Raw genomic sequence first — 72,089 nt, 5'->3', positions numbered from 1 at the left:
GACACCGGGTCTATTACAACCTTTATCCATTCCAAGCCAACGTTGGGAGGAGGTTTCAATGGATTTTATCACAGGTTTACCCAAGTCTGAGGGAAAGAGTGTCATCATGGTGGTAGTTGACAGACTTACCAAGTATTATCACATCCATTTAAACCCAGTACAGTTTCTACTGCATTTATGGAAACAATTCAAAAGCTACATGGAAACCCAAAGATTATTGTAAGTGACAGAGATCCCATTTTCACTGGAAATTTTTGGACAGAATTATTTTCTTGTCTTGGTACTCAGTTAGCTCATAGCTCATCTTATCATCCTCAATCTGATGGGCAAACTGAGATAGTAAACAAATGTTTGGAAGGATATCTTCGTTGCTTTGTATCTGATAAACAGACACAATGGGTCAAATGGTTGCCTCTGGCTGAATGGTGGTATAACACTTCCTTCCATACAGCAACAAAAATGACCCCATTTATGGCACTTTATGGGTATCAACCACCATCCATCACATCATATTTAAGAGAAAATTCTAAGGTTCAGGCAGTGGAACATCACATCGAACATCAACAACAAGTCCTCCAACTCTTAAAGGATAACCTCGTGTTGGCACAAAATAGAATGAAACAACAGGCAGATCAACATCGCAGTGAAAGAAGTTTTGATGTAGGTGATTGGGTATTCCTACGGCTACAACCATATAAGCAAATGTCCCTAAAGCAAGCTAAGAAGGATAATAAATTATCACCAAAGTATTATGGTCCGTACAAGGTGTTGCAAAAGATTGGTACTATGGCATACAAATTGGAGCTTCCTGCAGCTTCTCGATTGCACCCAGTTTTCCATGTTTCATGTTTAAAGAAGGTTATAGGTGACAAGCTCCCAATTCAAACAATATTGCCAGAACTTGACGAGGAAGGAAAAATTATATTGGAACCGGAAGCAGTCACAGAAACAAGAACTCGACAGCTACGAAATCGATCAATTTCAGAGTATCTTATCAAGTGGAAGAACTTATCCGCTGAAGATTCCACATGGGAGGATGAGAATTTTATGCAGAAGTATCCAGAACTACTCAAGCGTTGAGGACAACACTTTTTTGAAGGAGAGGGGCATGTTGGGTCCCTATAATACTAGTGATTACCCCATTACTATTGTAGTTATACCCCTTATTTATATTGTTGTGCCCCTATTACCCCCATATTGTTATTTATGTGCCCCATAGAATCCCTCTATTGTTATTTTTGTGGCTTTATATTATTATTGTTAGGTCGGCTGGATTATATTGTGACTCCTTAGACTCCTATATATAGAAAGGAGGTTTTGTCATTTGTATCATCCAAGAATTGTTCATTTATGTAATGTAAAGGAGGTTGCCCCCTCGAAGAGGCTGAATTCTAAGGCGCTGATCTATCTTTTCTATCTTTTCTCGAGCTGGTTTCATAATAGGTTGACTTTGATAAAAGCGCGTATACACGCATGTTAGATACATCTATGTAGCGTATACCATATGAACTATGATGTTTGAAGTTACAGGTGGTTCTGGTTGTTGATGCAAAGTCTAAGTTCTGGTGACTATTTACTGGTGATAGTATTCTACATATTCAGATTGGTTGATTGTGATTAGATTCAGTGTTGATGGATGAGATCTAATAATGGATTAGGATCATAATGACTTACCTTTATGTGATCTAATGGACTAGATCTGGTTGCTAACACACGTACTATCCTTTTGTATGTAATGATCTAGGTATGTCTGAAGTCGGGAAGTGCAACGAAGTTATAGTAAGTATTTGATGACATATACGCTGTTTCACTTCGGTGAAGTTGTGTATACACGCTGGTTCAGCTCTTCCAAGCAGCATATGCACTTTGATGCATGATTTTTGATGATACAGTTGGATCTGAATATTGTTGTAGAGTTCTGTGTTCTGCTCTGTGTTCTGGTGACTGTGTTTTTGTTGACAGGGTTTCAGTTATTCAGTGTTGGGTGATTCAGAGATTGATGATGCAAGTGGTGATTGATTTTGTGCTTCAATGTTATTGATGGGTCCATTATGAAAATTGGATGAAACATGGCCTTCAGATTATGATGTTGTGTTCCATGAGTATCTAGTCTAAAAATTTATGAAACGTGGTACCTGGAGGAAGAAAGAAGGTTGTAGCCTTCTATAGGCCAGCACCTACATACTAGTACATCAGCTAGTACAAGAGCTAAGGGGGTTGTAGCTCCCTTCCAGGAGAAGCTGGAGAACTAGAGAAGGTTGTAGCCTTTTGCAGGTAGAAGTCTATGTACTGGTATAAGACTGCACCAGTATAGAAATATTGTAAAAAGAAGTTTTTTATTAAAAGAAGATAGAGACGAATTGTAGCAGGTGGTTTTCACCCACATTGTGTTTCCACCTTACATCATGGTGTTCATGTGTGCTTCTTATGTGTGATGATCTATTCTATTTTATTGCACCTTTGACTATTCATATGGTTAATGAATTTCTGATGCACTGATTAAAGATCAACATTTAATGGATTAACTGAATCATAAGATTACTTGATATACGCTAGTTGCATTAGACATAGTTGCGTGTACACGTGGGTTCCCTTAAATGAAGTAACGCATATGAATCTATGTATGGAAATGAAAAAGTTATTGATTTGCTAATACTGATTCACCCACCTCCTCTCAGTATTATTTCCAACAACCCTCTGTGAGGGTTATCAATCCATGTAGATTCAACAATATATATGTCGTTAATAACTTTTACGTAATGAAATTAATGGATGTGGGAGTTTTTTTTAACTCCTTCCAACTCTAATATTCTCTTCCTAATATAGGAGTTCGCATGCTCCATACTTTTTTGAATAAAAAATAAGATTTTTTCTAAGAATTTCCTTACACTTTAAACTATAAATACTTCCATTAAAATGTTTAAAGCATTTAACTATTTCTCGATCTAATCTTGTATAGTTCACCAACTCTTGTAATAGGTTTAACTAAAAAATTGCATATGAATTAAAACTTTAAAACTTAATTGAACCTTTTGATACAAAATGTGAAAAATTTGTCTTACTGCTTTAAGGAGAGATGAGAACCCTACTATTCCTCTGCAATGCCAACCTAATAAACCAGACGCCACCCACGCAATTCTATTGCAGCAACAATGTTGAAGAAGCAACAACAATAGAGGGAAGGCTTGCATAAATATGAAATTCTGATAGCATGCGATCTGTTTTAGCAACCACGACCATGACACTTGCTTTAGAATCCACCAACCCCCATGGAACCTATTTTAGCATCAACAACTAATAACAGTTGTGTGCCTGCTGACATTCTATAAACAGTAATCACTAACCATAGCTAGAAGTAGTTATCTCAATCAAGAAACATGGAGGAGTGCAGTGGTCGTATTAACAATTTTTTTTACTATGAAAATAAATTAATAATAAAGTGATAGATTATTTTCAAAAAATATTGATTCCAAAGTAATGTATCTCAAAGCTTCCATATTGCTAAGGTTATTGTTAAAGTTTATTTCTTGTCCTCATATGAGGGGATTCATTAGGACATCACGACATTCATTATGAGTATCAATTAGCAAAGTTTTTTATTTTCACCTTACTCTAGGTGATTTAAGGTTTAATGTTAACACTTCGATGTTACTAAGGTTATTGTTAATGTTTTTTATTGATTTCCCTCTTCATGAGGGGATTCATTACCGGTTAACAATTTTTTCTCAATATTCTTTATATAACGATATTATGAATATAAAGAAAGCATTATTAAAAAATAAGTAAAAACAAATGCAATTCATCACTTTGATCATTCATTTATAATCATTTTAAAGGTTTTGGATCTATGATATTATTTTATTTTGTGAGTATAGGACAAATTATTTAATTTTTAATAACTTTGATGATCAATCTATCATGTTTCATGTTTGTTGTTTCAGAAATGACGTATTAAATTAATTTTTTATCATATTATTTTATTTTCTAAATATAAAATTACTTTATTTAAATCAAGAATCATGTTTTTAACATATTAAATTAATTTATTAAATGCATTAGCATATTATTTTATTTTCTCAATATAAAAGAAGAACTTTATTTAAATCAAGAATATTTTTTTTAACATATTAAATTAATTTATTAAATGCATCATCCTTAATTATTAAATCAACATTTAAATCAAGGTTCGTTTCACCATAACATATACAACTAACTTTTAGGACATGTTAACACCGCGGGCAATGCTTCCAAACTCAATCTTAGCATGTGTCTCCTTCCCTTTCCCCTTTGCGGAGCCGTGGATTAAAGACTCTGATGAAGAATATGCTTGACATATTCGCTCTTCATTAAATCTGCCCATCCATTATGAATAAAAAAATAAAAGTCAACTAACCCCCTTCCACCTATAGTTCACATATATACGCATATCGTCGAATTAACTAGACAAATATTTATTCAAATCTTTTATTTATCATATTATTATTATATTTATTTAAGAAAAACATAAAATTGAATAATTTAAAAGGAAATATATAATAATAAATTATGGAACGAGACTTTTTTTTTGCAATCTTAAAAACGTAATGCAACAATAAAATGATAGTGTCTAACTATTAAAGATTTTGGAGTTTTTGGCTAAAATATGGTGATTCTTTTTGGTCAAATCTTCATCTTTGTTACTTAAATTAGGGTTTCGATTGCATACATAAATTCAACATGCTGAAAATCCCCCGAGGCACTCAAATTGTGTAGAGTTGACAACTCAAACTTGTGATTCCATAAAATCCTGCATGATTCTTGGTAGTTTTGACGTCAAATGGTGTTAAAAAAACCCTCCAAAACATCTCATTGATAGAATACATCTAATAAAACAAACGACAAAGAACATGCAAACATTGTACTTGCAATAAAAAATTGTATAAATCATTGAATCAACTTCATGATATCATTATGAATATATGTGTTTTTTGGGACATTGTTTGGATTCTTGCATAAAATTTGGATATAATTTTATTTTATATATATTTTTAAAAACAATGCATCCAACTAAACATTCTTGATATCATGTTGATTATAAATTTAAAGAAGAAATAAATTTATTCTATGTAAAATAAGATTTAACAAAAGAATATTTTTTCCCTTAGAAAATAACATTATATTTCAAAATGAAATATACATCATGAGGACCTATAAGTTTGTCTTTAACTATAACAACTTCATATATTGACGAAAAGTAAATATTGATAAAATGAGATTACCAAAATGATTATCTAAATTTGTCTTATGACGTGTGTCAACTGTCTCATTTTCTTTGATCCCATATAAAATACTGCAAGTTAATCATGATTCCCTTGAGGGTATGGCCTTCCTTGAACTCATGAATCTCAAGTCTCGCCACTAGACATTGGATAAAATATTTTTAAATGCTATCTGTTGAATTGTTTAGTTCCCTATAGTTTTGTTTATATGTGTACCTTACCAACTTTTGTATCTTGCTTTAAACATCTCTAAGGAGATGGTATATGTGGGGTATATTGATGCCTATTTTTTCACTAATCCAATAAACCACCATCTTTGAGTCACCGAAGATTTACAATTACTTTAAGTTTTCATAGTTTGTTGCGTAAATTAGTGCCCACATGGCTAAAAAAATTAACCTTGGATTTCGATCCCCTTCCTAAAGAATATGGATGCGCATGTAATAGAGATTACTAGAAAATAAAACCATATTGACAATGTAGACAAAAGCTTTTCCCTAACTTTCTATATCCAAAAATCGCTCGGGGATCTTCGCCTCTAGAATAGGAATGATCATGACTCTTATTTTCTTCCACTATGTCTCACATTTAAAAGCTTTTCATGTTGAATCAATGACACCCATCAAAATATCTTATGAATATATTTTTCTTGGAAAAAAACAATATTTCTCACCCATCAAATGATGTGGACAAAACAAGTAGGGAAGACAAGTAATTCATGAACTGATGGGTCTAATACCCACTCTAGAACACAATCCTCCAATGCGGTTTTATCCCAACTAGCCTGTCCTGGATAAAAAGAGACTTTTGGAAGACACCAAATCTTTTGTGAGTAGGGGAATTCAACAAATAAATAAAAAATTGTTTTTGCTTTTTTACAACATCAAGAGCATCAACTTGGGACCTATAAACCTTATCTCAATCCATTATCCTAGGTTAATAAACAATTTTGTGGAGCTAACCATAGTGTGATCTTGCACTTTGGAAGGATATGGTGTTTTGTGAAAAAATTTCCACCACCAAATTGTATTGTTAGTGAGCTCCTCTTCCATTTGTGCCATATATCCTAACTTTGTTATGAAAGTAGCAGAGTTGGTGTTTTTTGTCCAAGAAAAATTGTCTTCATCCTCCTTAGACAACCTAGTCACAGTATTAACTTAAAGATTAATAATATATTTCCATGCATTAGACTCAACACGTGGTAGTTCAAGGGATTACATTGTTCGTCATACTTAACTTTCCGAAACAAAGGCTAGTTGCAAGTGAGTTTCTACCAAGTGGAAGATGTGAGGTAAGTGTAAAGATCTTATTATGTTGTTTAATAATTTGTATCTACCACCTACATTGGCCCATGGATCTTGGCTGATGTAACACTCCCTCCTAGCCCCTTCGACTCTCCAATCTAAATGGGAGGTGTTATGTTTCCCTAATAGACCTCCATGGCCTCATTATGGGAATGGGGTTACAAAAGTTCTCTTTTCCCAAATTTAGCATAATCAACCTTAGATTATATGATTGCATTCAACACATTGAGAGATTTTCACCAATATAAACTTTATCGAAATCCTACACCTGGATCAAAAGTTATGGCCAATTAAGGTTTGGCCCATATCCCCTTACCACGTCAACAAGTACAACCACATGGAACCCACGATTAGCCTATGTGGATATGCCAACTCACTAGAAGCCATCACCATGGCCCTTTCCACATCACCGTGCCTCTCTGGAACTAATATAGGTTAAGCTCCCATTTTATGGTGACATAATAAACTTTTCTCTGTTAGTTGCGAGAAGGATTTTCCATTCCCCAACCACTCTAATGACCTTGTTTTATATAATTATTTCCATTGTGTGAAATCCCTATGGTGGGACAACAAATTCTATGCCAAGAGACAGGAAACGTTCTCATATCGCACCTTCTATCAACTGTAGCTCAGCTTGTAAAATGCACGCTTGAATCTCTTAGGGTCCACAACCTACAATGACATCACGTCATAGTCATGTTGTTGCATGACATCCTTTGTGGGTGCCACATATCACATTGTCTGAATCTTGTGTGTACATCTATCCATGTGATCTTGCAACATATGTCTTTTTCAAAATACCACCTAAGCCCAGACTCGTAGACAAGCTTGAACTTTTTCATTATGATATTTTGGTGGTTTACCACTATGGACCCCTCCTACAACACTTCCATGTCATTGCATCTCACTTCCTTCTAGAACATTGTAAGGCTACTGCCCTATAGGGCCATGTTGTGATGGGAAGATAACCATTATATGATGAATAATTATTTTTGTTTTGCGATCTTCATTAGTTGCACCACCCAAAGCACTTACTACCCCACCAAGTCCCTTAGGGAAACATGAACATCCCCATCTATTATCAGGGAGATCTTTCATCTTGCACCATTCAAAATAGTACATCACTCCACAAGGCTTGCATTGTAATGAAAAAATCAAGGTTTTAGTTAATGGGAATGAACCTCATCAAGTTCATACAAACACTTAGAAGCCTTCCCAGTCTACCTCTTCCTCCTATTTGCTACAACAATAATAGGGAAGCATATTGGCTCTCATACACAAAGATCATGACTACGCAACTTATTTCTTATAGGATTTATGCTCGATCAATCCCAAGGGAACACAAATGAAATTTCCTCACATTAATCACAAATATTTTGGCCTTTGTACAGATTGAAAAAAAAATCATACAAAATTAAAAATAAAAATATACATACAACCAATCTACTACCCTATTCACTATTATTGTGAGCATGTTATTACATAATCGAACATGAACATCTCAATTCACAACCATTTAGGAGCATCTCAACATGCCAAAATATACACCTCTCTCTACGAGAGCCTGCTGTGTAACAATATCAATAAACATTCTCATTATATTAACATGCACAAAAGCATAGTAAGAAAATTATCTTGTGGTGTAGATGATTGCCGAATGGGAGTGGGTCTTCAAATATCCATCCAACCAGAGGCCGACTGCAGTGCTATTCTTTATTACAGTGAACAAGCCCTGAGTTGGATTCAAAGTATGAGGAGATAAATTTCTCAGGAGTTGTCAACCAGTCAACTAATTATCAAAGGCAAAGTCCATTTCTTAGGATATTCCCCTATTGCATCTCGTTTGTAACACCAAAATGAATCTCGACAAGCAAATAGACAATCACAAGGGTTCAAGCTAAGCATAAAGAGTCTCAGTTCAATTTTGGAGAGGTATGTGCATGTACAATGGAAGGTTTATCAACTAGATTATCTATTCTAGGGACAAGAACACACCTATCGAAGTAGTTTTTTAGTGGGTGATAGCAACAATGCTATTCTTCTTAAGGCTACTCTTGTTGTTTATCAGTCCGAAAAGTATTGAGGTTCCTAAACCTATCTAGTAGTTTCTCAACCAAATATGTTTCCCAGTGGTTTATCAACACTTAGGCAAGCCACTACTTAGGTGGTTTTTCAACGAGTAAGCCCTCATTGGTTTATTAGCCTAGAAAGCACATGCGTATCCAAAATCCAATGAACTCTCTCTAGAAAAAAACACACAAGCACATGCACAGGCCGTAGTAAAGCATCACATAGGCACAAAAGCAACCTTAGTAATAGCACAGGGAATCCATCCCACAAGCATAGAACATTGTTTAGAGAGAACTCGAGTCTTTGAGGATGATCTATAATAGATGCAAAAATCTTCTCTCCATGTTCCACTACTCAGTCCACACTTTGTCTAGGACTTCTCCCTCTCTGGAATATGCATCCCTCTATCTCTATTTGCTTGTCTCAAGACTCATTGTCAAGTCCCTTTTTCCCTCACTCCCCTTTATGTGTTGACCTTGTCAACACAATTTACAAGGAAAGTTTGTACACTCATCCTCTTCTTAGCAAGACCATTCTCATCAATAAGTGGTTGCACAATAGTGCCATTAAACCGACAAGGAGTTTAGGTGACAAAATAAATCAAAGGCTTTGGTTTTACAAGCAATTCCTCCTCCTTCATTTCTTTATATTTGTGTCCACTAGTTAGTCATATAATGTGTTGCATTTCTACATTGTTTACATGAATTATGATTCATAATAATATTCATAAGAGGGATTATTTATAGTGTTATCACAGATTCCACACCCCTAGAGGAACACATGTTATCTAACCAAACACAAATATATCCATTCTCTATACCAAGCATAAAATTCACTCTAAGATTTATACATATAACTATTTATATTTATTTATAATCATATTCACATTTTCTTAAGCAACAAACAAAAATGGGTATGACACCCTCATTTTCTCATCCATTTCCCATGTGACTTCCTCTAGTCTGAAATGTCTTCACTACACCTTGAAATGCTCAATTACTCGATTCTAGAGTGCAATCTACCTCTAGTCTAGAATGCATAGACGTTTTGATTGGAGTTATCCTTCTAGTTATAGTTGTAGCACATACCAATCAATCACATGATTAGGATCCTATACATATAATTTAAGTGAAGAAACAAGGAAAATATTGTCAACTTTCACTGTAGGTGTCAAGTCCAATCTATATTCCATTGGTCATTTTCTCTCTAAAACTTGAAATGGTCCACAAAATTGTGGTGCCAACATGGCACAAGACCCAATTCTCAATGAGATGTTCTTTGGTATGATATACATATACATATGATCCCCCACTTTAAATTCTTGTGCACTCCATGTTGGTTTGCACATCTCTTCTTCCTGTCTTGAGCTATCTTTAGTTTTTTCTTGATGGAAATTATTTCCTACTCTATCTCCTTCAGCATATATGGCTTGATATGAACCCTTTTCACTGGTTCACTCTAGCTAATAGAAGTATTTCACTTCTTGCCATAAAGTGCCTCAAATGGACTCACATTTAATGACTCTTGGTACCCATTGTTGTAAAAAAAACTCTACCAAAGATAGATACTCTTACCACTTCCTTGGTTGGTGCATGACATACAACTTGAGCATATCTTGAACTGCTTTACTTACCCTCTTTATCTACCCATCTGAGGATGGTATGTGGTAGTAAAAGCCACTTTTTTCCCAAGACCAACAATAGAGCCTTCCAAAATTTAATGGTAAACTTTGCATCCCTATCAGAGAATTTTCTTGGGTCCTCCATGTAATTTTTCTAACACCCTCCTCCCACATTTACCTAAGTTAACCGGTCTGCTGGGGTAAACATGTGATGAGAGGCTAATATGATATGATTCAAGTCCACGTATATGTTGAGAAATGGCAACAAGAAATTCTAGTTTAATTTGTCCTTCAATTAAACTGTGAATTAAATTCGAATTCTATTCTCATAGCAACTTGAAATAATTAAATTAAGTTTATTAAACTTACTTAACTTAGGAAATTCGAGTTGGAAGTCTTTTGGAAGTTGTGTATATATTCTCCCTACTTTGTAGGAGTCTAGTGTTAGCTAATTGTGAGTTGTGAAATAGAAGACTCAGTTTCATGAGTCAGTTCAGTTAAATTAGTTCTCAAACTGATTGAGAGAACTAATAGTGAGTTAATAGTCAGTGGTGACACTAATGAACTCCACCAGTGCTACTCTAGTTAACTAAATATTTACTCATCAGAAGCTCGTGCATGTTGATTCTGAGAAAGACCCATTTGAGACTAGGGTGCAAGGAGAATGTACTATTTATTTTAGATTTTTCTAAGTTGCACTAATAGTGCATGCAATCAAGAACTGATCGTTGATGGATTGCACTATTTTTAGAGGCTTTTTTCCCTTTAAATACAAGCTATTCTCCATAGGAATTACACGTTGGAATAGAGACTTGGAGAGCTTGTAAAATGGCTAATATTTGGCCTTGAGCTTGCTTCTGAGTTGGAGATTGAATTTGCTGAGTGATGGGATTGTTCTAGAGAGAACAAGCATTGTAATTTCATCTTGATTTCCGGATTAATACAATATAGATAGTAGGTTTTTGAGTTGTGGCTTTCCCTAGACATTTATTGTGTTACGTGCCTTTGATTCTCTTCCTCTTGTCAATTATTGTTTTGCTCGATCCTTATGGGATTTTTCTGTAAAGAGTAGAATTAGATTCTTTTCTTCTGCTTTAGAAAGTTGCATTGCCTTGTGAATCTACAAGATTTTCTACATGGTATTGGAGTAAGATTATTTTTTGGGTTGATAGTTTGCAGAGAAAATATGAGAATTTCTATGCAAAATTTTCAAAAACAAATTGCAGTTCTAGATTCCTTGGGAAAGGGTACCCAAATTTAAAAAAAAAATCGGTCGAATCAGAGTTCAGATGAGGGAGATATCGCTGATTTAAAAGAAGCTCTCTAGAGGAGATTTCAAAGTTTTGAGTTTCTGGGTTACAAGCGAAAGTCAAATTTGCAATACATACTTCAAGAATGGCAGATGGCGTTTCGTGGGTTGAGGCTTGAGTATGCCTTGGAAGGAAGCTAAAATTCATAGCCTGGAGGGATAGGATGATGGTTGTGCTAGAGCACAATGGCTTGAAGGAATTTGTTGAACAAGCAATTCCTAAGCCAGCAGCTACTAATGCACAGTACTTGGTAGAGTGGAAGAAGTGTGTGGCGAAGGAAAGCCGGATAATCCTTGAGGGATTTCGAGATCATATTGTCTCGAGTCTCCATGGAAAGGAAACCCTGCATGCTATGTGGAAAACATTGACAGACTTGTATCGGAATAACGGTGATCAAAGGAAGTTGGCACTGAAGGATAAACTTCGTAAAATCAAGATGGAGAAAAGCGAGATGATTCCAAAGTACTTGACCAAGTTCACTCAATGTCGGGATGAAATTGGAAGTGTTGGAATCATGATTTCAGAGGAGGTATGGTGAGCCATGCTCTTCTTGGACTCCCAAAGAGTTGGCATAGTTATCAGGACTTTGTCAATGGTAGGGAGAAAATGCGAGATTGGGAACGACTATGGTCAGATTTGATGTAGGATGAGATCAGCAGTAATACCAGGGATGGCTGTTCATAAAATATTGATGATGAAGAGAACTTTGCCTTAGTGATTAAGGCAAGGAAGGGGAAAGGTAAAATTTCTCATTCCAAATCAGATTCTTATCATGGAGGTAAGAAGGACATGACAAAACTTAAATGCTTTCATTGTCACAAGATGGGTCACTTTGCTACAAATTGTCCATTGAATAAGTCCATGGAGAAGTCCTCAGGAGGAGCAGCGGGTGAGGATTTAGCCTCCCAATTCGAATTGGAATTTACCCTCATTGCATGCATGGTGTCTTCAATGATGGAAAATTTCTAGTACTTAGAAAATAGAGCTTATTTCCATATGACTGATGAAAAAGAGTTATTTAGTGAACTAGAGGAGAAAGATATCAAGATGCATATCAAGATGGGTGATGACGTAAGTCTAGTGTTATTGGTGTGGGCACAATTACTTTTTAGAGGGAGCATACTGCTCCACTCACCTTGAAGAATGTTATGCATGTACCTGGAGTGATGAATAACTTGGTATCTATTTCCATGCTTGAGGATAGAGGCTATGATGTGATCTTTTCAAAAGGAAATGCGTTCCTTCGACACATAGCCACGGGTCAAGTAAATGAGATAGGGATTCAAGTTTAGAATCTTTATAATATAGAGGTAGAGGATTTTGTTGCTTTGAGTTCAAAAAGGGAAAATATTTTGAGTCGAGACGTCAGTGAGTTGTGGCACAATCGATTGGGCCACTTGCATCATGGGGCTTTGAAGATATTGCAAAAAATCTCTACTAGTCTTCCCAAAGGTATGCTTGAGCATGTTGATACATGCAAGGGTTGTACTTTGGGAAAATACACCAAGTCTTCCATTGGAGACAAAGATAGTGGAGCAGAGTCTATTCTGGAGGAAGTCCATTTAGATGTGTGTGGACCATTCTCGACATCATCCACGACCAAACGCATGTATTATGTTATATTTTTTGATGATTAGTCTGGTAAATGTTGGGTATTTTTTATGTAGAAAAAGGATCAAACTTTCACAAGGTTTTGTGAGTTCAAAGAATTTGTAGAGAAAGAGTCTGGCAAGAAGGTTAAATCTCTATGGAGTGATAACGATGGTTAGTATTTCTCCAATGAGTTTAATAACTTCTATGCAATGGAAGGGATTAGATGAGAGTTGACGATACCCCATAACCATAAACAAAATGGGGTTACCGAGAGGAAGAATAAGAGCATAGTAGGGGCAAAAAGGGTGATATTGCATGATCAGGGCCTACCACTACACTTGTGGGCTGAGGCATTCAACACAGTGGTTTATGTTCAGAACCATAGCCCACATTGGATACTTGAGATGAAGACACCAGAGGAAGCTTATTCCAGTAAGAGGCTAGATCTTGGTCACTTCAGGATTTTTGGGTCTTTTGTTTATTTCCATGTGACCAAATATGCATGGAAGAAGCTTGAGCCAACAACAGAGTTCGAGATATTTGTGGGGTACATTGATACACACCACAACTATTGGGTGTACATACCGACCAGTCGGATGACAGTGGTTTGCATGGATATTAGGTTCGATGAGGAGAAGGCCATGCCAGTATCCCTCGAGAGGGAGGTTGAGATACATGTGAATGAGGAGCTTTTAGATCCTAAGGTTGAGGGGTCTTAGATTAATGTGGAGCAGCCACATGCAAAGGTTCAAAGAGTGGAGACATCCACTTAGGCAAAGTTTTCCAGAGAGGGAAGAAAGCACACTAGAGAGGATGACAGATTGTTGGATGATACATAGGATAATGTGGGAGCACCCACTTCTAAACGCAGACAGAGGAGGTCACTAGAGAGGTACACTAGATACATGGAACTTATGGGTGCATGTGTTGTAGGAGAGCCATCTTACTTTTAGGAAGTAGTTCAACAACCAGTTTGGGTTGATGTGATGGTAGAGGAGTATTACTCCATAGTTTGAAAAAATGTTTGGGATGTGGTCCTGAGGCTAGAGGACAAGTCAGTTGTGAACTATCGTTGGATTTACAAGGTAAATAAAGCTACAAATGGTAGTGTGGAGAAGCATAAGGCTAGATTTGTGGCCCGTTGCTTTTCACAGGTAGAGGGGATTGACTATGATAATACCTTTTCTCCTGTTGCAAGGTACTCATCAATCAGATCTATTTTGGCACTATCAGCATAGATGGTTTGGAAGATCCATCAGATGGATGTGAATATTGCCTTCCTCAATGTCATGATTAAGGAAGAGGTGTACATAGAGCAACCCAAAGGTTTTGAAACCTTGGACCGTGAGTCGCATGTGTGCCAACTCAAGAGGTCATTGTATGGGCTAAAGCAAGCACCCTATTCTTGGTACACGAGGATATATAACTACTTCATTGGGTTGGGCCACATGAAGCGTGAAGCAGATGCGAACCTGTATCACATAGTGGTGGAAGGTAAGATGTTGATCATTGTACTTTATGTAGATAATCTCATACTCACAGGTGATGAAAATCTCATAAATTCTTGCAAGGAGGACATTGCAAGAGAGTTTGAGATGAAGGACATGGGGCTCATGCATTATTTTCTTAGGATGGAGATATGGCAGGGATATGCAGAGTTGTTTGTATCTTAGGGAAAGTATGCCAACGAGATACTCAGGAGATTCCGCATGGAGAGCAGTAAACCCATGGAGACTCCTCTAGTTGGTAACTGGAGGAAGGAGGATGCTACTTTAGTGGAAGTAGTGGAAGCTACTGTTGACATGCATCTTGTGGGTTCACTCATGTACTTAATGATAACATGATTGGATATCTGCTATGAAGTTAACCAACTTAGTCAAGAGATGGTTAGGCCTACCAAGCTGTATTGGAGGGTGAGAAAGCATGTATTGAGATACCTCAGAGGCACTACTCAGTTTGGGTTATGGTACAAATAGATAGAGGGAGTGAAGCTTCAAGGCTTCACCAATGCAGATTAGGCAGGGAGTCCATCCGACAGGAAGAGCACATCAGGAGGGATATTTAGAATTGGGTCAATGATCATTTCTTGGTATAGCAGGAAACAAATATCGATTGTCCTCAGTTCAGAAGAGGCGGAGTACATGGTTGAAAGTCAGGAAACATGTGAGGCTATCTAGATGAGGAAGATCCTGGTTGGTTTGTTTGGTCAACAAATGGATACGACATTGATTTATTGTGATAATTAGAGTTGTATCAAACTCTCTAAAAATCTAGTATTTCATGATCGGTCCAAGCATATTGATATCCGATATCGTCATCTCAAATATTATTTATTGAGACAGATCATGTTGTTAGATTACATTCCCATGGAGGAGAAAGATGATAACATCTTGACAAACTCATTGTCGAGATGTAAATTCGAGTTTGATAGAGAAAGGATCGAGATAGTTGATAATCCCTTTCTTGTTGAGAGGGAGTGTTGAGAAATGGAAACAAGAAATTCTTGTTTAAATTGTCCTTGAATTAAACTGTGAATTAAATTCGAATTATATTCTCATAGCAACTTAAAATAGTTAAATTAAGTTTATTAAACTTAATTAACTTAGGAAATTTGAGTTGGAAGTATTTTGGAATTCATGTATATTTTCTCCCTACTTTGTAGGAGTCCAGTGTGAGTTAATTGTGAGTTGTAAAACATAAGACTCAGTTTCATGAGTCAGTTCAGTTAAATTAGTTCTCAAACTGATTGAGAGAACTAACAGTGAGTTAACAGTCAGTGGTGACACTAGTGAACTCCACCAATGCTACTCTAGTTAACTGAATATTTACTCATCAGAAACTCATGCATGTTGATTCTGAGAAAGACCAGTTGAGACTAGAGTGTAGGGACAGTGTACTATTATTTAACTTTTTCTGAGTTGCATTGATAGTGCATGAAATAAGGAATTGATCCTTGAGGGATTGCACTATTTTTATACGCTTTATTTCCCTTTAAATACAATCTATTCTCCATAGGAATTACACATTGGAGTAGAGACTTGGAGAGCTTGTGAATAGGCTAAGATTTGGACTTGAGCTTGCTTGTGGGTTGGAGATTGAATTTGCTGAGTGCTAGGATTGTTCTAGAGAGAACAAGCATTGTAATTTCATCCTGATTTTCCAGATTAATACAATACAGATAGTGGGGTCTTGAATTGTGGCTTTCCCTAGATATTTATTGTGTTATGTGCCTTTGATTCTATTCATCTTGTCGATTATTGTTTTTCTCGATCTTTATGGGATCCCACTATAAAGAGTAGAAGTAGATTCTTGTGTCTTTCTTTGGAAAATTGCATTAGCCTATGAATCTATAGGATTTTCTATAACGTATGCTTAAGGAAGTGGAACTGACACAACATAACTAATCTGACCTTCCACACATACTGCAGAACCTCCAGGAGCCTACCAACCTTTCCAGGTAACCAACCCCTGAGGCATACTAACATTTTACTAACTTGGAGGCTCGGTCACTTCCATGACATGGGCATGCATTTGACTAGGGCCCTCCAATCTCTCTCAAAGCAAGGGAATGTAAGTAGCTGAGGTCTTTTTCAGCTAGTTCAGAGCCAACAACCTCGTATTCTGTGCCATTTTTCAAGGCTAGGACTAAGGCCACTGCCTAAAACTCCATGAAAATTCCAAAAATGAAAAGAAACATCAAAATAATGATACAATTGCAAATACTTGACTGGACCCATACTAGCCATGATAGGCATTTCATTAAGCATGTCACAAATATGCATTCTGCAGGTCATAACAACATATATGAGCATAGGGGTCTGATACTTATATGAGAATCACTAAGAAGCATTGATGCATTATCAAATTAGTTGCATTATCATTTATTAGGTAATATATTCATTGTTCATTCATTTACAAATAAAAACATGATGATAGTCATACATCATCATTGTCATAAAACATACTCATAACCAACATATAAAAAAGAAATAATAAGGATACAACAACCATAGAATCCACATATAAACTAGTACATTTACACATGAAATAATAAGGAGAAGGAACTCTTATTAATGGATGAAAAATTCTACCAGGTTTGGGACTTCCACGAACCACCTAACCATAGATTGGCTGAACCAAATCTTTCTTTCCACCAATCACCTCCATGCCATATTCCAAGCATGAATGTGGGATTCATAACTAAGACTCAAATAGGGCTTCCTGAGGTTACACCACCTCACCTTCATTAATAGAACTAGGCTTTACCACAATCAACACCGATCACTAGGTCCTAAACAAGTATGGATGCCACCATATTTCTCCATCTACACCATGAGGAATTTTCCTGTCTCCTATTCCCTAGGCTTTACTTCAATCCACATCAGATCACTAGGCCCTAACCAGGAGTCCACCCTCCAAGATTTATTGTATATCCTGCCAATTATCAGTTAAGCATTCCTAGGCCTGATTGAGAGCACCCATGATCTAAGATCTTTTACTTACCGATGCATTAGAATTACATATAACAAATTTAATTAACCATGGAACTTAAAAGCACATAAGCAATGTAGAAATAATCATAAGAACACAAAAAAAACATGACACATTGATTTGATTACAGAGTTCGTCTAGTTTGGAGTACATCTCTGGGCCCTGCTCAAGAGTTGGGAGATCTTCTTTTTATTAGTGGCATAAAAGAGATAAAAGTACAACAACAACCAATTTCAACTGTTATACCCCCAAGCTAATAGATGGGTAGAGAATGGAGAGCCCAACTTTGAAAACAGACATAACTACTGAACTCCTGGTGAAACATAGTGCAAAATCTCCTTCCAAAATCTCAATTTGGAAAATCAGGCCTTTTGCAACCTTCTCAGAACATTCCTGCTACTCAAGGAAAGGTTTCGGCCCGCTGGCAGGGTCAGGGTATGCTGTATGCAGTAAAATCTATGTATTCGACCAGTCCTCCCCTGCCTTTCTTCGACAAAACAGTCATATCTATATATATATATATATATATATATATATATATATATATATATATATATATATATATATATATATATATATATATATATATAAGATTATGGTGGCATCCCTCAAAATCGGGGCAGTTACAACATAATACCCCAAGTTAGTAGGAAAAAGGATTCACGGCAACAACCCTTCCACAATAGGAAAGCCAATGTCTAATAAAACAACTCATTACAACAGTGCATGGGTATCGACCACGAGTTTATCGACAGTTCCATATTATAAGTGGAAAATCCAAGCCCAGATATAGGCATCCTGTGATATCTATGGATCTTTACAAGAGTATCACCATATCCCATAATGTCTCATGTCCCAGTCTCCCATCACACTATCACAATCGCTGTGAAATACTTGGTGCATTGATCTAGCGCACTGGAACACCTGCGGACCTACCGGGTTTATTAATCACACTGTATAACATTTTGGGTCTGAGCCCCTTATCACAGTATCATAATTGTCGATTTTTCCTTGAACCATATCATAAGCCCCAACTCTTTTTTGTGATTGCAATATATGATGTATATCGCAATTGAGTCATCCCGGAGTCAATTCGTAACTCCTCCAGCATGCGATATGAAATATCACAATCGTCGAAGGGAATAAGAGGGGTTGATTCTTCCTTAAGCGCTCCACATTTTCACCGATATGTGATATGCATGGTCCAATGTCATCCTGCCACGTGGTCCTTCCTTATTCGCTAAAACTATGTTGCGTCATCTTCTCCCTACTACCTAGACAAGTCAAACTAAAACTTTGACTTACTCTAACTTTGTCATCTGGACTCTAATTTGAGAGTTGTTCACACTGTTGGAATCAGGATGATGAGCACTTTAAACTGATGCTAAGCTTATAAATATTCAACCACTTTGAGTTCTGAGCCTTTTGTCATGCCATTGGTACTTTTATGACGATCCTCCTGGATTAATCCTCCCCACTAAGAGATTTTGGACCACCATGTCTTTTTCGTCAATTGTAAAATGAGGAAATTTCTCCCTCACTTTTTCCTTTTCCATCCATCCAGCTTTGCTTGGCTGCATTCCTTTGAAGCCAACACAGATGTACTCCACATCTCCTCATTGTGAAGTCTTGGTCCTCTAGTAGAGTATGATATCTTCGGGAAAATTACATAGATACTCGGGTGCAAAATCATCCACTGTAGGAATCGATTAAGCCTCCTCATTATCCATAATCAATGGAGGTTCATAAAGCTTCATTTTTTCCACGTTTATCACGAAGTACATTTTCATATAAGCAAGCAAGTCAAGATGAAAAGCATTATCTCCAACCTTTGCCAATATGGTGAAGGGACCATATCTAATGGGTCTCAGTTTCTTCCCTTCTCCCTTCATTCTATGTTTGTTGATATGGATCCATACCTTGTCCCCAACTTGAAACTGATGGTCAACTTGGTGCTTATCATGTCAAGCTTTATACTAATCTTGACTCTTCTCTAACTATTCCTATACTGGTGAGCTCCAGTATTGTAGCAATAATGCTACAACTCCTGGGGCTTCCTGTCTCTTAATTTTATCAACCCGGTAGTTCGTACAAACTTGGAAGCGACGGTGCTGTATGCACAAGTACCAGCTCTTGTCGCAGCTGTCACTTGTTCAGCTGGCACAAGTGCGCTAGGGCTCAAGCCAACTTCTATAGGCTCTCAGAAGAAGCTTGTTAAATGATGGACGCAAGCTAGCTCAAAGAAGACTAATCTACTTGGCAAAAATGAACTGAAAGCAAATCAAAACATGGAAACCCTAGGAAACCCTAATTTAACTCGTCTAACCTCTATGATGCAAAGAATGTGAAGGAAACTTCTACCAATGATGCCATTACTTCTAATAAGTGAAAATGCATGAATCTAATCTACTTGCATCGTAAAAGACATGTTTTTGTATTTTTTCTTTAAGTGGATGGAGTGATTGTGATTTTGTGCTTATTAGGGTTTGGTTGTGCAGATGTGATGCGGAAGGAAGGAAAGCTTGGGAAAGGTTGGGGAGGCTAGGAGAGGTCCCCAGAGATCCTTAGCATCAGTCCACAGAGGTTCCTCACGTTCAGAGGCTCAGCAACCGAGTGAGTGGCCTCCTACAGGATGTCTGCAGGGGATTCTACAGGAAACGCATGGGTTTCTACAGGATGTTCTGTAATTCTTCTACAGGATGTTTACGAATTGGATTTTTGAGGATGGATGGTTGATGGAAGATGCATGGATGGTTATGGAGGTAGGATGGGGGTCTGAAGTGACCTAGGAACTGATGGATGGAGTGGTGAGATGATGTGGAAGGCTGACTTGCATCAACGAAGGTTTAGGCAATGAAAGAGCAATAAGGTAGGGTTACGTGGCAAAAGAGCAGATGGGAGATGAGGAAACAGACTTGGTGATGGAGAAGCTGATCTGGACGAGGCTTAGATGAACGATGAGGTGATGAAGGTGCCCTGCATAGTGTTTACAACTGAACCAACAAAGACATGCAAGAAAACGAAGATCTAGTTATAAAACCTATGACCTAGTTACTTCACTCTAATCTAACCTAACAACAAAGGAACTGAACAGAAGTTTATTTGCAGTGAAACCATGTGAAACAACTATGAAACTAAGTGATTATAAACCTAAACATGCATCCAAACTGATATCGAGTTCTGCAAATGAGATTCAAACACTAATGATTGCATGGTGAAGCAAAGAAAGTGTTTTTGTTGGCAGCAAGGTTACATTGGTCCCAACTCATTATCCCACTGAGGGAGAGGTGAGATCCAAGGTACTTGATGGCCTTTTTGTAGAGCTTTTCCTTGTCAATATCCTATCAATATATGCTAACATAAACAGCTACTTTAACCATCAAAAGAAATCTAAATAATAAAGCAAGATGTAAGTCTAAAGAGCAGATTTTATTTTAAGAACGCAACAAACACATAAATATAAACAAGGGAGGTACTGGGCGCTTGAGATGGGCCCAACCCCAAGAACTACAGCCTCCCAAGAGCGATTTAGAGCTGGTGCAAAGCTGGATCCATCTTTATTAATCAAGAAATGAAAAGTTACATCAAACTGTCCACAAGAAGAACTTGAGCATGAGCTGAAAGCAAAGCTAATCTACTGCATAAAAAATCGAACTACAAGCTAGCTAACTAATGGCTAAAACAAAATGACTAACTGGCTACAAAATGAGTACCCACTAGCTAACCAAAATGAGGCCCCAAGCCTTCTTATTTATACAATTTGAGGACCCAACAGTCCTCCTAAAAGTTAGGGACTTGGCTGCCCAAGACTTGTAGTTAACAGCAGTCCAACTTGACTTGCTTGGCTGCCCTTGTGCTCATTGATTTGGTGGCCTTTGAACTCCGAGCTGATGGTGGAGAATTCGAGGTAAGGGCCCATAAATGAGGGGGACACCTTCCTACAAGTCCTCTAGCTTGTTCTCCCACGAATTTGGCTGCCAAGTGCTCATTAAGACCTTCAATTTTGTCTCCAAGTTGACCAACAAGGCTACACAAAGCACCCATTAGACTTGTTGGCATAATGACTAACCAAATTCACTCTATTAACATAAAACTAATCAAAAAAATGCAATAAACAAATGAGAATGGTGGACTAAGCCAAATTAGGAGGTTGAATGAGCCCAAATAATTGTACATTTTTGGGGCTCATCATCATCCCCCTACTGAAAGTGTTGCTCATCCTCTGAGCAACCAAATCTCTCCCCTTGTCTTTGATGTCCTTGGTGACTTCCTTGGCTAGCATCTCGGCCGATTTCTCCTTTGGCTTCTCGCTTTTCAGACTTTCTTGTAGAAACAGTCTCTGTCTTCCTGTAGAAACAGTCTGATAACTTTCCTCTGTCTTCCTGTAGAAACAGTCTGCTAACTTCCTGTAGAACTGCCTTCACTGTTTTGGTCTGCGCGGCTGAGGGTGCCTTCTTCTCGAACTGTGCTGCTGCTCCACTTGTTGGGAAGGATTTTGCTGTCGCATATGAAGATGGTGTTGATCCAGCTGTTGTGACCACATAATTTGAGGTTGATACAATTCTGACTGTTGGGACTGTGGAATACTGAATTGTAACTGATGTGACTGCAATGCCTGTTGGGCTGAATTCAAAGGCTTGGTTATGTCACTGCTCCCAGTTTTTGTAAGGTAGCAGCAGCCATAGGACGATAGTAATCTGGCTGGATGGCTGAGTTTATTATATCAGGTCTCTGATGCATGTTCATCCATTGGAGTAAACCAACCCCAGGCATTGTAGGATTTTGAGAATTAACAATACCAGTCTCCTCCCCAAACCACAATGAAGATCTCTTGATGGCACTCTCTATTTCTGATTCTTCACCCAGCATTCCTAGCTGCCGTGGGCGCTTGGGCCTGAAGAAAGGCGGAGGACAAATGAAAAATGGGGTGGCAACGGGCTCAATCTCCCAGATAGAAACTCGATTCTGCCTTTCACCAGCAGTTGATTCATCCCACCCAACCTGGATATTACGCCACTGTGAGTTTGGCCATTTCATAGAATCAAGATCACTGATCCCTGTAATGGTACCCATATATCTGCGCACGCCTGATTCCTCAGTTTCAAACATCATCCTGAACCACATGCCAAGTGAAACCTGGGTGCCATAGATTGCTTCGTTGTACTTAGACAGAGGAATGACAAACTCTGAAGGGCTTGCCCTTGGATTGTAGAAAACGATAAATGGCTATGGTTTGAAGCAGCATGCGCTGCTACAGCAAGAACGCCAATATGCATGCTGTCACTAGACAGGACAGATGACGACATAGTTGCTTGTTGCCGATTTGCAAGCCTTATACCCAGAAGTAGTTGTGATTTTTCATCCCTTATAAAAAGGACAGAGTCACCAGCCAAAAAGTCTCTTCGCACTCACAAATACACCCCATCCTGTTGTTACAAGATGCCTCTTTGGCTGACCACGATAGATATGTCTGAATTTCCATGCATGGTTATGCAAATATCTGGCCACAAGTTCTTGAGCTGGTGGTTGCATCGTATAATCTAGTGGTGGAAATGAAACAAGAGGTCCCGCGTAGGCATGCCAAAGTTCAGAATTAATGCTCCTCCTTTCCCCTCGTTTTGAGCTTGAACTTTTCTAAAAATCCCGTGGTTTCTTTCTGCAGGGCTGTTTTTCTGCCTTTCCTGTAGACGACATCCTGTAGAAACGCCTGTAGGATGTCTCTGCGCCTTTGAATGATCTTTGCATGCGGGAAAATTGTTAACAAGCCCAAAACTTGATGAAGGACGTGAGTTTAACATTTGCAAGTGTAAATGAACAACAGTTAGCAAGTGTACCTGACCAACAATTACGTGAGTCTTCAGCCGAGCGTTCCTTTATTCACTGCGTGATTTGTGGTGAGGTGGCAAAAGACATGCGTGCTGGCTTTTTCGAACTGAAGTAATGTCATGAACTTCTGTTGTTATCTATTTGTTCTCTGCTTGTATTCAATTCCATTAGTTGCACTAGAGTTTAGTTGATCCCCAACTGACTGTGTTTTGTTTTGAACTTCACGTGAATGGCTGATCCATGCGTGCATGATTTTTGCCTTGCTGAGTGCAATTGAACGTGGCTCCCTTCTTGGCTGAACCCACTCATCTCATTCATTCATGCATTGCTTTAGATTAGATTCATGCAAACAGAGGAACCAGTTTAGTCACGTACCTGCAAGTTAAACGGCTGATTGTGAAGCGTGTTGTTGCATGCATGTGTTGATCTTCATTTGCTGCATGTATGGTGGCTTGACTGATGATTTATGGCTGTTTTTTTCTTGTGTAGGTGCCCTCTGGACGGATCTAAGCTGCACGCGTTCATTTCCACGTTCAACTCTGCCCGTTCAAGCTGCTGCCATTGAATTTTCTCAGGACCAGAACTTCTTTTTGCCATTTCTCCTAAACGGTAGATCGGTTTGATCTAAAACTCGGTGATCATGTTACTACCATCATTATGCATCTCCCATAGCAAATTCGTGATCAATGGATGCACGGATTTCGAGAAAAATGGAAAATGGTTGAAGATTTCAGAGGTCGATTTCTCGGAAACCGTGCATCGGAATCGGCTGAAACTGCTTGGGTAGGCTACTATCACCCATGTGCATCTCCCCATGAAACAGGTTTTGAAACCGATACACGGTTATGGAGAAAATGCAAAAATGGCTGATGGTGATGGAGGCTAATTTCTTGGAAACCGTGCATCAGAATTGCATGAAACTGCTCAGGCATGTTGTCATCAACCTTGTACAATCCCCCATAAAACGGTTTGTCAAATGGATGCATGGTTTTCAAGTTATGGCAAAAACAAATTCTGCTCTATGTGTTTTTGCTTCAAGGCACTTTGCATTTTGGTTGCATGGTATGACAAAATGAATTTTGGCTGTGATGCAGGTATGGAGATGATGGAGGATGAGTTGGAAGACTGCATGAGGACTTCTGAACCCTTGAGGAAGCTAGCATGTTCGCCAAACCACTTTTTGAAATGCATGCCTAGTTTCCCACAATTTCTACAGGAAGTTCCTGTAGAAGCACAATGAGAAGCACAAGGAGGTGAAAAAATGATGGATGAAGGCAAGGGATGGACACACAAGTGCTTGCAGGCCTGATCAACAGATTCCCACCATCAGATTCACTTTTGAAATTGGATTTGGCTCGTCCAAAGGTTCTACAAGATGTTTCCTGTAGAAATACAGAGCTTCCTGTAGAAGGCAAGAAAATTCCTTTGACCTTGATTTGAGTGCTCCTCCTGTCATGAAACGTCCTTCTTGCAACCTGCAATGTCATTGCTGCAACATGAAATTATTCAATGGAGATTAGCTTTATTTTTCTTTTTCTTTTTCTCTTTTTTTTGAAAAACAACTAGGGCGCCTCATGGAGGTTTTCACCCTAATTGCCTGCCCTGAGCGCCTCCAAGGGAGGTTTTCACCCAGAGATCTTATTCTCTTTTCTCTTTTTTTTCAACCCATTGACCGCCTCATGGAGGTTTTCAATCAATGAGCCAATCTAAGGCGCCTCCGAGGAGGTTTTCACCTTAGATTTCTATTTTCCTTTTTTTCATTTTTTTTTCATTTTTTTCTCTTTTTTTCGTTTTTTCTTCTTTTTCCTACCCTACCCTACTTGAAAAACAAAATTCCTTTCAAGTATAAGAATACTTCCAATGGAGCCATGTGCACATCGAGATTAGAGACAAGATGATGTGAAGGCTCAAAATGCATGCTCTGATAGGTACCCAGATCTCAGAGACCAAATGATCTGACTTTGAAGGGATCAAACATAGTTGAGGAAGAGAGTACCGCTGCAACTTAGTCACCTTCTGAAACCATATCTCAATATAGCTTTGATATTCTTGGTCCTCTGGCTGATCTGGATCATTCTTCATGTCACCTTCTATCATGACTTTCTCATCTTCCTCCTTTTGCTGATCTTTCTCTTGAGTACATGGAGGATTTGATGGTAACCATGAGGAGGCTTTCTCGATCTCTGATTCTGATCTCTTCTCTTCATCGAGTGCAGCCCATGGTTCTTTGATCTCCTCTTTTGAATCTTCTTTTGCTGGATGTGATCCTTCAATGCTTTCAAGATGATCTCTTTTTTGCAATGCTTTTCCTGAGCTATGGTGAAGATCATTGAGCTCAAGAGGATTCATTTGGATATGTGGTGCCTCAGCTTTGCAATGGGGTTGAGCTACTCCATTGTTTGGCTTTGGAAATGGTACGGGTAGTTGAGTGGAGGTGTGAAATTGAGATGAAGATGGATGGCATTGTGGTTGGGTAGGCATTTGGGGTTGCCTTGGTGGAGGAGGAGGCGATGGTTGTGGATGAGCAGGTGGTGGAGGAAAATGATCGGGATGAGAGTTGTACTGGGGCCTCCACTCCTGATAAGGTGCATTCCACTGAGGCTGTGGCTGAGCATAAGAGTGAAATGAATGAGTAACTGGATGGGCATAATATGGATCTGTGAAGGAACAAGGAGGATATGACCAAGGAGGAGGTGTAGACCAGGAAGGATGAGCAGGGGGACCCCAAGAAGGCATGAAAGTGGCTTGATAGGGGTCATAATAGGTCTCGGGTGTCGCTTGCAGTTCTTGTTGGTAAGATCTAGGTCCATATGGCCTCCTTTGGTTCATATAGTAGAGTGATTCAGTGGCTCCCTTGGCTCTTTGATATGTAGCTTTGATTCTGGGCAAGGAAGGGCACTGATTTGTAGGATGGTATTCTTCACAGATGAAACACACTTCTAGAGGGTGCATTGGACATTCGTTCCTAGGATGCTTTCTAGTGCACCTAGGACAAAAAATGGCCAAAGCCCTCTTGGCTTCTTCTTGCTTCTTTTGGATCCGCAAGGTATCCAGTTGCATGGCAAGAAACTGCCTCATATCACTCTTGAAATCTTTGATCTGATTTTCAAATTCATCTTTGGACAAGATGTTGCTCCAATCATTTCTGCTTGTAGCCATTTGCTTCAGAGGAGTGTTTCTTTCTTCTTCTCCCCTAGAGGTTCTTCAGATATGTCTTGATGTCCACCCAGGGGTTCTTTCATCACAGCCATCGAAGAAGAACTTTGGCTGTGTGAAGCAGTGGGGGGGTTGTGAAATCATTTTTCTAACTTATCTCTACTCCTACAAAGCATGAAATGAAAACTTTTTGGTTGTTTTTTCTTTTTTCTACTTCTACTTGCAAAACTGAAATAGATTGAACTGCAACTAACTATCTTGCTGAAATGAAAATGCGGAATTGAAATGAAAGCAGGAAAGGACTAATCTATTTTACTCAAATGAAATTGCAGGAATGGAAAGGCTAGTCTACGCTTGCAAAATTGAAATACTAATCTACGCTTGCAGGAATGGAAAGGCTAGTCTACGCTTGCAAAATTGAAATACTAATCTACGCTTGCAAAATTGAAATTGCGGAATTGAAAGGCTAATCTAGGAAAGCAGGAAATGCTAATCTATGAAAGCAGGAAATACTAATCTATGAAAGCAGGAAATACTAATCTATGAAAGCAGGAAATATCTATGCTAGTTTTGCAGAATGAAAAATGAAATAAACCACTGAGCAGAAGGTTGTAGTAGAAAATAGAAGAATAGCAACAATCACCAATACTCTGCCGCTTCCCCGGCAACGGCGCCAAAAAGATGGTGAGCTCCAGTATTGTAGCAATAATGCTACAACTCCTGGGGCTTCATGTCTCTTAATTTTATCAACCCGGTAGTTTGTACAAACTTGGAAGCGACGGTGCTGTATGCACAAATACCAGCTCTTGTCGCAGCTGTCACTTGGTTAGCTGGCACAAGTCCGCTAGGGCTCAAGCCAACTTCTATAGGCTCTCAGAAGAAGCTTGTTAAATGATGGATGAAAGCTAGCTCAAAGAAGACTAATCTACTTGGCAAAAATGAACTGAAAGCAAATCAAAACATGGAAACCCTAGGAAACCCTAATTTAACTCGTCTAACCTCTATGATGCAAAGAATGTGAAGGAAACTTCTACCAATGATGCCATTACTTCTAATAAGTGAAAATGCATGAATCTAATCTACTTGCATCGTAAAAGACATGTTTTTGTATTTTTTCTTTAAGTGGATGGAGTGATTGTGATTTTGTGCTTATTAGGGTTTGGTTGTGCAGATGTGATGTGGAAGGAAGGAAAGCTTGGGAAAGGTTGGGGAAGCTAGGAGAGGTCCCCAGAGATCCTTAGCATCAGTCCACAGAGGTTCCTCACGTTTAGAGGCTCAGCAACCGAGTGAGTGGCCTCCTACAGGATGTCTGCAGGGGATTCTACAGGAAACGCAGGGGTTTCTACAGGATGTTCTGTAATTCTTCTACAGGATGTTTACGAATTGGATTTTTGAGGATGGATGGTTGATGGAAGATGCATGGATGGTTATGGAGGTAGGATGGGGGTCTGAAGTGACCTAGGAACTGATGGATGGAGTGGTGAGATGATGTGGAAGGCTGACTTGCATCAACGAAGGTTTAGGCAATGAAAGAGCAATAAGGTAGGGTTACGTGGCAAAAGAGCAGATGGGAGATGAGGAAACAGACTTGGTGATGGAGAAGCTGATTTGGACGAGGCTTAGATGAACGATGAGGTGATGAAGGTGCCCTGCATAGTGTTTACAACTGAACCAACAAAGACATGCAAGAAAACGAAGATCTAGTTATAAAACCTATGACCTAGTTACTTCACTCTAATCTGACCTAACAGCAAAGGAACTGAATAGAAGTTTATTTGCAGTGAAACCATGTGAAACAACTATGAAACTAAGTGATTATAAACCTAAACATGCATCCAAACTGATATCGAGTTCTGCAAATGAGATTCAAACACTAATGATTGCATGGTGAAGCAAAGAAAGTGTTTTTGTTGGCAGCAAGGTTACATTGGTCCCAGCTCATTATCCCACTGAGGGAGAGGTGAGATCCAAGGTACTTGATGGCCTTTTTGTAGAGATTTTCCTTGTCAATATCCTATCAATATATGCTAACATAAACAGCTACTTTAACCATCAAAAGAAATCTAAATAATAAAGCAAGATGTAAGTCTAAAGAGCAGATTTTATTTTAAGTACGCAGCAAACACATAAATATAAACAAGGGAGGTACTGGGCACTTGAGATGGGCCCAACCCCAAGAACTACAGCCTCCCAAGAGCGATTTAGAGCTGGTGCAAAGCTGGATCCATCTTTATTAATCAAGAAATGAAAAGTTACATCAAACTGTCCACAAGAAGAACTTGAGCATGAGCTGAAAGCAAAGCTAATCTACTGCATAAAAAATCGAACTACAAGCTAGCTAACTAATGGCTAAAACAAAATGACAAACTGGCTACAAAATGAGTACCCACTAGCTAACCAAAATGAGGCCCCAAGCCTTCTTATTTATACAATTTGAGGACCCAACAGTCCTCCTAAAAGTTAGGGACTTGGCTGCCCAAGACTTGTAGTTAACAGCAGTCCAACTTGACTTGCTTGGCTGCCCTTGTGCTCATTGATTTGGTGGCCTTTGAACTCCGAGCTGATGATGGAGAATTTGAGGTAAGGGCCCATAAATGAGGGGGACACCTTCCTACAAGTCCTCTAGCTTGTTCTCCCACGAATTTGGCTGCCAAGTGCTCATTAAGACCTTCAATTTTGTCTCCAAGTTGACCAACAAGGCTACACAAAGCACCCATTAGACTTGTTGGCATAATGACTAACCAAATTCACTCTATTAACATAAAAATAATCAAAAACATGCAATAAAAAAATGAGAATGGTGGACTAAGCCAAATTAGGAGGTTGAATGAGCCCAAATAATTGTACATTTTTGGTGCTCATCATATACTTCCTGATGAATTACCTGTATCCGCTGAATGAACTTCCGTGCCTTGTCCCTATCATCTCGTCCACCATCCTCCTCTTTCCCAAAGACCATGTCCAAGGGATCTCTAGGTAGATAGCCAAAACATGTCTCAAACGGTGAGCTCTTTGTAGATGATTGTGTTGCTCGATTATATGCATGTTGCACATAAGGAAGTTGTTCATCCAACAACTTGGGATATTTCCCACAATAGCCTCGCAACAAGTGTACCATAGTGTGGTTGACAACCTCTATCCATGGATGAAATGCCGTACTTCTTTTCAGCTTTGTGTCCATAATTCTCCACAAGATGGTCCAAAACTCCCCAAGAAAGTGGGAGTCTCACTCTAACACAATAGATGTGGGAAACCCAGAATGGACCCAAACATGTTGAAAGTAAAGAAAAGCAGTCTGCTCAGCAGTGACCTGCTTTCATACAAATAGTCATGACCTTTCATAGACATCGGTAAACCTCCTACAAAGTCCATGGACACACTCTCCCATGGTCTACTCAGAATAGGGAGTGGTGTGTAGAGGGGGATTTAAAATAGAACACAACACGCAACCCTTTACAAAGCAAGTCACAATGTTTTTCATATGAGGCTAAAATTAAAACCTCCACAAATGACATAAAATTTTGTTAATGAAAAAAGACCAGACACTAGAGAGGTATGAGCCTCTCGGATTACATGAACCCTTGCATTACTAGGAATACACAGTTTTCCAAGGTGGTACAATATATTTCCCTGCAAGTAGTAACTATCCACTTGTGATCCATGAGTTAGTTTTGCATAGGTTTCTTTAAAATAGTTATCATTGGCATACTTTTCAAAATAAATTTCTAACGACAAAGAAACATTTTGCAAAACTATAGATGCATAAATAGGAGGGCGAGAAAACATATCTGCTTCTTTATTGCTGGCACCCTTCTTATATTTTATTACTAGATGAAACTGTTGGAGTAATCCCATCCATCTAAAGTGATGGGCTTGCTGAATATTTGTCTGTGATTGAGGATGCTACAAGGGCTAATGATCCGTGTGGATGATAGTCTCCTTATCGACCAATAATGTTTCCACTTCTTTACACTCTAGACCAAGGCGTACAACTCCCAGTCATACGTAGGATAATTCAAAATAGCCTGGGAGAAAGTCTCCGAGTGGTAAAAAAAATGTTTTCTTTGCTTCATCAATACGACACCCATGGCATATCTACTGGCATCTATTCCAATTTCAAAAGGCTGCTGAAAGACTAGTAATGCTAGCACCTGGTCTGTGTTGATCTTCTCTTTTAGTGTGTTGAAGGATTTCTGCTATTTTCCTCCCGACTGAAAGGCCTGCTTCACATTAGTCAAGGCGTGCAAGGGGGCTGTGATAATGGAAAAGTTCGCTTTGAACCTTCTCCAATATTGCACCATGCCCAGAAAAATTTAGACTTCTGTGATGTTCATGGGCTCAGGCCACTTCATTATCACCACCACTTTAGAGGGATCTATCCTTAATTGCCCATTATCGACAATATGGCCTAAACAAATTAGAGAAGTCTTTCCAAACTGTTGAAAATAACAACAAGAAATGCTAAAAATAGAAGTGCTAAAAATAGCACTGCTATAATAGCATTTCGGGATACATTCCAGTTTTAGTTAGTCCCTAAACTAAAATTGAGAATTAAAATTCGAATTTGATCTTAACAGCTGTTTGTAAAGTAATTTATTAATTCATCTTGAGTTAATTAGTTGTAGGACATCAAACATGAAGTCTATGTGAAGACATGCAACAATTTCTCCATTGATTGAGGAAGTTATCCCTTGATTAAAGGAGATCAGGCTAAGTTGTACTTTGAGTTGTAATTAGTTAGCTCAGTTAACTGATTTAAGTCCAATTAGATTAGTTCAAACAGTTTGTTGAATTGATTGTGAGTTCAGTTAGTTAATGCATGAATGCATGTAACTGCTGCTCTTTAGATAACTGAATATTCTCTCATAAAGAACTCATGCATGTCAATTCATTCAGAGACCCAGTTGAGATCAGATGATGGGATAGTGTACTATTAGTTGCTGGAATATTCCATTGAGGATATCTCTTGCATGTAGAAGGAATTCATTCCTTGGAGATTGAGTAGTTACTTTTGAGTTTGATGAGTGTGTGATGAGGCCAATTCACACAGGTGGCAGAATTGGACCCCAGGAGAAACTGCGCAAGGAAATAGGAGGCTTGGAGGGCTGAGGGAAGGAATATGTTGTGTCTGTTCATTCTGTGCGCTGTATTGTAGGATCGTACTGAGAGATGGATAGCTTGTGAGCTAAATATTTGTGTAATCCAGAAATATTTCCACTTGTATGATAATACAGAGATCAGGGTTTTTAGCTGAGGCTTTCCCCAGAGTATTCTTCCGTCTTCATGTGTGATTGCTTTCTCATTCTTAGTTATATGTGTTCTATTTGATCTTGCTCAAAATCGATTAAGCTTCCGCAAGTTTGTTTGTAGAAGTAGATCAAGTATTTTGCTTTGTTATATTGCATTATCAGGTGATCTACAGTGGGAAATTCTACATGGTATTAGAGCAAAGGTGATCAAAGCGAATAACAATATACGAAGAAGGGATAAGTTCGAAGTTCGAAGTTCCTGATTATAGAATTCCAATTCTTATCACATCTCAAATTTCTCCAATGGCATTCAATGGTTTAAGACTCAAGTATGCCCTTGATGGCAGCTCGAATTATATAGCCTGGAAGGATTGCATGGAAGCCGTATTAGAGGACAATGGTCTAAAGGACTTCATTGATTAAGAAGTCCCCAAGCCAGTAGCAGCTAATGCCCAAGAATTGGCGGAATGGAAGAAATGTGTGGCTAGAGCGAGGAGAATCCTCTTGGAGGGAGTTCGAGACCACATTGTCTCGATCCTCCATGGGAAGGAGACACCATTTTCAATGTGGAAAACATTGAAAGATCTATATCAGAACAACAATGATCAGAGGAAGCTGGTGCTGAAAGACGAGCTTCGGAAAATCAAGTGTGAAAAGGGCAACATGATCTCTACATATCTGAACAAGCTCACCACATGCAGGGATGAGCTTGGAAGTGTAGGGATCATGACAGCTGATGATGACGTGGTGAGTCTTGCTCTCCTCGATCTTCGTAAGAGCTAGCATAGCTACCAAGACTCGGTAAATCAAAGAGATAAACTGCCAAATTGGGAATGACTTTGGTCGGATGTGATGCAGGAGGAGATAAGAAGAAGCACAAGAGATGGATCTTCATCAAAGCAACATGATGAAGAAAATATAGCCTTAGCGAGTAAGGCGAGGAAAGGGAAAGGGAAGGCATCCCATTACAAATCCAGTTCTTCCCATGGCGGGAAGAAGTTTGAAAAATCGAAAGTGTGATGCTTTCTTTTTTTTTTGCTGAAGCAAGAGTCGATCCTTCTTTTTCATTAAGCCAGAAAATAATTTACATAATGTACAACCATCCACCAAGTTTTGTTGACCCGTGAAAATTTAAGTTCTTACTGCCCAAGGCATGAACACCCAACCTTACACATATAAAACTAAACCCTTAGAATACCCAAAAATTCAGGCAAAAGACAAAGTTACATGCCAAAATCCACGAAATATTCCTCGCATCTACTCACCAGAAAAGCCACTATTAATCTTGACCATCCATTCTCCACTCTTAATCCGATGACCGAGGATGATATCGCACCGTACAATTGTTCAATGTTTAACAACCCAACCCCACAAAGTTGCACGATCATTCCCGACTGTTGATTTTCCCCTCGAAATCCAATGGTTGGGATTGATATCGCATGGTGCTAAAGTACTGAACAGTAGTGTGCGATGAGGGCAGTGTTTTTTCTGGCCCACCTACCACATGTTGTTAGATAAGTGGAATCACCCCAAACTTGCGAAAACCACTTCCCTCTTGAGAGCCGTGCGATCACCTAAAAACCACCAAGGGAGCGGTTTTGCCTCCCGAAAAGGTAAATCAAGGGAATTCCGGCTGCCGGAAAGACTAGAATCCCACGCGATGTAAACTTTCCACCTAAACCTGAAACCATGTACTGTGCTAGTCCTTCCCCCTGTTTGACCTACCGAAAAACTGAAATCGTCAAGGAAACTTCTTGGGGTGATTCTCTGGTAGTTTCTTAAACCCACTAATGACTAGACATTGTGAAGGCTGAAAAATATCTGCAGCCCACCAAAAACCGGATATTGAAGAAAATAGATACTCATAACGAAACTAGGTCAACAGGATCTTGCCTCCATGACCCTATCCTCTTCCGTTTGCTCGTAGAAAAGAGATTTTAATCTGCTCTAAGGCAACTCCTGCCATTCCAACGTAACCCTGCCTTCAGAACAGCTCACCCCTTGGTTGGCAAGAAGATCTGCCAGTTTATTGGCCTTTCTACTAACATGGTTGAAACTTACTGTACAAAGTCCTTCGAGGTGACCCTGAATTCTTTGGAAAACCCGGATTAGCCTCTAGTGTTTTAAGACTTTCTCTAGCACTATTCCACAGCTAATTCTTTTCACCTTGTTGATTATTAACTTAGAGTCCGCTTCTATAATTGTCCTACTTTAGAAACTCTAAGCATTGCTCCAAAGCCATTAGATCAGCCATGTTGTTGGTGGCTTTTTCTAAATGGTAATGGGCTATGGAGATAATGCATCCTTTTTCATCCCTTAAAACCCCTCCATAACCAACAGTTCTTGGGTTGCCCTTTAAAGCCCCGTCAATGTTGTATTTCAAATAACCTTCCAGGGGGGATGCCAGCAATCCTTCTCCATATCCATTGAGATTTCTCTCCTATCGAGGCCTTGAGGAATGAGCCCCTGCATGTCCAGCTACCTGAGAATTCTCAAGTCAACCTCTGAGGGAGGATTTTTAGGGTAATTACAAACTATGGTTCCCACTATCTCCTTAAGCTATTTCAAGATTAGCTTAAATAGGAGATGAGGGGGATTCTTTACATCCTTGAATATTATCTTGTTCCTCTCTTTCCAAACATTCCATATAATGAAGCTTGGAGTTAGGGCCTAGGCCGAGCTAAGCAATTCATAATCTAATAAATTTCTTCTCCAATTATGAAGGGTATTGATGATACTCCCTTTGTCCTTGTCGGTTTGTTGAAAAATGGTAGAAAATGTTTCACATAGCTAGTAGGTGAAAATGCAGTTGTTGAGTAAATTCTCCATTGTCTCCTCTTGAGCTTCACAGAGCTGGCATATAGAAGGCCCCAAAATAGCCCTCTTCCTAATATTATCCCAAGTCAAGATTTTCTTGTGATGTACTAACCACATGAAGAGTTTGATCTTCATCCACCCTTGGTGCCTCCATAGGTTCTACCAGATCTTATCTGGAATATGAGAATCCATCTCAGGTAGAATTCCTTTTACTTCCTTATGATTAAAGGTGCCCTCTTTATTGTTGCCCCATCTTAGTTGGTCTTGCCCCTCTGTTAGTAAGATCTTCCTTTGTTCCAACATTCTCATGACCATCTCTGCTTTTGTTTTCAAGGAGCTATCCTCTCTGCAATCAACGTTTCTCCAAATTCTCCACTTACCTGTATGCTGCTTATGGTCCCACAAGTCCTTTACCTTATTTAATCCTTGTGTGTCTGTCATGTTCTTAAGTCCTAAAAGGTGTTCTTTTAATAGTATTGGTTCTTGTTGCCATCTATCCTCCCAGAATAGAGCTAGGTCTCCATCTCTGATTTCCAAGAAACTATTTTCTTGTACCAGGCTTCTGTTCTCCCAGGCCTTGTTCCAAATGTATGAGCCCTTTATATTTCTAGACATTCTTATGAGATCCCTAGTTTGCCAGGAGCTAGCATATTTTTCCTTACAGGTTTTTGCCCATTAGGCCTTTGGATATTGAACCCAACACCACCAAAGTTTGGCCCCTAAAAATTTGCTAAGAATTTCCTGATCATCCAAGCCTAGGACTCCATGGTTCTTGGGTCTACAGATTTTATCCCAAGAAACTAGGGCCCATTTTTTCCTTTTTTCCTCTTTCCCCCAAAGAAAGTTTCTTTGGATGTTTCTGAATTGCTGTAAGACCCCTTTTGGAGTTGGGAGAGATGATAACATAAAAACCGTGATTGATTGCAGTACAGCCTTTGTAAGTACCAACCTCGCGCCTAGGTTTAAAGATCTGATGGTCCATTTTCTGGCTTTATCCTGCAACTTATTGATCAACAGTTCCCAGATGCTCTTATGCATTAGTTTAGCAGTTAGAGGAATTATCGAATATTTTGAGGGTAGGTAATCTCTTTGAAAGCCTATGATTCTGGAGATATTTCTCTCAATAGCAATATTGGTATTAAAGAAAAAGATTTTTGATTTTTAGAGATTAACTTCCATACTTGTAGCCATGGAAAAGTCATTTAGGATTTGTTTGTAGGCAGAGGCTTCTTTGACTGTGGGTATTCCTTGTAACATGGTGTCATCTACAAATTGTTGATGCGTCAGTGCCTGGCCATTCTCAGTTAGTTGAAGGCCCTTAATCTTACCTATTATTTTAGCATGCACGATAGACCTACCAAGTCCTTCCATCATGAGGATAAAAAGAAAGGGAAAGAGCGGGTCTCCCTGTCTGAGGCCTCTAGAAGGACTAAAGATCTAAGAGGGAGAGCCATTCACCAAATTGAAAAGCTGGAGGAAGTCACCAGGGCCATAACCCATCTGACCCAGTTATGATCAAATCCAAAAGCCATAAGAACTTTCCTAATATATGTCCAGTTTACCTTATCATAAGCTTTGGCTATATCTAATTGCATAATCATTCCAACCTGCCTTTTGCTACTTAATGAGTGAACCACCTCTTGAGCTTGAATGATGTTGTCAAGAATTTGCCTACCTTCCACATAAAAGGATTGTTCCCCTGAAACTAGAGTAGGAAGCATAGGTTTGAGTCTATTAGCCACTACCTTGGATATTATCTTGTAAACGACATTGCATAAAGCTATAGGTCTATACTTATCCGGAGTTTGAGCGATGTCCGGTTTAGGGATTAGGGAAATGAAGGAGGTGTTGAGCACTTTCAGAATAGTTCTGTTCAACCTAGAATAGTCCACTACATTCAAAATATCCTGTGTTACAGTGTTCTAGCAAGCTTTAAAAAAATCCACATTGAAACCATCCAGGCCTAGTGCTATACCATTCTACATTTGTTTGAGGACTTCACTTACCTCCTCTTCAGATACTGGCCTGTTTAGGTTGAAATTTAATTCTCTGGACACCAGCTTAGGAATGTTTCTAGTCACATCTCTAATGAACTGATCTCTGTCTAAATTATTTTCCTGAGTTATGCCTCAGAAGTGCTTTACTAACACAAATTCAATGTCCTCATGGGAGGTATTAAGCTCCCCATCCTCGTTCTTAATTGAAGTGATTCTGTTGTGAGCTCTATTAGCCATGGTGGATCTTTGAAAAAATTTAGTATTACGCTCTCCTTCTTTTAGCCATTGAACTCGAGACTTTTGTCTAAAAAAAATTTCCTCTTGTTTACACAGATTTTCCCATTCTTGCTAATGTTTAGCCACTTGAATACTTTTAACTTTATCAAATCCTTCCGTGATGAGAGCTTGGTTGAGAACCTTCATTTTGTTTTCAACAAATTTTTTTCCCAAAAAAATATTGCCAAAGTCATTCTTGTTCCAATCTTTGAGCCCGAGTTTGATGTGCTTTAGTCTTTTATGTAGAAGAAACATTCTTGTTCCTTGAATATGCAAATCTTCTGACCACCATTTTTTAATATTGTTGATGAATTTGTTGGCATTATGAGACAAGTATTGTCCTTGATGGCAAACCACACTGATGACAAATCATAGTGCAGAAGGTCAGCAGCAAGGAATTGATGATCAGACTATAAGAAGAAGAGAAAATTCATATACGCAGGTTCATCAAGCCCAAGTCGCGTGTACACGCCGGTTGGCTTCAGTAAAAGCGCGTGTATGTGGAAAACTTATTTTTGGTCCGTGGCGGTTATTCCTTGGAAGTTGTGCCTATGGTTTTGGACCATGGTGTCTCGACGGACGTGTCGATCCCTAGTATTGAGGATGATGGTATTGGATTTCTATGGTTTTGGCTCTTGGTATTGAACAAGGCCTAAGGCTATATAAGGAGAAGGAAATCATTAGGCAAGTGTATCTGAAAAGTCTTGAATATCTGATGAAGTATTAGATCCAGTATGCAGGTTATTGGTTGATGATGTATTGCTTGATCTGAGCTAAGGAGAGATCTCATCAGTTGATGGAGAACAAGATCTAAGGAGAGATCGGGATCAAATGGTTTGAAATGAACTATTTTTATATGGTTGATTATGCGTGTTTCTAGATCTGCATACTGACGCAATGTTATATTCTGGGTATAACTGATATCTGGTACAGCTGCAAGTTATGAAAAGTTATTTTTAGATCTGTACGCAGGTTGTATTCGGTAAAACCGCATGTATACGCGGGTTGCCTTCATTGAAGTAGCGTATATCTTTTGAAGCATGATTTTTGGGTTTGCAGTTGAGTCTGACTGATATTACAGAGTTCTGTAGTCTGCTCTGTGTTCTGGTGACAGGTGTTGACAAGGTTTCAGTGGTTCAGTGATTCAAAGATTGATGATGCTAGTATTGGTTGTTTTATTCTTCAATAATTTGTGAATGAATCATAGTCTTCAGATTGTAATGTTGTGCTTCAGGAATATCCAGTCTGAAAATTGATGAAAAGTGGTACCTGAAGGAAAGAAGATTATAGGCCAGCACCTACGTACTAGTATCTTAGCTAGTACAAGAGCAAAGGGGGTTGGAGCTCCCTTCCAAGGAAGTTTGGAGAACGAGAGAAGGTTGAAGCCTTTTGCAGGTTGTAGCCTGCGTACTGGTATAAGGCTGCACCAGTACAAAAGATTGTAAACTGAAGTTCTTATTAAAGAAAGATAGAGACGACTTGCAGCAGGTGGTTTTCACCCACATTGGGTTTCCACCTTATATCATGGTGTTCATGTGTGTGGCTTTTGTGTGATGATCTGTTCTGTTACACTGCATCTGTTTACTCTTAATATGGTGAATAATGACCCGATGCACTTAACTGAAGATAAACTAACTGAATTATAAGTTTTCTGGTTATACGTTGTTTTCTTTAGACACAGTAGCGTGTACACGCTGGTTCACTTAATTGAAGTAGCGTATATGTTTCTGAGCATTGAAAAAGTTTTATTGATCTGATAATACTGATTCACCCCCCCTCTCAGTATTATTTCCAACAATTGGTATCAGAGCAGGTCCTTCAGAGAAGCTTGATCGCTTGAAGGTAGATCGTTCATCATGAGCAACTATGAGAGAGAAGCATCAATCAGGCCACCGGTTTTTGATGGGACAAACTTCAATTATTGGAAGGTAAGAGTTACTGCCTATCTTCAATCTCTTGGTACAGAAGTTTGGGACATTGTAGAAACAGGCTACGCTTTTCCTTCAGCTACTCCTACAGATGCAGCCGAGAAAAAGAAGTATGAAACAAATGTGAAAGCAGTCAGTACCCTATTAGGATGTATATCCCAAACGGAATTCATGAAGGTAATGCACTATAAATCCGCAAAAGAGATATGGGATAAAATTGTCACGAGTTATGAAGGTGATGAATAGGTAAAGCGTGCTAAACTTCAAACTCTCAGGATTCAGTATGAGACTCTCAAGATGTATAATGATGAAAGTGTGGCTAACTATTTTCTTCGGGTAGATGAGATTGTTAATTGTATGAAAAATTTGGGTGAAGAAATAAAAGAGGCTATAGTGGTTGAAAAGGTTCTAAGATCATTGTCCCCCAAGTTTGAATCTAAAGTATCTGCAATAGAAGAAAAGGAAAATCTACGAATTCTTACTATGTCTCAGCTACATGGAATTCTAACTGCTTATGAAATGAGAAAGGGAGGTCCATCAGACAGAAGAGAAGCTGCTTTCAAGGCATCAGGCAAAGAAGATTATTATGAAGCAAACCACGAGGAAGAAGAATCAAATTTTGTCAGAAATCTTCAAAGGGGTTCTGGAAGGTTCAGAGGTAAGTTACCTTTTAAATGCTTTGCTTGTGGAAGAGTAGGTCATTATGCTGCAAAATGTCCTTATAAGGATAAAGGAAAGGAACCTGCCAGATGGAACAAGAAACAGAGTGCAAATAAGAAAAGCTACTACACTCATGAAGATAGTGATGGTCTATCGAATAGTGATGAAGATGAACGAGGTAATGAATATAAGTTGTTAATGGCATTTGAAGATGATGATTATATGGATGCTATAGATGTGGATAATCTTTATGATGAAATTACTAGACTCAAGAGATGTATAGAAGAAAAGAATATGATCATTGATACTCTACAATTTCAAATTGATGAAAAGGAAAAACATCTTGAAAAACTAGAAAGTGAAATTGTTGGTCTTAGAAAAGAGATTGAGAAAACAAAAGCTATTAATCTTAAATTTGTTAAAGGATCCGAAACCTTGGATGAGATTATCAATGTGCAGCGATCTCCTCTGATCAAGACAGGTCTTGGATATCATGGAGAAACATCTCAAGCCTCTACCTCTAAAAGTTATCTTGATGCAGCAAGGAAAAGCGAGCAAAGACCAATTAAAAGTAATCAGGTGAATCAGGGACAGTTTACCTCAAGAACAAATAAAGACCATCAAGAAATTTGGGGACAAACTGCCTTAAGGACAAACAGAAGCTACAATCAGCCACAGGTAAAATCTTCCCAATTTGCTCCAAGAATAAATAGAAGCTACAATCGGTTGGATGATAGATCTGGTTATCACAGAAGTTTCTTTAATGGCCAATGCTTTTCTTGCCATAACTTCGGTCACAAAGCAGCTCAATGTGTTGCCTACAAGACAATCATGACTAGAGAAACTCAAAAGCAAGGGAGAATGACTGAAACCATGAAAAGGACTTATAACAACTTTTCGGTTCTTGAAAATGAAGTTGAATGCTCTATTTGTAATAACTTTGGTCATGAAGACTCTGAATGCAAGAGCAGGTTCCGGAAGACAATTCAGAAGGAGAAAAACTCAAATGTCAGAACATGGAGAATAAAGGAACCACAACCAGAAAGATGTGGGATAGCCTTTTATGCAGAAGGTCAAGAGAGTCTATGGTACATTGACAGCGGATGTTCGAAGCATATGACAGGGGACAAAGAAAAGCTTGAGTCATATACCACATTAGAAAAGGGGAAGAAAGTTTCCTTTGGAAACGATATCTCTGCAGCCATAAAAGGAAAAGGTGTGGCTCCATTGAAAGAGAAGGTCAAAGCTGGAAATGTTTTGTATGTTGATGGATTGAAGCATAATCTTCTGAGTGTCAGTCAGATGTGCGACCAAGGAACAGAGGTAATATTTAGATCAAATGGATGTTGTGTTCGTGATCTTGATACAGGTAAAACAGTGATCAAAGGAAGAAGGACTCCAAATAATCTATACATATTTGAAGAAGGACCACAACAATGCTATTTGAGCAAGGATGATGAACACTGGCTATGGCATCGTAGGTTGGGGCATCTAAGCTTTTCACAGATAAGGAAAGCATGCAATTATCAGGCAGTTCGTGGTCTTCCAGATATCAAAATTCCAGACAACACTATATGCAAATCTTGTCAGTTTGGAAAGCAAACCAGAACTAACTTTCCAGAGAAGGAAGGATCAGCTAGCATGCCTCTTGAGCTAGTACATACAGATACATGTGGTCCATTCAGAAAAAGAACACCTCGAGGAGAAGAATACTTGATATTATTCATTGACGATTTCTCCAGGTTTGTCTGGTTAGGACTTATGAAGCACAAAGATGAAGCATTCGAAAAATTCAAATCCTTCAAAGCCTTGGTTGAAAATGAATCAGGACACAAAATTAAGTGCCTCAGATCTGACAGAGGTGGGGAGTTTACCTCAAACGAATTTTTCGATTTCTGTGAAGAACATGGGATAAGAAGAGAATTCTCTACAGCTAGAACTCCTCAGCAAAATGGGGTGGTGGAAAGAATGAACAGAACAATCCAACAAATGGCTCGTGCTATGCTTGATGAATCAGGTACTCCCGCAACTTTCTGGGGCGATGCTGCACATGCTGCGGTTATTATTCTTAACAAAACAAATGTCCGAGTAAACAACACTCAAACACCTCATGAGCTCTGGAGTGGTGAGACTCCTTCGGTGAAGCACTTCAAAATATTTGGGAGCAAATGTTATATTAAGAATACTGATGAGCAACTTGGCAAACTTGAACCAAGAGCAGATGAAGGCATTCTTCTTGGTTATTCTCCATATAGCAAAGCATACAAGTGCTACAATAAAAGACTTGGCAGAATTGTTGACAGCATTGATGTAGTGGTTGATGAGAAGGGATATATTCCTAGGCAAGTTCATCATGAAGACATTGAAGAAGATGAAGGCTACCCCCAAAGGCAGAATGATGAAGAAGAAGAACCTCAAGAAGAACCAGAGGAGCAGACAAGAATAGAAGAGAAGACTCCATCCAGATATGTTCAAAAGAATCATCCAGAATCTCAGATTGTGGGGTAGAAAGAAGCAGGAATACAAACAAGAAGAAGAATTGCAGAAGCCTCAAGCTATTTGGCATTACTCTCTTCCACTGAACCACAAAATGTGAAAGAGGCATGCAAAGATGAATGTTGGGTCAAAGCAATGGATGAAGAACTTGAGCAGATCGAAAAGAACAACACTTGGGAACTGGTTCCTAGACCAAAAGATAAGAATGTCATAGGGACAAAATGGGTCTTCAAGAATAAATTGAATGAAAATGGAGAAGTAATTAGAAACAAGGCCAGACTTGTTTGTAAAGGGTATGCGCAGCAAGAAGGGATAGATTTTGAGGAGACCTTTGCTCCTGTAGCAAGACTTGAGGCCATCCGAATGTTCCTTGCTCTCTCAAGCTTTCAAAACTTCAAGGTATTTCAAATGGACGTGAAATCAGCATTTGTGAATGGAGACTTAGAAGAAGAAGTATATGTTGAGCAACCAGATGGTTTCATTCTTGGGAATGATCCAAATCTTGTATGCAGATTGAAAAAGGCTCTTTATGGTCTCAAACAAGCTCCAAGGGCTTGGTATTATCGGTTGGACAAATATCTTCACCAACAAGGTTTTTCAAAAGGATCAGCAGATAGCAATCTCTATCTGAAAGTTGAAAATAACAAATTGCTAATACTTGTTGTGTATGTAGATGATATTATCTTTGGTAGCAATGAAGAGGCTATGAGTCAGAACTTTGCCTTGGTTATGCAGAAAGAATTTGAAATGTCATTACTTGGAGAATTGACATACTTTCTTGGATTGCAAATCCAACAAAATGAAGGAGGTATTTTCTTGTCTCAAACCAAGTACCTCAAGCAGATCTTGAAGAAGTATGGCATGGAAGATTCTAAGCCAGTTTGTACCCCCATGGTTACAGGATGCAGCCTCAGTGCAAATGACGAATCAGCAGCAGTTCACCAACCCACTTATAGATCCATGATTGGGAGTTTGCTTTATTTGACAGGTACCCGGCCAGATATTATGCATGGAGTAGGAATTGTTGGGAGATTTCAAGCCAACCCAAAGGAAGCTCATCTTCAGGCAGTCAAAAGAATCTTCAAGTATCTTCAAGGGACCCAAAACTATGGCTTATGGTATCCTAGAGATATAGATCTCACTCTTCATGCTTACACAGATGCAGATTGGGCCGGAAGTGTGGATGATAGGAAAAGCACAAGTGGTGGTGCTTTCTTCATGGGTTCCAGATTAGTATCTTGGTTCAGCAAGAAACAGAGTTCGATTGCTTTATCTACAGCTGAAGCAGAATATGTGGCTGCGGCATCTTGTTGCACACAACTTCTTTGGATGATGCAGACCTGGCAGGATTTTCAAATCACTTGCACGCCACCAGTCTCTATCTTATGTGATAATACAAGTGCAATCAGCATTTCAAAGAATCCAGTCATGCACTCAAAGACCAAGCACATACCAATCAAGTACCATTTTCTTCGGGAACAAGTGCTTGAGCAGAAGGTCAAGCTGGAGTATGTTCCTTCTAAGGAACAAGTTGCTGATATTCTCACAAAACCACTACCCAGGGAAATTTTTGAATATCTCAGACAAAAGCTGGGAGTAGTTGATGCTTCATCCTGCTGTTGAAGCTTGTCTGTTCTACAGAAAAGTTGGTATACGCAAGTTACGTAAGGGAAATCCACGTATATACGCCGATTTATGCTGGGAAAGTCATAGGTATGGTGTACGTGTGCTGCAGGAAGCATATCCGCGTGCATACGCTGTTTTATGCAGGAAAAGTCGCGTATATGGAGTTCTGAACAGCAAGGGTAGACTCCGGTTGGAGAAGATCTGAGATGGGTATGCCAGAATTCTTCAGGCACAGTTTCAGGGGGTGCAGCAGGCACAGGTTCAGGGGGAGCAGCTTAAATTCTCATAAAGCATTGTTGGCATTTAGATGCTTTTGGTTCTAGTACACAACTGTTGTTAATTTCAGGAGAAGGAGCTCAGAAGGAAATCTTGGCTGCTGATATAAAAGATGCTTATCAGATACTGCTGGTGTCTTTCAGAAGTCTTGGTCTAGATTTGTTGTCTCTATGTCATATTTCTTTTATAGTGTCAAGGTCATGTAACGGCCTATGATTTCCCCACTATGCCTGGGACGGAATGATGTAATGTTATTGGTTATTATATTTCTGTTATATCTCCTCTTGGTTGGGAGTACGGATGCATGCATTGCGTCTTTTTGGTGATAGGAAGGTCCTTTATAATGTGAAGAACATCTTTTGCAGATCTTGTCTACAGTCAGGGGGAGCATGTTCAGCACAGCAGAGCAGAGAGATCAACATGTACTCAGGGGGAGCACAGCCCTTTGCCCTTGATGCCAAAGGGGGAGAATAATTCTAAGGATCTTAGGGTTGCCATCAAGTCCAAAGGGGGAGATTGTTGGCATTATGAGACAAGTATTGTCCTTGATGGCAAACCACACTGATGACAAATCATAGTGCAGAAGGTCAGCAGCAAGGAATTGATGATCAGACTATAAGAAGAAGAGAAAATTCATATACGCAGGTTCATCAAGCCCAAGTCGCGTGTACACGCCGGTTGGCTTCAGTAAAAGCGCGTGTATGTGGAAAACTTATTTTTGGTCCGTGGCGGTTATTCCTTGGAAGTTGTGCCTATGGTTTCGGACCATGTGTTATAGACAATTTTGTGCCTTGCAGCATCAGGCATGAATTGTCAATAATCCAAGGGATCCAAAGTCCCTAAACATGATGTTCCTACCCCTAGAGGAACAAGGTCAGCAAACCAACAGCTCTCAGATCAGTTCTCCACCTGAACACACTCAAAAACAAGCAATCCTGAAATCAAAGCAGGTGCTCCACTAGGCTTCTGCGCTGAAACTCAACTCCTCCATGGTGTACCTGCGTTGCAAAGCAGGTAGAACAAAGGCCACCTGCGCTGAGCGAGATGGGACAAGTGGCACACTGAGTCATTGCTCTGGAATCTTCCAAAAATGACACTTGGATCAGGGATTTCGCCTTGTGATGAGTCAGAGGCTCTGTTTCTCCAAGTGGAAGCAAGGTTCTCCAAGTGGACTCAAGAACTGAAGATCAACTGAAGAGAGAGAGGACACAAGGCAGCTACACATCAGTTGCAAGCTGACTCATCCTTTCTCAATTCATCTATATATTGAGCTCTCCCCTATGAGCTCAGGGGGCTGGAATTTTGTGCAAAGTAATGATATGCTGTTGGTTTCACTATAGAACTATTGGGTGATTGCTTGAAGGAGGTGAAGAGGAGAAATTCTTTCTGCTGGGAGGTGTTGCTGGATTGGGGCCTTCAATGGTTGTAACCTTCTCAGAACTTTACTTCTTCCATTAATAAAAGCTATTGAGGTTCTTCTATATGCACTTGTTTCAATGATGTGTTGCGATAATTGTATATTTGATTTATGCTAATCCTTGAATCAGTTATGATTGCATGCTTCTTGTAGTTTCCTCCTTTGTTATTTTGCAGGATCTCATTGTAGCTGGGCCAGCAAAAGAGCAAGGAGCTGGGAGCAAGCAAGCAAAGAGAAGAGTTTGGATTCGACATTAAGCGCAAGGCAACGGTTAGTGCATTTCTTCATTCTCTCTTGCTTTCATAAAGAAGTAAACCTTAAGTAGTTTCCTTTACAGTTGTTGCTGAGGTACTATCACCCTTAGAGTGGGATAGGGTCATCCGAGTCGGATACTTTTCCCTACAACAAAACTGGCGACTCCGCTGGGGATCGTATCTGTTTGATTGTTTGTAGTATTTTGCTATTCATTTCCTGAACAAAAGAGTACCAAATCGAAAAGCTTTTGACTATATCAAAAGCGAAGTAGAGGGCAGCTACTCTAGCTCATTTCTGAGCATGTTCATGATTTGAAGAGCTGATCTACAAGGATCCTTGTAAGCTCTTAGTGATAGCTTTTCATCTTCCTTGTCATCCCTTAGTGTGTGCTTGACTGATAGCTTCTGATTTGAGCAAAAACTGTGAATTTTTGAGAAAATTGTGACCCGGAAACTGAGAAAACGCAACTTTCGTTTTCCAAAGCAGGTAGTACACAGGCTACCTGCTTTGCAACGCAGGTCCCGAAGGGGCTACCTGCGCTGAGAGCCAGACTGGCTGTGCAGCACCTGCGTTGGCCCAATTTTGCCTTGTGCATTTGGGGTTTCCTCCCTTTTTCTTGCCTGTTTTCACTATAGATTTTGCAGCCAGTTACCAGTCTTGTACTTGTTCTGAAACCAACCTTACTTGCCATCATTCCGCCTCTGTTATATAACGAAATTGTACTTGTTCTTTTGTATTTCTTACATCATTTACAATTTCCCATAACGAAAGTGAACTAGTCTTGCTTTGGCCTCTTAGATCTGAACCTGTGTTGGGCATTTTGCTGGTCTAAAGAGTTAGCTTGTTTGCTGTCCATAGCTGATTAGTCTTTTTATTTTCGTCATTATGGTTTGATTTCATGTATTTCCAGTGATTAAACAAGTAAATCTTAAGGTGTCTTTTGATTTTGGACTAGCTTGTTTACTTTCGCTTTAAATCGAAATCAAAGTGATATAACAACTTTCTTTTTGTAATACATCAACATTAAGAAAGGGAAAAGAAAATACATGCATTGTGCATTTTGCATTTGACTGCTTGCATGACGATTTAGGAAATTTTGCATTAGTGTGTGCTCTATGATCTGTGTGAAAAGATTTGCCTTTCTTCTCCCTCAGTAGTTAAGATTTTCAAAGTTGAAAGATTGAAAAGTTTGCTTCTCATCTTAGACTGCATCAGGAATTTGTCATATACATCTCGTGGTGATCCTTAAAGGCAAACTGCTAAGCAAGATCAACATTAAAATAAATTCAATTTACATAACAACGCTTTGAAACATAACGCAAACACATAGAGGTCTAGGTAGAGACGTGTTCCGGCGTCGTTAAACGTAGTGACTGTCGATCTCTACGAAGGTGGGTGATTCCTCCTGAGAGTCGGTGGCACTAATACGGACTTGTGCTCCCACGTACCGTTGCGTATATATTGGGAGACCCCTATAGGAACAAAGCCTTTATCCATAGGAAGCCGTGTCGGCCGCCCTACTGATCGCGATGCAGTGAACACAGCATTCACGAAGATCGACCACCCGTACCGTAAAACGTATTCTGTGGTTTCGCGAAAAGTTTGGCACACCCTCTGCCTAGAACTCCAGAGTAGTTTCTTTTGGCCTTTTTCAAACTCTATAACTGAAAAAGTCCATCCGAGCATTTGTCACTTCGGGCTCGTTAAAACATCGAAGGAGACTAGAGTCATCTTTAGCTTTTTCTCGACTCTTAAAACATGAAAAAGCAAAGTTGTGTCTAAAGCGTCGTTAATAAAATTTATTTTAATCGGAACATAATCACCTGTTATTCCCACGTTGATCTTTCAGTTGAAAAGTATGGAGCCCACCAACCAAGGAAGTCACCTTGGTGGAAGTCCCAATCCCTTCTCCTCTTGGGGAGATGTTGGTGCGCCTCATATGGCCACATTGTCACTTCCAGGATTGACAATTGGCCTACCTGTATGGCTCTTTTCAACTAATGTAGTTCAAATCGCCACTAATCCTGAGCAGTCGAATCAACAGTCAGACCAGTCTAGAGCTACCCACCAGCCTTCCACCTCTTACAAGTCTTCCTCTGATCCTTCATCTTCGCAGGGTAGAGCCGGCAAAAGTCAGCCTCCCATGGAGAAGAAGGAAAAGAAGAAGAGAGAAAAGAAGCAGAAGGGGCCTATGGCGAAGGCAACTGGGGGCAAGCAAAAGACATCTGACAAAAATCCACACACTGCACCGACCGGGCCTAAATCGCCATGTGTCATTTGCAAAGGGACCCACTTCCATCGTGATTGTCCTTGTATTCCCCGGATACTAAGGGACTGGTCCCCCAGGTTGCACAATCCGGTAGCATCAACCTCTGGTAGTCATGTTGATTGCAGTCCATCAACTAGCGAGAGTGAAGGACGAAAAGGGAGACCAAGATCACCCTGTATGTTGTGTGAAGGCGATCACGCCATCCACCGATGTCCATTCTTAGATGAGGCGAAGAGAGTTTTGGAAGATCGTCCGGTATCACCGTTACGACTTCCCCCTGGATACCAAAAACTCGTGCCAAGTCCCTCGATAGTTGAAAATCCAGCTGGCCCGATCAAGTGGTCAGCTGAAGTGTCCGTCATTGAGAATGAACCTGCTGAATCCAGACCAGACGAAAGTCTAAAGGTCGAAACGGCAGTTGACCCGGTTCTTCCTTCAGAGGTTTCATCCTCAAATGACACCGTCGTTGAAGATTCATCTTCAAATGACACCCTCACTGAAGAGAATAAGGATGACACCATCCAGATTCTTTTCATCAACACAGACTCTGATGAGCATCAGGGCAATGCGCCCATTCCTTTATCGCAGGAAGGAACATCGTCAGGGTCGTATCCGGCCGTGTATTTGGTCCCACCACCAAGCAACCTAGTTGTATCCTTTGATTGGAGTCAACTAGGCAGACCCCGGTTACCAGCCAGTATACCATTCAGAATCATTGTCCAAATCTATAGAATGGTAATGACTGGAACCATCATTGATGAAGGGGCTTCTGTGAGTATCCTTTCCTCTATTGCTTGGAAAGCACTGGGTTCCCCGGCGCTTTTACCTGAGATGAGAAATCTATCAGGTTTTGATAAAGGAACCAGTCGCCCGTTAGGGATTCTCCCCAATGTTCCCATTACATTGAAGGGGAAGACAGTTCATATGAACGTCATGGTCGTCCAGGGACCCTTGGTTTATAACTTACTCCTTGGACGAGACTATATATATTGCATGGAGGCAATAGTGTCCTCACTCTTCAGAGTTATGTGTTTTCCGCACGAAGGAAGAATGGTCAAGCTCGTAGACCAACTTTCATTTCCAGGATCACGCATCGCAAATAGTCAAATACCATCCCTTAACGGTTTATTCACTCAAGGAATGCCTCCACCCCCGGTTCTGCTTCCCGATGAATGCGAGTGATTCGGAAGAAAGAACTGGGACCCAGGGGGCATGCACCCTGGCCTTCCTTGGGCAGAGGAAACCTTGGGTATAAAGTTGATTTCCGCAGAAGAATATGACTAGTCCGTACCCCGTCCGAAAGAAGGAAGAGAGGGTTGTTCTAGAATAAGATTCTTTTGTCAAAGTTATGTGAGTGAGATAATCAGCTTCTCGCTCCCCTTGTCTAGGTAAGTAGGCTCTCCTGAGGAAGGAGATCCATTTGTGGCAGCAAGTAGCCACCATCTTTGAAGGCAAGCCTCACCCATTAAAACATATGTTTTGAAGGATAAGTAGGGGCAGCCTCCAAAGAAAGAGATGAAATTGCTGCAACAAGTAGTCACCATCCTTAGCAACCTAATGATAGACATCGCCGAAAAGAGAGTTCAGTTTGCGGCAGCAAATAAAACCATTTTTCGGATAATAAGAAAGAGGCAGCGCCTCGAAATTATACTTTATACCTGGGGGCATGCAAACCTTTTGGAGTGCAAGCATGGGACGACTATTTTTTTTTTTAAATTTTTAGGTCCTCCCTTTAAACCTGTAGGTCTAACCCTTTAAACTCGTAGGATTAGCCGTTTCCAGCTTGCATAAAGAAAGGATGTGGGGCAAAAGTCAAAAATTGCCAAATAGGAGCATAGCTTCGTGAGATAAAGCTCCTTAAAAAATAGCTATCTCACCTGAGGCGTTCCTTGTATTATGACTGGTATATCGAGCAGTTTTAGCACACAGTTCATGCTCGTTAAAAAATAAACGCAAGATCCGAGCAGTTTTAGCACATAGTTCATGCTCGTTAAAAAATAAACATAAGGTTGAGCAGTGTTCAAGCTCGTTAAAAAACGAACCCAGCCCGGTAAATAACCTTGGTAAATGTAACCTTTGACAGCCATTTAAAAGCCCTTGGTCGTGTTCTTGCAGTCTCACCTCCATCCGTTCATTTGGCCAATCGTTCATCTCCATATGTTGTTTACCCATTTTGAGGAACAGCTGCGAAGAGTGATTTCACTTAGCCATCCTTGTGACACTGCCGTGATTGGAAAATTCCAACCTGTACCTGGAATCTGCTGCTATCCCTGTTTATCACTCGTTCCTCAAAAGACGAGTCTTCTTTGAGCTCTTTTCTCCTGACTCGTAAAATATGAAAAGTTTGCCGAGTTTTGGCCTTCCAGCTCGTTAAACAACCGGAAGAGCTATCCCTCCTCTAGATTTTAATCTTTTTGGACCTGAGGGATTATTGCACAAAAAGATCGAGCGCTTGTTTTGTTCGGCTCGTTAAAGCAATCGAAAATTCATCCCTTCTGTATTGTTTTATACTTTTTCGGACTTAAGGGATTAGAGGACGAAAAAGGAATTCTGGAGTTGACTTTATGTACCTTTTTAGACTCTCTAAAAATGAAAAGGACCGAGTTATCCTTGTCGTTAGACTCGTTAAATTCATTAAATAGCGACAAACTTGTCTTTAGACGAGAACGAGTTTCCCTATCGCTAGGCTCGTTAAAACATAGCGATGGGCTTGCCCGAAGGGCAGGTTATAGAACAAGCATATGTTATCCTCCTCAAGCTTGACAAAAATAAAGAGGTACTGGTCAGCAATGACTGGGGAAAAATTGGGAGAACCTCACAGCTTTAATGGTAGCAAGTCGCTCTTGAACATGACACTTTGTCCTCCATATCACATCGGGTTGGGTTGTTTCATTCACCGGTCTCATCACCATGGTCCTCGCCACACCATCCACATTTGGGGTAATGCTACCAATCCATCACATCAGTGTCGTTATATGTTCAAGAGATGTTGTTCTGCAAAGAGTCAACCGTGTCCCATCCACTGCCATACATTGTCCTTCATCCATTTCATGACCGCCACCCTGAATCATACATCACAGTTCGTTTTTCACCTCATCACAATCACTAGCTCCGTTCCGTGTCACTGATGTGGGATTCATTAAGGCCCTCCTTTGACGGATCGCTCCTTGTCGACATCAGCTCATTATCCAAGGAGTTGATCTAGGAACAACCCCTTCAGTACTTTGAAGCTTGCATGCCTCAATGGCAAGTTTCTCACTTCCGGCGACAGGTATACATCAATGACCTTCGACCAGAGGATTTTGCATGGTGGTCGACGCCAAGTCCTTTATTCCCACCATGTGAATTGTACTGTTGTACCTTGAGGGTCATCATCCTTATCGGTGATTCCTCTCGCGCTTGTTAACGGTTCACATCATTGACCGGTAATCAAGCGATGTCTTTCCATGTTCGACTTCAAGAAATTCTCACATGGATCGACTTGTACATCGAGTGAAGATCGGAAGAGATTGAAGACCCCGGATCTAGTTTCATCCATCCGGGCTGCGATATATACTCAGGATATAAAGACATTTGATATGTACATCATTGCAGCAGATGATCATCCTTCTCAAAGGATGATAATTTCAGCAGAGAATTATCAGTCTATCATCAGACGATCGTCTGTGCGATGTACCAAAATGAATTTATAAAGCTGAGCATGGGAATGCCCGCCTCAGCTAGATCATGAAAAAGTATGAAAAATAATGTATTGTATTGTATCTTATTACAGGACACTTCTCAGCAGATTGAATGAACTTCGGATCCTCCTAATAAAGCATTTCACCCGATAAACGACCTCATACTTTAGGGGGCATCTGTTATAGACAATTTTGTGCCTTGCAGCATCAGGCATGAATTGTCAATAATCCAAGGGATCCAAAGTCCCTAAACATGATGTTCCTACCCCTAGAGGAACAAGGTCAGCAAACCAACAGCTCTCAGATCAGTTCTCCACCTGAACACACTCAAAAACAAGCAATCCTGAAATCAAAGCAGGTGCTCCACTAGGCTTCTGCGCTGAAACTCAACTCCTCCATGGTGTACCTGCGTTGCAAAGTAGGTAGAACAAAGGCCACCTGCCCTGAGCGAGATGGGACAAGTGGCACACTGAGTCATTGCTTTGGAATCTTCCAAAAATGACACTTGGATCAGGGATTTCGCCTTGTGATGAGTCAGAGGCTCTGTTTCTCCAAGTGGAAGCAAGGTTCTCCAAGTGGACTCAAGAACTGAAGATCAACTGAAGAGAGAGAGGACACAAGGCAGCTACACATCAGTTGCAAGTTGACTCATCCTTTCTCAATTCATCTATATATTGAGCTCTCCCCTATGAGCTCAGGGGGCTGGAATTTTGTGCAAAGTAATGATATGCTGTTGGTTTCACTATAGAACTATTGGGTGATTGCTTGAAGGAGGTGAAGAGGAGAAATTCTTTCTGCTGGGAGGTGTTGCTGGATTGGGTTCTTCAATGGTTGTAACCTTCTCAGAACTTTACTTCTTCCATTAATAAAAGCTATTGAGGTTCTTCTATATGCACTTGTTTCAATGATGTGTTGCGATAATTGTATATTTGATTTATGCTAATCCTTGAATCAGTTATGATTGCATGCTTCTTGTAGTTTCCTCCTTTGTTATTTTGCAGGATCTCATTGTAGCTGGGCCAGCAAAAGAGCAAGGAGCTGGGAGCAAGCAAGCAAAGAGAAGAGTTTGGATTCGACATTAAGCGCAAGGCAACGGTTAGTGCATTTCTTCATTCTCTCTTGCTTTCATAAAGAAGTAAACCTTAAGTAGTTTCCTTTACAGTTGTTGCTGAGGTACTATCACCCTTAGAGTGGGATAGGGTCATCCGAGTCGGATACTTTTCCCTACAACACCATGGTGTCTCGACGGACGTGTCGATCCCTAGTTTTGAGGATGATGGTATTAGATTTCTATGGTTTTGGCTCTTGGTATTGAACAAGGCCTAAGGCTATATAAGGAGAAGGAAATCATTAGGCAAGTGTATCCGAAAAGTCTTGAATATCTGATGAAGTATTAGATCCAGTATGCAGGTTATTGGTTGATGATGTATTGCTTGATCTGAGCTAAGGAGAGATCTCATCGGTTGATGGAGAACAAGATCTAAGGAGAGATCGGGATCAAATGGTTTGAAATGAACTATTTTTATATGGTTGATTATGCGTGTTTCTAGATCTGCATACTGACGCAATGTTATATTCTGGGTATAACTGATATCTGGTACAGCTGCAAGTTATGAAAAGTTATTTTTAGATCTGTACGTAGGTTGTCTTCGGTAAAACCGCGTGTATACGCAGGTTGCCTTCATTGAAGTAGCGTATATCTTTTGAAGCATGATTTTTGGGTTTGCAGTTGAGTCTGACTGATATTACAGAGTTCTGTAGTCTGCTCTGTGTTCTGGTGACAGGTGTTGACAGGGTTTCAGTGGTTCAGTGATTCAAAGATTGATGATGCTAGTATTGGTTGTTTTATGCTTCAATGATTTGTGAATGAATCATAGTATTCAGATTGTAATGTTGTGCTTCAGGAATATCCAGTCTGAAAATTGATGAAAAGTGGTACCTGAAGGAAAGAAGATTATAGGCCAGCACCTACGTACTAGTATCTTAGCTAGTACAAGAGCAAAGGGGGTTGGAGCTCCCTTCCAAGGAAGTTTGGAGAACGAGAGAAGGTTGAAGCCTTCTGCAGGTTGTAGCCTGCGTACTGGTATAAGGCTGCACCAGTACAAAAGATTGTAAACTGAAGTTCTTATTAAAGAAAGATAGAGACGACTTGCAGCAGGTGGTTTTCACCCACATTGGGTTTCCACCTTATATCATGGTGTTCATGTGTGTGGCTTTTGTGTGATGATCTGTTCTGTTACACTGCATCTGTTTACTCTTAATATGGTGAATAATGACCTGATGCACTTAACTAAAGATAAACTAACTGAATTATAAGTTTTCTGGTTATACACTATTTTCTTTAGACACAGTAGCGTGTACACGCTGGTTCACTTAACTGAAGTAGCGTATATGTTTCTGAGCATTGAAAAAGTTTTATTTATCTGATAATACTGATTCACCCCCCCTCTCAGTATTATTTCCAACAGAATTCTGGGTGGGAAAGCCAGATATTTTCAAATATGAAAGGTCTGTTCTCAGGAGTACCTATGCCTTTGATTTCTAGTTGAACCGACCGGTGATCTGAGCCTCCAAAGGGGAGAACTCTTGCTATTACTTCCTTATCTATTAGCATAAGGTCCTCTGAGATGATGAATCTGTCTAATTTTGAGGCTACCTAAGACTCTCCTCCTCTTCTATTATTCTAAGTAAAGAGGCCATTGTTCGTATCAGTATCAACAAGAGTCATATTATCTGTAAAGGTTTGAAATGCTAAAGAGTCTTTACTTAGCGCTTTGGTTCCTCCTTTTTTCTCCGAAAGAGATTTGATCATGTTAAAGTCCCCTCCCATGATCCAAGGTATCCTTGCATGTCTGTCCCTAAGATCCACAAGGGAATCTAGAAACCTAAGTTTGTCATCTATTCTTTGAGGGCCATAAACATTCGTGACCAGATAGGTATCCCTGTCTCCTATAGGTTGAATAACTACTGATAAATAATTCCTAGATGCCTCAGCATCTATTATGCCAATTTTTTGAGGGTTCCAAAGAGTGAGTATGCCCCCCATTGTATTCGCTGCTTTGACTTATAGAAACTAAAATCTGCTAAGCCAATTGCTATGAATTTGTCTTAATTTTTGAATGGAACATTTAGTTTCTTAGATGAAGATAATATCCAATGTTGCTTGTTTCTTTCTATTACTAAGAATTCTCTGCTTTCTCTTACAGCCTAGACCTCTGATATTCCATGATGTAAACTTCATAATTAAAGATTTCTAAAGGAGTAGCTGGCTAGATCTTTCATCCTACTTGTCAATGTTTTTTCCTTTCTCCAACCCCATTAGCCTGAGTTTTCCATAAAAACAACTGTTGTATTATGTTGAGCTCTTCTTGAGGTAATGAATCTACCCCTCCCGTGGTTCCTTGTATTAAGAACCCTTCTAGATCTAGGTGTTCTTTGTCAAGAATCTCGTGTAGCTCATGGTCTTCTAGGTCCATTTCACTCTGGGTCATTTCCTGATCCATCTCCAGTTCTACATCACTCATCATAGTCTCTTTTTGATAATCAATATCCTGTGTTTGTTCACGATTTTCTTCTTTCTCCTTTTCCCTAGGACTTCCTTCCATTGCTTGATCTTCTTTTGTAATCTCTTCATCTTCTTCAAGAACCTAGAACTTGTTCTAGCTGACATGTCCTTCATCTTGATGTTGCTTTGGCCCTCTTTTGCCGCTTTTTCCTCTATTTACCACTTTCTGAAAGCTCTCAGTGTCCTTCATTGTGTTAGCTTTGTTCTTGTTTACTACTTTACCGAGCAGACAGTCTCTAAATAGGTGCCCATGTTCATGACATCTGCGGCATCTGAACGGAATATGCTCATAGTCTACTATTTGCACCCATTCTTCATCAAAAACTTCCAAGATCACCTCATCTAGAAGAGCTCCTGATAGATCCATTTCCACACATATCCTTGCAAAGGAAGTATATTTTCCCCTTCTTGTGGCTTCAGAAGCTTTGACAAAACGACCTAATTTTTTGCCTATGGCAGCTAACGATTCAGTTTGCCAGTAATCAAGAGATAGAGAATAGAGTCTTACCCAGACTGATACTGAAGTTAAAGTCTCACGTTCTGAGACACAATTCATCATCCATGGCCTCATATATAGTCCAATTGTTGCATAGAAGTAGGGCCCTCCTTCAAACACTCTGTCTTTGTCTTCAATATTTGTGAACACCACAGTGAAGAATCCCTTTGACCCAAGATGTAGGTCAATGCTCACCTTAGGTTTCTAGTGGTATTTGATCCACGCCTGTAAAGCTTTTTTAGTGGGCCATAATCCCTTGAATTTATAGATGATAGCATAAGTCCTCATGTGATCCCTGTGCACCTGTAGAGCAGGATCATTTAAAATTACTCTGGGAGTGACCATAGCTTTGGGTTTACAGGGTCCCTTTTGCTTTTTATCTCTAGTTCCCTGTTTTTTGTCTTTTACCTCCTTGTCTTTTGTACCATTGTTTTCCTTTGTTTTGGCTCCTACTATCTCCTCTTCCATATTTCTTTTCCCTTCCTCCTCCATGCGTCTAGCATTTTCTAGAGGTTTCTTGCCTCTTCTGGCTATGGCCTCCTTATAGGAGGGAGTGGAGCTCCCTCCTCTGCGACCCTCCATGTGGATCAACCTCTGCAACTATCTGAAACCCTCATTGTTCGCCCTCCATTCGCCTCGTTCCTTAAAACCGCAAAACAACATATTTTTACTTAGGAACACAAACTTTATTAAAGTTAACATGTCCATCAAAAGTGCAATGCTTTCATTGTCATGAGGTGGGCCATTATGCTACGAAATGTCCACAGAAGAAATCCAATAAGGGATGCTTGAATGGATCAGATGGTGAGGCACTGGCCTCACAGTTCGAATTGGATTTCTCTTTCAATGCATGCATGGTTTCATCCATGGTGGGACGTGTTTGGTACCTAGATAGTGGAGCCTCTTTCCACATGCCCAGCGACAAGAATCTTTTCAGTACCTTGGAGGAGAAGGATCTCCAGATTTGGATCGAGATAGGCGATAATGGAAAGTCCCATGTTTCAGGTGAAGGTATGGTTGTGTTTTAGAGGGAGCATGGAGCTCCTCTCACCCTGACTGATGTAAAGTATGTACTGGGTCTGAAGAAGAATATTGTGTCTATCGCTATGCTAGAAGACAAAGGCTATGATGTAGTCATTAGTAAAGGAAAAGTATTCCTGAGGCATATCAGTATTGGACAGACCAAGAGCGTTGGGATTCGAGTTAAGAATCTCTACAAGCTAGAGGTAGATGATTTTCCTGCATTGAGTTCCAAATTTGAGTTGGTGCAGAGCCAAGATGTTGGTGAGCTATGGCATAGAAGATTGGGCCACTTGCACCATGAGGCCTTGAAGATCATGCAACCGATTTATAACGGACTTCCCAAGGGAAAATTGGAGTAGAAAAATACATGCAAAGGTTTTACCTTGGGTAAGTATACGAAAGCTTCCTTTCAGGATCGAGACAGTAGAGTTGGAGCAATCCTAGAGCGAGTTCACACAGATGTGTGTGGACCATTCTCTACAACCTCCACCACTAAACAAAGGTACTATGTTATTTTTATTGATGATTTTTTTTGTATATGTTGGATATACTTTATGCAAAAGAAGGATCAGACCTTCTTGAGGTTTTGTGAGTTTAAAGCCTTGGTAGAGAAAGAATCTAGAAAGAAAATAAGGGCCTTGCGTAGCAACAATGGTGGAGAGTATGTCTCCTGATAGTTTAAGGAATTCTGCACTGTAGAAGGAATTAAACGGGAGTTGACCGCATCCCATAACCCAAAGTAGAATGGGGTGGCCGAGAGGAAGAACAGATTGATTGTGGGAGTAGCTCGAGTGATGTTGCATGACCAAAGCCTACCACTTCATTTGTAGGTTGAGGCATGCAATACAATAGTGTACTTGTAGAAAAGAAGCCCACACCATATATTGGGAATGAAGACACCTATGGAGGTGTTTTCCAGGAAGCAACCATATGTGAGTCACTTCAGGATCTTTGGATCATCGGTTTATTGTGATGTGACCAAAGATACTTAAAAGAAGCTAGATCCAATAGCTGAGTTGGGGATACATGTGGGGTACACTGATACACCCCACAACTATCGGGTGTTCCTACCTACCAGTGAGAGGATAGTGGTAACCAAAGATATGAAGTTCAATGAGTAGAAAGCCATGCGAGTATCACTTGAGAGGGAGCTCAAGTTGCATGCAGAGGAGGAACTTTCAATTCCTAAGTAGGAGGAGCCTCAGATTGATGCGGAGCAGATGCATGCAAAGGATCCGAGAGTGGAGACATCCACTCATGCTGAGTCTTCTAGAGATGGGCGAAAACACTCAAGGGAAGCTAACAGGTTGATGTTGGTTGTGCGAGAGAATGTGTGACATCCATCTTCTCAGTGCAGATAAAGGAGGTTACCCAGCGGTACACTGGTTACATGGCCCTGGTTGGGGTGTGTGCAGAGACCGAACCTTCTTCATTTGAGGAAGTAGTGCCACAACCAGTATAGGTTGATGCTATGGTAGAGGAGCATGACTCTATCATTCAGAACAATGTGTGGGATGTTGTCCCAAGACCTCAGGACAAGTTAGTGGTGAATTCCCGATGGATTTACAAGGTAAGGCAGGCAGCTAATGGAAATATTGAGAAACATATGGCAAGGTTTGTTGCCCGTGGTTTCTCACAGGTCGAGGGGATCGAATACGATGAGACTTTTGCTCCTGTAGCAAGGTACTCATCTATTAGATCAATGTTTGCTCTATCAACTCAGTTGGGTTGGAAGATTCATCAGATGGATGTGAAGACAACGTTCCTCAATGGGAAGATTGAGGAAGAGGTGTACATTGAGCACCCAGAAGGTTTTGAGACCTTCGATCATGAGTTGCATGTGTGCTAACTCAAGAGGGCTTTGTATGGGCTGAAGTAAGCACCTTGTTCTTGGTACACCAAGGTCGACAACTATTTCACCGGGTTGGGCTTCACCAAGAGTGAAGTAGATGCGAACCTTTACCACATCATGGTAGAAGGTAAGCCATTGATCATTGTTCTTTATGTGGATGATTTGATTTTGATAGGTGATGATCAGTTGATCAAGTCTTGTAAGGAGGATTTTGCAAGAGAGTTTAGATGAAAGACATGGGTCTTATGCACTACTTTCTAGGCATGGAAGTGTGGCAAAAAGATGGGGAAGTATTTGTGTATCAAGGCAAGTATGCCAATGAAATACTCAGGTGATTCAACAAGGAGAAGTGCAAGCCCATGCAGACTCCTCTCGCTGGTAACTGGAGGAAAGAGGATGCTACTTCAGGTGAGGTAGTAGCTGCTACTATTTATCTGCAGCTTGTGGCACTAATGTATCTAGTGAACACATGACTAGACTTATGCTTTACGGTGAACCGACTGAGTCAAGCTATGGTTCAGCCTACCAAGTTGTTTTGGAAGGAAACGAAGCATGTTTGAGATACCTCAGAGGCACATCTTAGTATGGATTGTGGTATAGATGGATAGAGGGAGTGAAGCTTCAGGGCTTCATAGATACAGATTGGGTAGGGAGTCTATCAAACTGGAAGAGCACTTCTGGAGGAATCTTCAACCTTGGTTCAGTTGCAGTTTCCTGGTATAGTAGGAAATAGAGGTCAGTTGCACTTAGCTCAGTAGAGGCTGAATACATGGTTGCCAGTCAGGCAGCATGCGAGGCCATTTGGATGCAGAAGATTCTAGTGGGATTGTTTGGTCAAAGGATGGATCCAACTGTGATCTATTGTGATAATCAGAGTTGTATCAAACTATATGAGAATCCAATATTTCATGATAGGTCCAAGCACATAGATATCTGATACCATCATCTTCGAGACTGTGTGGTGAAGAGGATCATGTTGTTGTTGTATGTTTTGACAGAGGAATAGGATGCAGATATTTTGACTAAGACATTGTCAAAATGCAAGCTCGAGTTCCAAAGAGATAGGTTTGGGGTGACTGATAATACCTTTCTTATTGATAGGAAGTGTTGAAAATAGCATCAAGAAATGTTAAAAATAGAAGTGCTAAAAATATCACTGCTATAAATAGCATTTTGGGATACATTCCAATTTTAGTTAGTCCCTAAACTAAAATTGAGAATTAAAATTCGAATTTGATCTTAGCAATTGTTTGTAAAATAATTAATTAATTCATCTTGAGTTAATTAGTTGTAGGAAATCAAGCATGAAGTCTATGTGAAGACATGCAACTATTTCTCCATTGATCGAGGAAGTTATCCCTTGATTAAAGGAGATTGGGATGAGTTGTACTTTGAGTTGTAATTAGTTAGCTCAATTAACTGAGTTAAGTCCAGTTAGATTAGTTCAAACAATTTGTTGAATTGATTGTGAGTTCAGTTAGTTAATGCATGCATACATGTAACTGTTGCACTTCAGATAACTGAATATTCTCTCATAAATAACTCATGTATGTCAGTTCAGTCAGAGACCCAGTTGAGATTAGATGATGGGACAATGTACTATCAGTTGTAGGAATATTCCATTGAGGATATCTCTTGCATGCAGAAGGAATTCATTCCTTGGAGATTGCGTAGTTACTTTTGAGTTTGATGAGTGTGTGATGAGGCCAATTCACACAGGTGGCAGCATTGGACCCCAAGAGAAACTGCGCAAGGAAATAGGAGGCTTGGAGGGCTGAGGGAAGGCATATGTTGTGTCTATTCAGTCTGTGAGCTGTATTGTAGGATTGTACTGAGAGTTGGATAGCTTGTGAGCTAAATCTTTGTGTAATCTAGACATATTTCCACTTGTATGATAATACAGAGATCGAGGTTTTTAGCTGAGGCTTTCCCTAGAGTATTCTTATGTGTTCATTCATGATTGCTTTCTCATTCTCAGTTATATGTGTTCTATTTGATCTTGCTCAAAATCGACTAAGCTTCCGCAAGTTTGTTTGTAGAAGTAGATCAAGAATTTTTCTTTAGTATATTGCATTATTAGGTGATCTACAGTGAAAAATTCTACACAAACTCACACTTTCATAGTTTCAAATATAATTTCTCTTTCTTCAGAACATCAAGCACTTACTTTATGTGACACATGTGTTCCTCCCATGTCCTATTGTACACAAGAATATCGTTGAGATACACAAGAACAAAATCATCAATAAATGTACGAAATAAGTCATTTGTTACCCTCATAAATGTGGCTAGAGTGTTGCACAGTCTCAGTGGTGTCAATATCCATTCAAACAGCCCCTGCTTGGTTTTGAACGCAGTTTTCCAGATGTCCTTCTCTGCAGCTCTAAACCGGTGATAACCACTACACAAATCGAGCTTGGAAAAATAAACAAAATTTTTAGATTGATTTAACAATTCATCAATGCGAGGGAGAGGGTAACGATTCATCACCGCGATCTTGTTTAGTGCCCTGTAGTCCACGCACATTCTCCATGTGTTGTCTTTCTTGGTAACCAACATGATTGGTGATCCACAAGGAGAAGAACCTGGTCTGATGATGCCCTGATTTAAGAGTTCATGCACCTATTTCTTGACCTCCTCCATCTCGATAGAAGCCATCCTGTACGTGCCAACATTTGGTAGAGGGGCATCTTGCTGCAAATGGATCTCATGTTGGATTTCCTTTTAGGGGAAAATCCTCTCGGTTCTTGAAAAAATTCATCATAGTGCTAAACAATTTCAAATAGTTCCTTCTTATGACTAGGATCACAACCTCTCAAAGCGTCAACTGTCTCTGCTACTTTCGCCCTCACTACCATGAGAATGCACCCTTTACTGGAATTAACCAGTATTTTAATTTGTCCTACATTGACAAGGCTAGCACTAACTTTTGCATGATGAGCTCTGACTATATACTCTACCCCATCCTTTGTGAGGTGGCATTTGTTTTCGTGAAAGAAAACAACCTTTCTGTCATATAAATGTGGGCTTCCCAAGATGATTCCACATATGTCCAAAGGTACTACATCTAACTCTACCTCATCAATTGATTTAGAAGCAATTACAAATATGCCTCTACACTGCTTGGTGACCTACAATTTGGCTTTATCTCTTACCCAACCAAGCGGGTATGGACTCAAATGAGGTTTAGTTTCAAGGCCTAACCTTTCCACTAAGGACTCTGAGATTAAGTTTGCTTGGGAAACGGAATCAAACAGAGTTTCCACCTTTGTATTCCTTATGATAACTCTAATATGGAATAACTCAATTCTCTTTTGCTCATGACTCACAGGCTCATTCAAATAACTAGTGCTTGCAACCGAATCAAAACTATCATTAATAGAAAGAGTACCTCTTGCATCCACGACTGTGATCAATGTTTCATCGTCGGAATCCAATCCAAGGTCCTATGCTGTGGCCACTGTATTTTGCTTCCCCTTTCCATCGAATCTCTTTGGCCTTAGTTCCAGATGTAGCTTCCAATAGTGGTCCTCATCATGCCCATTCTTCTTGCAGTGAGTGCACGAAGGTGTTTCTCGTACCACTTCTTGGGTGTGATGGTCTTCTTGTACTTCCCTTTTCCTTTCTTCTGGAATTTGCCATGTTGAGGTTTGAATGGCATATTCTTGGTCTGGTCATCTCGATCGTTCTTGCCTCAACTTTCAAGATGTATAGCTTTAACACTAGCCGTATCAATTGAAGTAGGCTTGAATAGTAATAACGAGTGTCTGATGTAACTATGCAGCGCACTTATGTAATTAGTTATAGTTTCAGGTGTATCTAATGAGATGCCCAGATTCAGTGCTTGTTTCTAAAATTCTTCCGTGAAGCTTTGTACATTTTGGTCCTTACGTTGCCTTAAATATAGCTAGTCCATAAGTGCCTTTTTCTTATAACCCAAAGGGTAGAATTGGTCTTTTAATGCATAAATAAAACTAGACCAAGAGGAGAGAAGGTTAACTAACTTCATGCTTCCCTTCTGTAACTTTCTATCCCACCAAATGAGCATAGTGCCACTTAGGCAAAGAGATGCTAACTGGACTTTCACCTCATCTTCTTCAATATGCTAGATTCGACAGTAAACCTCTATCTGTCTGATCTGATTATTGAGTTTTTCTGCACTACATTCTCCATTGTACATGGGCAGGTCAAACTTCACATCTAACTTAAAGAACAATTTCTTACAGGACTGTTTGGAATTTCTATGAGAGTGATGAGAATTATCATTGGTGGAAGGAGAGGGAAGAGGATATTCTCCACCACTGTCCTGATTTGCTGGTTCATGATCATTGGCATCCTTCTTCTCATGCCCAAGTGCCTTCTCATACTCTGTGAACAACTTATCTACCTTTCCTGCCATATTATAGAATACCTTTCAGAAATTCTATTCCTCTTCCTAACGAGCTTCTTCATTGGCCATGTTTATTCTTTGCTATGCATGTCTTGCTTCCAAATCAAAGGAGTTAAGCATTCCTGCTCCTTTTCGCAGCTTGTTTTGGGTTAGCATAAACTCATGAAATTCACATCTACAAATACCTTCTCTGATACAAAACTTGACCCAAAATATTTTACTTACAGATGCATATAATAGAGTTAATCAACCATGGAAATTAAAATCACATAACCAATGTGGAAATAATTAGAACACAAAAAACCATGATACAATGATTTGATTACAGAGTTCGTTGAGTTTGGACTACGTGTCCGGGCCCTGCTCAATAATGGGGTGCCTTCTTTTTATTAGTGGAATAAAAGAGATAAAAGGATAGCAAAAAGAAATTTCAACCCTTATACCTCCAAGCTGATAGATGGGAAGAGAATGGAGAGCCAAACTTTGAAAATAAATAGAACTACTAAACTCTTGGTGAAAAATAGTGCAAAAATGCCTATCCAAACTCTCAATTTTGGTAATCGGGCCTTCTGCAACCTTCTTGGAACCTCCCGGCTGCTCAAGACAAGGTTCTTGATGCAGGAGCATCATGGTTCCAAATTTTGTACATTTAGTAGAATCTAGGGGGTCTTGTGTTTTCAAGGGAGTTGGTTCCCTAAGTATTTAATTAATGTAATTTTCAATGTTTTGAGTGATTTAGAATAGGATTTAATTAAATATTGTGAGGAATATTTGTAAATGTTCTCGAATGTAGGAGGACATGAGAGATTTAGGCTAGTTGAGATCTCATAAGGATTTTAGGGATCTAGAGGTCTAATATAGGATTTTGGTTGAGTAAAGAATGGAACTGGGAGAAGCTTTAGGAGAGATTGAGAGATTGTTGGATCTGAACTGAAATTAGTTCATATTTCTCTTTGTATATATTGTAAACATTTGAAGCATTCGAGAGGTTGGCCCAGGGCTATAAATTGGGCCTTACGAATATGACTATTAGCCTATGTAAATATATTCTGTTATATAATGAAAGAATACAAAAATACAGTGTGCCTGAGAGTTAAATAATCTATGTGTTCGAGAAGAAGTCGTGTTGTGTTGAAAGTAATGTGAACTTGTTGAGTATTTGAATTTGTGTTATACAATTATGAAATATTGTGGAGTTGGATGTTACTGTGAATGAAAGCAAAGAATTCAGAGCCATGTGAATTGGATTGTAAGCATTGGATTTGTATGCTCACAGTTGGACTGCGTGAGGAAATGAGTGAAACACAAAGAATTGTGTTGTTGAATCTTGGTGCATGTGAATGCCATCCATTGGGAGTTGTCCAAGTTATATTGTCAGAATGGGTTGTTGTGAAAGATGCATGGAGAATAACACTATGTGAAGGAACAAAGCATAGTATGAGGGTCTGTTGTTGCATGGACATGGATTGATGTTTGGAAACATGAGGTTGGAGAACCCACTACCCAAAAATTGTTATCTAATCGCCATTTAAAATCCATAAAGGATAAATACATCAATTGTAGTTTGATAGAGAGTTGTCCAAGAAATTCATTGCCTAGACTACACATGGGAGAGGACAAGAAAGAAAGGAGATGAGAACATGGATAAAGGGATTTAACTGTGCTCTGTTGAGATAGTGCATTTTGAACAGAAGAATATGTGCACAATTGCAAAGTTAAATTTCCAAAATCCAATTTGTTCTGTAGATCATCAAAGGCTCAATGTTAAAGGAAGTTCACTATATGGAACAAATGACAACAGAGGATGAAGGATGTGTATCTGGTGGTGAATCATGTGAATGATTCAAATTTCAATAACCTATTGCTTGTGATTTATACTTTGATAGAGGTCGATGATTTTGATTAGTAAGAGGCAGCTCTTAGAATTTGTGTTGCAATTTTAAATTCCCATTTAATCATGTTAGTTTAGAAGGAGATGTGAAAGAAAGAAATCTTGGGATTGACCAAACTCAGTCTTAGGTCTGTATCAATTTTGGTTTTGCAGCCATATGGCTGCATCATTTGGTATAAGAGGTTGACATTTGTGAAACTTGTGTGGACTAATTGTTGAGTTGTGATGTATGCGAATATGCATGCATAAAGGCTTGCGTACAAGGGAAGAGATGCCTATAGTGCATACTTGTGGAAGAATTTGGATCTAGTTGTTGCAGTCGACAGTAGAGTGTGCACTTCAAGAAATTTCAAGTAGCGCATGAGAATTTGATAATAGGCCATGCTTGAAGGTCCTACAAACGCCTTCCCATCCATTTTAAAGTGCCAACTAGACTCAAGTCTTATCGAAGTCATTTAAATCAAGCTTTGTGTCACCTGAAGTGTTATGCAGGGGAGCCTGTGGACCTGAGATTGTGAGGGTGAGATTGGTACTGTGAGAACTGCGAGATAGAGGAACCGCAGAGCCAAGTGTTGGGGCATTGAAGCATGTGCTAGAAACTGTTAGTGGAATTCTTGTTTGTGGTTGTTGTGGAGCATTGAGAACCTCTGAGATTGATGGAAGTGATTGTAGATCGGTGACAGAAAAGTGAATTCATGTGAAGCCGTACCAGAGCCTATGTTGGAGTTGCTATTCCATTGGAGATTGTCACCTGTATTGGTTGCAAGAGAGAAAATATCACACATCACTAATTCACCTCGTGGGAAGATCGGTGGAGGCTCGAGGAGAAGCAAAGACTCTGAAACATTGTGTGTTGCTAGTGCAAAACTCGCAATAGTGTGTGCCTGCAAGTACGCAGTGTAACTAGTGTTTGAATACAGATTCATACCCTGAGATCCTTTTGTGAGTTTGTGTATTGTAGTTGATACTATATTAAATAAATTTTAAATGGAGTTTGACCGTCAAGATCTTGGCCTGGATCATGTAGTGGGGAGCAGTGAAAGCACAGTGGAAGTCTATGATTCTTTTTAAAGAGTCTAGATCTATTATACATGTGCGTGGAACAACGTAAGAAGTTGATCTATATCTCTGAGCTCAGTTTATTTCTCTATGCGGTAATTCTCAGTTTATTTGTCTTTATCGATATATTATCCACCCAATTAAATATTTTCTAATAGCATTTGATTACAGTCTTGGTTAATATTGAGAAATAATAGTTGTATATGGAAAGAGTACGAAGTGGAAGCATGGTAGTTCAGAACCTGAGAGATTTGTTGATGTGACAATGGATCATGGAAGTAAGCTATGACACAAGAGAAGTTTGCAAAATACAAACTAGCCAAGAAGCAGATTGATTAAAGAGGTATGAAAGTTTGTTTGATGCTTAGCAATGATTGAATGAGTGAAAAGTTTAGCACAAGACTACAACAGTAAGACTTTGGGATGAACTTTTGGAAGTCCTTGGAGTGTGGCAGAACCTTGAAGAATTCCAATAGAGGTTGGATAAGGAGGACAAGTGAATGTTCTCAAAAGAGAGTGAATTACCGCAGAAGCCAGAAGGAGCAAGGTGGTTCTACGAGAGTGGTTCCATAGGTAGAGAACCATAATATGCCAAGAGACTAGGCTCAGAAGTAGTACTGCATTGGTATAGAGGTAGGTTTGAAGACTTACAAAGGAGATGCTTGAGTGTAGTTAAGTGGCCAAGGGAAGTTCACAAGATAAGAGGTGAATACAGGGGCTATGGAAAGTCATTGCAGAGGTTCAGAGGAAAGCCACAAAAGAAGGAAATGTGACAAAGTAAAGGACATAGAGAAGATGAATGATGAAGAGTATGACAGAGAGAAAGATGAGATAAATTTCCATCTTGAGTTATTGGTGGATATGTTCCAGAGGAGTAAAGAAGACTAGAAGTATGGTTATATAATGAGAAAGAAGGTAAAATGGAATAGGCTACAAGAGAAGAGAGAGAATAAGGTGAACACTCAGTTAATAGAGGAGCTTAGGAAGCTTGAGCAAATAATGGACGTTCAATTGAAGTTGGAGAAGCTCAAAGGAGTTGAGCTACAACAATAGAAAGTTGTTGGAGAAGAACAAGTTGTTTGTGAACTTGAGGATGGAGCGAAAATGTTTGAACCATCAGTTGAGGCTACTGAACCTTATAATTTTGAAGTTAATAATTTGTGCATGACTGCAGGTATTGCAGAAGAATAGGAAGGGATGGCTCTTGAAGAGGGCTTATGGGAAGACAGTAATGCAAAAGAAGGTGAGGAAGTTTTGTCTCAAGACAAAGAGAAGAGTATCATAGAACTGAGGGAAGAAGAAGGACAACTACTGGAAGATGTTAAGGAAGAACTCATATTTTTTTGAGTCAAGAATGGAATTTTAGGATTCCACATGCAATTCTATTCAAGGAGAAATGCTTGAGGGAACATATGGAATTATCTACAAGTTAGAGAAAGGAATATCTCTTGATGATGAAAAGGAAGAGGTGAGACTATATGAAAGTCTTAAGAGTTCAGAGGAGAGCTCGGATCAACATACTAATGTGCTTACAAAGGAGTTAGAGGAAAACTCAGAGCATCATACTGAGATGTTGGTAGAGGAGGAAGAGGCACTGAGGCCTTATATTTTTAATTTTGATAATTGGTTTATGATTGCAGGTTTTGATGAAGATATTCTTGCAAAGACTAAAGAATATTTGGCACAGGAGAACAACCAAATGAAGGAGGAGAAAGAATATTCCATGGAAGCGCTTAATCCATGGAACAAAGATATTAAATTGCTGGAAAGTATGTTGGAGAATCAGGATTCGGTACAAGAGGAGATAGCCATGGAAGAGGAAGAGAAATATCAATTTCAACATTGGGAAACAAAAGAGCTTGAGGATGAAATGAAATTCTTTGAGCGATGGCTTATGGAAGATGCATATGGAAAAGACTGCAAACTAAATATAGATCCAAGTGAAGAGAAGGCAGAGTTACAGGACAATCATAACAACAATTTACTTTTTGAAAGTAAATTTGTAGACAAGGAGCAACGATTGGATATTGCAGAGGGAGATATCTTCAAATATATTCAAGAATTTTGGGTAGCAGAAATATCTACAATAGTTTGTGGAGCAATTCAAAGTAAGAATCTTGAAGATATGCAGAATGTGGGGATGCAACAACTAGTGGACAGCAACAAGAAATTTCAACAAGAAGAAAGAAGCAAAAAATGGCAGAGTATATACCAACCTGTTGAAGCCCCGAAAATCTGGTGGACAACAACGGGGATACCCACCCAGTCCAGACCTTGGTTAGTAGCTCCTTTTCCGTTTGGGATGGTGGGTCCAACTGGGGATAATGGGACCAGTTTCCCAATTTGTGTGTGTGTCTAGAGAATTGATATTTCCTTTCTAATAATTTTTAAGTAAAATGCTTTTATTCTAAATCTAATCTAACAACATGCAATTGTATTCTAATGAATAGAAATATCTAAATATAAAGCTAACCCAGGATTTAATCTTTCAATTATGCGATCTAAAATAGTTTCTAACAACAATTGGTAATAAAGATCATTCAATCGCTATGAGAAAAGAATTCAATAAAGATGAACCGTTTCGTATAAGAAGTTAGCCGAAAAAATTGTGAAAAACATATTCCATAATAAGTCATTCATATATTAAGCATAAATAGAATAGCCATCACCATACAAAAGTACCAAATGATAACTCAAACATTGAAGCATTCTTATATAAATAACTGAACATAAATATCACTTAAACATATAAGCAGAAATCGTTAAGAGATAAAAGTACCATTGATAACAAGTTCTACTCATGAGCTTCAGCAATAATGATTTATCTCTTCTTAATTCAACATCTACTAAGAGTACAAAAGTGCAATTTCAGTAGCAGATATTAAACACAGATATCAATAAATCTTGTTCCATTCATTCATCAAAACCTCCTCCGAGGGTGCAGAAGTCCATGTTCTGAGGAAATATTTTTGACAAATTTCAGGACCATTCTCTAAATGCATGAGAAGGTTTGAAATACTACGAGCTAAATTCTAAAAATATTTTATTACAAAAATATAGGAGGAGGTTTAAATGACCGTCCTCGTCAAAGGAAAAAATAAAACTAAAACTGAATTTGGAAATTACTATCTATGTATCTGTTCTCTGTGGTCGCAAGCATTCAGCATCGGCTTGAGGAGAGTTGGTTGGCCGACCTGCGACTTTAGTTTCCATGCAAAAACAGAATCGGCAAGTGCCGGTGCTATCTTCTCAGTAGAGTTAGTGAGGCATTTGAGAGTCATACATTGACTGTGTGGTTTGACCAAGTACTGCCGGTAAGAATCCTAATTCAACTTGGTTAACCTCTTGATGGACTTTGATCTTTCTTTAGCCTTTTGCCTCTAGCTTGTCTGTAGATGCTGCGCATTTGGGAGAAATTTACATAGCACTTAAGGATATCCCTGAAAAATGCCAATGTTTTTTAGAGCTCGAGTTTTTCTTTTAGCCTTTAGCACTTTTTCGTACAATTTTCTGGGTTTTCAGACAAGTGAATGGTCAGAGGCTTTCCTTCTCAAGAGGTTTTTCTTGGCGATGCGTGATTAGCGCTAATCGCGCATCGAAAACTGCCTCCGTTTCTCGATCCGGGCTTCCCTAGTGCTAGTTTTTGCCTCTTGTGCTTTTTTGCTAGATGACTTCAGAATTTAGAGCTTCTCCTTCTTTTCCAATTATACTCTAAACATTGCTACGTATATCTTTCTACTTTTCACTCCTGCAATTTACGAACAAGGAAAGGGTAATGATAAGAAATAAGGTGACGGGAAAGCTTTAAATGCCGAAATCATATAAAATATACCACCCTACGTGAACTGACCTCTTGATCAGATCGAAACCTTATCTCGTTAATGATGATCAACTAACTTATTAAATTAATATTAATGCGCATAACTTGACATTGGATTAAGAAAAACTTCTTGAACGATGTGCCTTGCAGATCTGCGATAAAGCGATTTTGTGATTTGCTTCACAATTTCGCAAATCGCAATATCGCAGATCACAATATCACTAATCCGTTGTGTTTTGACAATCATTCATTACCATGTGTTTCTGGGAAATGCGATTTGCAAGACGCGTTATCGCATATCGCTGGTTTTGATGTATTTCACCTTAAGTGATATTTGAGGCATATGAAAACTGTGACGCGCGATGAGTTTCTTCGGTGTGCGATCTCGCATCGCGATTTCGCAATCTTAGGAGTTTGCTTATATGGTGTCATCCATTACCTTTTTGTGATGCGATGCTTTATCATTGAGAGAAAGATTTTGTTCGAACTCATCATAAAACTTAAATCCTTTTGGATTTTGTGGGTATTCTCCTAAGTTTATAATAGTAAGATTTATTCAAAAAGGGAATATAAGTTCTAATTTATTTTTATTTCCTAGATGAAGGGTCCCCACTTATTTAGTATTGGTATCAAAACTAAAATAAGAAGGGGGTTGTTGCTGGCCACAACAATTGGCGATTCACTTGGAAGAACTAGTTATCTCTGATTTTCTTTTGAATTTTCTAAACTTCCAAAATAGAAGGGGTTTTTGGAAAATCAAACTTTATTATAGAAAGATAAAGTATATCATGCTTTCAGCTATTAACACTAGTTTGTTTCTTCTATGTTAACTTTGATTATTTACTTCCTAAAGCTAGTCATTGTATTTACATCAGCCACTACTTGGTTTGTAAATATAAAAACAAAGTCTCCTCTGTAAATCAGTTTTAAATATGCTCATTTGTCGTACGTAGAGCCTCTGCTGCCAACAGGCGTTTATAGCCTCGACAAGGTTACCGGTTACCCAGCAATGATCTTGTATCCTACTTGGAGAAATATATGATTTTCAAAGGGAAATCCATATCCACACTTATTGCTTTTATTTTCCTTTTATTCTTAAAGAACAATGCCTTGGTTTGGTAGCCAAATTATGATAGTGCCACTCACATGATTTATAAATTTGCTGAACAAGCTGGCTTGTGATGAGACCCGTTGTCTTTTGATTGCAACAATCTTGAGTCATTGCCCTGTTGTGGTATGCAGTTTTGGCAAAGTCAGCAAGCTATAATATCTATGATCATGAAAACTTTCCTCGTGATGAGATCTCTTATTCTTTAAGTTTAAAGTGTATCACTAGATTATTCCTTGAAGGTCGTAATTCTCTAGGTGGGGAGGAAGTCATTGGTTCCTTAAGAATAGCTCTGGATGACAATTGTAGAGTTTTTTAGAAAGAGCTTTTCTACAGAGAATCCTTGTTTTTTGTTATTGATGCTTTTCATTGACTGATATAAAACAAATTCCCACTAAAGGTTGCTTTTTATCAAAATTCACAAGCTTGAAACTAGTATCATTTCCAATCTTATAGCCTTTGACTGTAGCTTTCAATAGTAATGACCAATTTTCCAAATCAATTATATTTATACAAGTGAAAAAACAAAATCTAAAAGAAATACTAGTCTTTTTTGTGAATTCTAAACATAATAATTTACAACTGGTTTTATTATCAAAATAAAGGGAAAAACTAATTTACATAAATAAAAAAGTAATCTTCTATGGAAAGTATTTTTTAAGGATCTACCCATTAACAGGTAGAGATTCTCTTTTCCCTACTAAATCCTACAACATAAAAGTGGATGGACCTATGATTTCCGCAATTTGGAATGGACCAGGCCACATTCGTTGGAATTTTGTATGTTTGCCTTTTTCTTCGTGAGCCTTATCCCATTTTAAAACTAAATCTCCAATTTGAAAGTCCTTTCTGGATAGCATGTTTGAATCAAAAGAAGCTTTTACTAATGCTTGATGATGAGCATGAGTTATTTTAGCCTTTTCTTGTTGCTCTTCTAGCTTAAGAATTTGCAGCTGTCTTAGCTGTAAGGATGAAGTTGGTGTTTCATTAATAAATTGAACTAAGGCGAAAGAGAGAATTGCTGGATGAGTTGGGAGAACCACTTCTTTCCCATAAATTAAATTAAAGGGAGAAGTGCCAATGGAGGTTTTTTGCGTTATTCGGTCTGCCCATAGAGCATACATCAAAGATTAATGTCAATTCTTATGATTTTGGTCAATGGTTCACTTAATGATTCTGATTAAGTTTTTATTTGTTGATTCAACTAACCCATTCCCCTGTGGGTAATAATTGGCAGAGTATTTAAGTTTAAAACCTCTTTTGAGCGCAAATTCAGTAATAGCATTGCCAGAAAAATACGATGCATTATT

At 39.3% G+C, this 72,089-nt stretch overlaps 1 pseudogene; it reads right to left on the bottom strand.

Moving 5' to 3' along the window:
• Positions 1–22,067: 22,067 nt before the first annotated feature.
• On the bottom strand, positions 22,068–62,910 carry LOC149266286 (auxin response factor 19 pseudogene; annotated as a pseudogene).
• Positions 62,911–72,089: the final 9,179 nt, after the last annotated feature.

The sequence above is a fragment of the Pinus tabuliformis genome, chromosome 6, assembly GCF_031772625.1.
Source record: "Pinus tabuliformis cultivar Carrire ecotype Pingquan chromosome 6, CPIR1, whole genome shotgun sequence".
NCBI lineage: Eukaryota > Viridiplantae > Streptophyta > Pinopsida > Pinales > Pinaceae > Pinus > Pinus tabuliformis.
This window is presented reverse-complemented; position numbering and strand designations above follow the sequence as displayed.